The sequence below is a fragment of the Carya illinoinensis genome, chromosome 15 (assembly GCF_018687715.1).
Source record: "Carya illinoinensis cultivar Pawnee chromosome 15, C.illinoinensisPawnee_v1, whole genome shotgun sequence".
In the NCBI taxonomy this organism is placed as follows: Eukaryota; Viridiplantae; Streptophyta; class Magnoliopsida; order Fagales; family Juglandaceae; genus Carya; species Carya illinoinensis.
The window spans coordinates 45624835-45682583 of NC_056766.1; the positions used below are offsets into that span (position 1 = coordinate 45624835).

Genomic DNA, 57749 nt, shown 5'->3' on the forward strand with positions numbered 1-57749 from the left:
ACCTTACCTCTGGATTCTCCTGCAGTTTCAAGGTTTGTTGATCGACATATATACTTGCTCTTATCTGGAACAACAAGCCATGGATCAAGTGGGCATGGCTCTTCTCCCGGCTACAAATAACGCTCATAACTAGCATCAAATAAGCTCAAAACCACACAAATGTTAGAAATTGTAAAAAGTGGTGTGAAATAAACCTGAGGGATATGATCACAAGAGCGAGGGACAATTGCACCACCCAGGCCTGGCCGACAAGGAACTCGCTTTGAATTTCTACAGTTCTTGCAGATAAGAGTCCCATATGTCGCCTTTGCATTAGTCCTAGATGCAGCTATAGCGATCCCAGCTATTTTAACAAGTTTCGATATATATTGATCGAGCCTGTCACCCGCAACAAAAACCTCAAATTAACCAAAAAAATAGAACTTTACAATTTTAATAAAAATTAAGGAAACCGTAAAATAAGAAAAACCAAAACAAACCCTAAAGCCCCATTGGGTACGATATATAAAAGAAGATACCAAAAATAAGAACTTCTAACTTCCACATCTCATTCAGGAAATATATTCTGTTTATTTATTCTGTTTCAAAGGCCACTAGGTCCGTTTATTTATTATGTTTCGATTGAATCCCTCAATTTAGGAATCAACCAAACATAAATTAGAATACAAAAATCCACACTCACCCCAAGAAACCTCATCGAGACCGGATCCTCCTTCGACGTCAGCAAGACCTGAACGTTCCCGGTCACCGGATCTTCCATTTCTCCAGTCTCTCCAGCCACTTTCGACCGCAAGCTCGCCAAAACCTCCGACGCTGCCGTCTCAAACTACGAAAAACACACGCATACGATATCAACCATTTGATTATCATGAATAGCAAAAATGTCGACAGTTTTGGTAACAGAGAAAGAATTGGAGAGCATACAAGAGGCAACTAGTCGGCGGGGGAGGAGCAGAGCAAATCCGGGAGGTCGGGGTCGCAGGAATCGCGGTCTTCCAAGTCAACGAGAAGGGACTTGTTGGGATTGTGGACGAGGCTTTCTCTGTAGGGGAAAACATTCTCGTCGGTCTCAAAGCCACGGATGAACTCCTTGAACTTCTGGAGGACGGAGTGTCGGCTCCCCACCTCCGGATCGTGGTCTTCACCGCTGCCGCGCCACGAGTGAGCCTGGTCGATGTAGTACACTGCCCCCTCGTCCCACCCTGACATCTCTCACTCTCTCTCTCTCTCTACGTCTCTGGAAATGGAGAAATGAGGAGTGTCGACTGTCGAGTGATGCATTGGGGAGGAGGAGGAGGAGGAGGGCATAAGTGGGTTTTTCACGTTTTTGGCGGGAAGGACTTGGCGGGAAGGGTTGGATGACTTGGCTTTGGTCACGTGTGAGAGCATCTTCGTTCAATGTAATCTTTGAATCAAACTCAATACCATAATGGTAGTAGTGCATATTTTGGAATCAATAAATGTTATACATATAAAAAAAATTATATAAAATAAATTTAGAACTTGGCGTGATTTTATAAAATTTATTAATTTTATTTTATAATAAAAATAATTTTACGACCTGACGTACCATATCAAGTCACGTCAGTTTATAGATTTATTTTCATATAATTCATTTGTGGTTAAACTATATTTCTTTAAAATTGTGTGAAAAATATTGCTTATATATTTTTTTTTATTGGTTATAGTTTTAAACCTTATAATTTATAACTTAAATATTAAGTTTTACTATTTGGTAACATAATTTAGAGCAGCTTCTAACATATTACATTTATTTAAAAATAAATTAAAAAAATATTTTATGAGGTATAAATGATAAAATATAATTTAATTTTTTAAATATTATAACCATATAAAGTTTAGAATTTGTAAATATCTGAGAGTTATATTTATATTCTGGCCAATTGAAAATATTTTTAAAATTAAAACTACATCCACCATTATCATTATCATTATTATAGTCATTATCATATATCCCAACCAATTAGATGAAAATTATAATTGAGGTAAATGGAAGTAAGGTGCTAGACTTATTTTATAATAAAAATAACTTTAAATTCAAAGCACATTATTTTATAAATTTATTTTATGTTATAAACCAAGCATTTTTTTTTTTAAGATAACCCCCAATTTAAAAATCGAGAAATGTTACTTATTTTTAAAAAAAAAATGTTACTTATCATTCTACATAATACACTTTATATATTTTAATATTTTTTTATTTTATTTTATGCTTGTTAAATTAATTAAGTTATTATATTTATTATCCATATATCATATATTTGTTATAAAAAAATAAAATAAATTAAAATAAATATAATATATAAAAATGATAAATAGAATTAATCTTAAAAATCATAAAGGATAGCGTTGGATATGAATAGAGTCATGTCTCCCTATGCCCCAATTGTTAAAAGGAAACAACAGAAAAAAAAAAAAAAAAAGGAAAAAAAAAAAAGTCTTCACCTATAGAAAATCTGCCGTGATGATACTTGAAAATCTGGAAAAATGTTCTTAAGCAAAAATACTTGAAAAATTCTTCTTGGTTTGATGTCTCCATCAAGTGCGGTGACTCAAAAGTTTGGAAAAGTATGACTAAACACAGAGATTTCTTGCCAACAAGCTTCTGTCATCAAATCAACAACGGAACAACTACAAATGCTTGGTATGACCCTTGGATCCCCACTCTTTCACCGGCCATTCCTATTCCCTCTTCAAGTGATATTTTCAAAGACCCAAATCTAAAAGTGTCTGAATTAATTTTAGAAGAGCCTAGAAGATGGAACACCATCTTGCTACAAGCTCTATTCTCGGCCCACACTGTTAAAGAAATTTCCAAAATTCCTTTAAGTCAATATAATTTTCAAAATCTAAGAGATAATATTAAATGGCTCCATTATTCTAGTGGAAATTTCTCTGTTAAATCAGCCTACGCAGCCATTATTTCTACTTCCCACAATTTTGAGACAGGTCACTCCTCTCATATATGGAAAAAACTTTGGTCAATCCGTATTCAAGACCGTCTCAAACTTTTCCTTTGGAAAGTGTTAAATAATGTGCTACCAACTAGATCTAGGCTAAAACAATGCTTATCTCTTGAAAATGATCAAGCCCTTTGTCCCATTTGTCAATCTGTGGAGGAAACTACTTCTCATTTATTTCTAGAATGCCCATACTCTGGAATTCTTTGGAGACAATCCCCTTGGCCTTTAAATATAGACATTGTTGGACAATATATTACAAACTGGATCAAAGCTATCTTGGAACCAGAAATCCTTCTCAACATTCATTCTCAGGATGTCCATCATTTCCAATTGTTTTCAATAATAGCCATGGATTGTTTATGGTTCTATCGAAATCAACTCACTCATGGATCAGAATCATTTCACATTGATCAGTTTGTCAAAAATACTTTGAAAATTTTTCAGGATCATAAGAATGCATGGGTCAGTAAGGTCACTAAAGATCAATTCTTCATTTGGGAACCCCCTGAAATAGGTCAAATCTCGGTTGCTTTTGATGTAGCGGTTAGAAAATGTGGTAGTGTAGCAGCTGCTGTTTGTAGGGATCATTCAGGAAAAATATTGGGCTGTGTTACAAAATTTTCTCCTATCTGTAATCCGAATGGTGGGGAAGCATTGGCCGCTTATATTGGCATCAAAATGGCAGTGAACAAGAATTGGAAAAATATTAAAATAGAAGGTGACTCCCAGGTAGTAATCTCCGCACTTCAAAGTTCTCAACATGTTTCAGATTGGTCCATTGAAAGCAGGACAAGTGATTCTCGCTTCTTACTCAATAGCTTTGATATGTGGAAAGCTGTTAAAATACACCGGGCTCAGAACTGGTGCGCGCACACCTTGGCGCAATGGGCTTCTTCAAATAATTTATTTGGAGATATACCCCTAATCAGATTACCAAATTGCATGCTAAACTTTCAAAGTGGAAAAGATCCACCTTTTTCCTCTATGTAATTATTTGCTAATGGTAGCTGTAGTTTTAGTCTGAACAATGATACTTTTCTCTGTATTTCTTGTTAAGTTGCTATCTATGAAAGATTCCTTCTTTCCAAGAAAAAAAATAAAAAAAACTAACTCATAAATGCAAAACTTATATTAATTATAAAAAAAAAAAGGAAGTAGCCAAGAAATTGTCATTCACTGTCAACAAAGTCTATCCATCCACAACTCTCATGCTCTCATTTTTCTCTCTCTTAGAGTCTCTCCCATTCACTGCAAACCGCCAGTCAGCCACCCTTTCATTTTTTTTTTCTTTTCTTCCATCTAAGAGCATCCACATTGACATATGCATCCACATATGCAAAGCCAATTTTGCATAATATTAACATAAAACCGACCTGCATTAGATTCTTTATCTTTAAAATTTTAGCTAACTATAAACAGTAGATTTACAACTTTCCATATCTATTATTTTGTCTCCAAATTATATTTTAATAGTTATTTCTCTCTCCTACCACACTCTCTCTCCCCGAACCCCCCCAAACGGTATTATTTCTCTCTCCCCGAAACCCCCCCCCGATTATTTCTCTGTCCTCGAGCTCTCCACACGGTTTCGAGACCTCCGAATCTCCATTCCTCTCTCGACCCAAACAACCCCACCGGAAGAAGCGAATCCGTGCACCTCTCTCTCACGACGGTTGTCGATGGAGCCTGCAACTGCTGAAGGGAATCATCCCGGTTGCTGGTTATCTGAAATTTCTTCTATTTCAGGTATGATTTCTCGGTTTCTCTTCACTGTTTCGGTTAGGGTTTTAGATTAGTGAAAGTGTTTTTGTGTTCTGCTGTTGCCATTTCTTCATTTCATGTTGTTCTTGGTTTTAGATTAGGGTTTCCTCATTTCAGATCAGCGGCATTTGATTTTCTGTTCTTGCCCACTATTATAGAAAGAATTCGTAAACAAAAATTGAGATTGAAACCGTGATGATTTCCTGTGTACGAGAGGTTTCTGATTTTATGAGCCATCGATAGGAGGGTTTACGAAATTCCCTGTGTATCTAGGCAATGAAACATAAAATCATAAAAAAATAAAATGTAAAGATTTGAGATTGTTGTAAACCCTGCCAAATCAAACTAAATTTATCTTCCTCTTGAACACTTACTCATGAACACTCTAGAATAAACTTTCAAGCATGTTCTGAACTATGTTTTAGTGCTTTTGTTGGATTTCCCATTCTACCAATGAGTCAACTGTAAATTTCTGTTCACAATTTGGTAAGACAATTTTTAGATGTCTATGGGAGGCCACCATTTAGGTTCTTTAGGGCTTGATAGGATTATGACTATTATTATATATAAATAATAATCTTCCACATATGGTTTTTATGTCTAGGTAATGCTTTTACATAGGGGAAATTATTAAAATATAGTTCTACAGTTATTTTCTTGATTGGAGATTGTTTAAATAGTAGACAGTGCCAAAGTTGAACATCTTTAGATATTGAATTTTCCTCTTTTGGTTCTTCCTTTATGTTATGAATTGATTTTGTTTTCAGTGCATAGTCTTAAATTCACAGTACTAAAACAGCCTTGCTGGAGTCGTTTCTAGATAAGTTAGATTTAAAAAGGAACATTTTGTACCTTTCTTTATGGGCCTTTTGTTTTGTTGGTGGTTGGTGGTGGGTGGGAACATTTTGTTTGATGAATTTTGTTATTGGTGGGATATTGTTGTATTGCTTACTGCTTGCTGGTGTTGGAGCTGCTGGAGGACCCAATGGCAAGGCTGTTTTTGCTGCTACTGAAGGGTGCTGGAGCTGCTGAAGCTGCTGAATGGTGCTGGGCGTGCACAACTTTCTGGTTGCTGAATTTCATATTAGCTGAATTTGTTGGTTTCTGAATTTGTATAAAAATCAACTTTTTGCAACTTGTATTAAGTTAATTTTGATACATAGAATTAGTCACATGTAAATTCTGAAGTTGAAATTAGTCAAATGTAATCTGAAGTTGATATTAGTCAGATTTTATTATATATAGAATGCTGGAAATTTGGATGCATGAAACTGGGTATGGATGCAGCACATAGTCTATATTATTTCATTGACAGGTTCGGTTTTAATGGATATTATCTATGTACTGGGTACTGATTGCATGTACAAACCAGTACATGGAAATTGCAAGGTAAAAAAAAAGATATTAAAATGATAATATTTTATTATTATTTTGCTTTAAATATGCATAAGCCAATGTGGGAGTTTTGTTGAAATGACAAAGTGGATATGCAAAAGAGTTAATTTTGCATATGCATATACATATACCAATGTGGATGTTCTAAGGTTTTCCAATTTTATGACCTATACATATATGCACTTGTTTATTTTCTTCTTCTGCATTTAAAAGCTATCGCCGCACACACTTCCTCCACGTTATCGCCGCTTGCATAGAAAGTGTCGTCGGGCACCTCTCAGCCAGCCCTTCTCCAAATGCACAGCAACCACAACACAGACTTAAGCCCCACGTTCAAGCAATAACCATCTTCATTGGCACCCAACCAACTCGTGAGCCACCAACCTGTTGCCCCTCTCCTCTCCCTCCACCTTAAACTATCATTACCCCGATTTAGCCATGTGAAACGCCGAGCACACAGCTTGCATGACAAGAAATCAACAATCAAAGAAGCCCCTGTTTTTTACCCCCCAAAATAGAGGAAGTAGTCTTCCCCGCCGTGGGCCTCAAGCCAGCCACCCCACACCCGCCAGTCTCCTTAGTGAAGGAAGGCAGAATCAGCGGTAGACAGTGTAGACAAGGGTGTATGCTCTGACACTTAGCGAAGTTGATGATAAGGCCCTGGAGACTCAAGATGTGGGGGTCATCACAAGTATGAGCTTGATCTAATCTGTTTAAATTGATGTGTGGTGTGTTTTAATTCGTGAATTACATTGAAGTTATTAATCTCTTTAGGGAGAGTTTGTTTGTATGAATTTTATGCTTGCACCTTGTTTGATTCTAGGGCTTTACAATCCTTTGGGTCTACTACTTTTGCGCGTATGTGTAACTTAGTCACCAAGTTTGACTTCGACCAAACAACAATTCCTATAAGTTATCCACAAACATAGATATTCAATGGGACATCATTTGCCCACACACACACAGAAACATGCTACATGAATTGTATCCATGTTTTGGTTATATGTAATGGAATCCTATTCACTGTAGATATTTTTCTCTTCAAAAAAACTGAGCTAACGACCCTCAGCATCCATGGCTTCATGCCTTCTTAATATAAAAAAGGAAAAGAATATATATAAAATATATATAAAGTACCTTTGAGGGGATGTAAAATGGTTATTGCACTATATACGTAATTACATAATGGTATATGAGTGTCATTTTAAGTTGATGGATTTCAACATTAACCACCATTTGTTAGTTTTAGTAAGCATCCTGCATTAAAATCTTCAATATCTACAAAAACTAATTGATAAAAAGTTTAAAACAAAACAAAAATGGTAAATAAGAAATAATAAGTTTAGGTGATACGTACGTAGTACTATATATATATTATTATAATAAGTGGCTATTTAACTGTTACAATAATTTTTATTGTTTTTCTATTATGTATGTTAAATCCGTTACTTTTTCATTTTAGAGATATAATTGTCTTTTTCTACTTTTCTCTCTCTCTCTCTCATTCCCGATTCTTTCTCTCCTCTCATCTCGAACCTCTCTCCCACTCTTTGATATCTACCTCTTTACCTACCCCCTCAAACCCACACTCTCACACGTTTTCATAAAATATTCAGATCTTAATTTGAGTATAAATATTCAGATCTATATGAAAGAAAGGCAATACAAGAACAACAAGTACAAAACAGAGAAAAAAAAAAAAACTCTCAAATCTGAACAAGATCTGTTCAAATATGTTGAGATTAAAAAAATTATATCAAAACACATGATTCGGATTTATCGTCCAACATCTCCAAAAAATCTCAAATTTTATGCATTATTTGAGTATTGTGATAGTATTTATTGTGGTGGCAATGATATTATTTTTATTTGTCTATGTTATTATAATGTATCTTGACTTTAATTTTGAACTAATATTTTTATTTTTTAATATATCTAAATATGTAATTATTATACTTACTAGCCTATCATTATCTAAAGATATTTGCTAAAATTTGCTTTTTTGTCTTTATGCATTAAAGTATTCATTAATCAAGTTTTTTTTTTTTAAAACCATATTATATTCATAAAAAACATGTTTAACCCAATTAGGTAAATGTGCTTTATACGTGCTCTGACCTAATATATATATATATATATATATATATATATATATCCATACACAAGATGCAGGCTAATTATTTATACATAGAATGGGAGAAAAAAATTATGAATGAAGGCACGAGAAATGGGTCTCCGGACAAATTAGCAACGTATGTATGTAATACCTGATTAGTCTACGTACTTACTGCATGCATACAGAGAGTTGGACATCGTACTCTCCTTAAAAAGAAAAGTCCATGCTTCTTTGATCTACACCCTACGTTTCAGTTAATGGTATCCTCACGGCAACTTCCTTGAGGACTTAGTGAAGTCATTGAGTCAATAACGCATTGACTTATTGAAAGAAAGATGGTCATGAGAAAATTCTTGCCAATTTCCTTGCAGCTTCTTCAAACTTAGGTCAGATGCGATTTTCACACAATGCTCCCATGAGTTCTGGAAAAAACAAAACAACACCAAACAGTGGTACAATGACAACTGCATTAATACTCCTACATAGTAAAATAATATTATTTTAAAATTAAAAGAAGAATTCGGAAATTTTTTTTAAAATATTAATATTTTATAAATAAATTGTGTAAAACTTGTTAATTCACTATAAGAAAAATGGACTTTTGCGACCAATTAATAGCAACGAAAAGAGTATTAACAACCAAAATTATTAGTTGATAATACTCTTTTTGTTGTTATTAATTGGTCGCAAAAGTCCGTTTTTCTTGTAGTGATTAAGAGGTTGTTATTTTATTATGTCTTAAAAAAAAAAAAAAAGACCTTGCAATCCAACTTTTTAATTGTTTCATTTTAAATTTCAGCATACCCTCCAAGCTGTATACCATGATTGGGGTTAGGATAATTGTATTGGTCAAGGGTACCATAATTATTGCATTATTGATGTCCCACATGTACCGTCACATGATATGTGCTTTTTAAAACCATTAAGCTAGAAATGGGTACGTATTATAAGAAGAAATTATTATTATTATTATGCAATATAATATAAGAAGAAATTGTTGGGTAGGGTCTTCCTTTGGCGTTTCTTGTCCTTAATGTGACTTGGCTCTATATTACAGCCAAAGAATTAATTACGTACCTGCCATGGCATTTTTTCAGTTATTAAAATAATTTAATTTAAACCAATCATTCTTTTATATATATTTTATAGTATGCTAGGCGTGTTAACACTCCCCTCATTTAATTTAGGCTAACATGTAAAATATTTAATTCAAAACTTTCCTATAATAAAAAATGATGAATTTCATGGTTTAATTATTACTTTAACACTCCCCTCATTTAGGCCAACATATAAAATATTTTTAATTTTTTGAAGATATATTTTGAAGTTCATGCTAATAGATATACCATATTAAATAAAGAAAGAATATATATGGATGTAATCAAATAATTCATGTTAAAATTTACTTACATCCTATTTAAAATATGAAAAATGATATTTGCAATCGTGAGTATGCAAGCGATATGCAATTATTTTGAAAAAAAAATAAATAAATAAGGGATTTATATAAAAAGAAAATTAATTTTTCAATAGTAGATTTTTTCAAAATAATTATACGACATCTGCACATTTCACGAATGTATATAGGATTATTCTTAAAAAATAAATTGATAAGATTGATTTAAGTGAAAAATAAACTGAATTTTCTATCAGTATTTAAATTTGGTCCATTCGTCCAGTGAAATTTTCACAGAACGTAAACCAAACTCCGGACGGGATGGCTAGATAGAGCTGTGAAGGAATCTTCTCTTTGATTGACTCCAATGTTAAATAAAACATATATATTGGTGTGTTATTAAACAAATTTGTAAAAATAAATTTATAAATTAGTGAGATTTGATGGAGTATGCAGTCAAATTTTAAAGATTAACATCAAGTTATGCCATTCAGTATGTTTATTTTCATGAATTCTCTTTATAAATTTAACACTTTTTTAAATGAAAATGAATACTAATTAATTTGTATAATCACTATCATGTATCTCAACCCAACATATCAAATTCTAATAGGTACGGCGGTGCTATCCGCTCTATACGGGCGGATAGCTACCCCTCTCGCAATCCAACTCGGTTCAAAATTGTAAAAGAATAACAAGATGATTTTTTTCCATTTATAAATAAAATAAACTCGCTGGACAAAGAAGCAAACAAAAAAAACGTAATTTGTTTTGTTAAAAAAAAACGATCGAACAAAATTAGTTTTGGAGATTAGAAGTTAAGTAGAAGCAAAGCAAACTTTTCATTTTTCAAGATTTTCAAATCCAACAATCATACATATAACCAAAATTGGAAAAGAATATACAGAAATTACGAAAACCATTTCCTCCGCCGCCAATCACATATGTTTGCCCCGAAATCCCAAAGAAACTACTCGTGAAATGCAAAGCAAGGCATCAGAAATTTTGCAAATCCCAAAGAAGCTACTCGTGAAAACTTCTTGGTAACTTCCTTTACTTGAGAATGCTTATTAACGAGGCCATATGCCGCGTTGGATTATTATTTTTATCAAAAAGGAGTGGAGCATCTTCCTCTTTTGCCTACTTTTGCTGACCGCGTGCTCTGTGGGGGGCTTCCCCGGGAAATATTATTTTTTTTTTATATTTTTAAAAATATTCGGTACACTCTTTGGTCTTGACTCCTGAAGCATTTCTCAAGGGAAAAAAAAAAATGGTAATCATGATCTATCTATTCCATCGGTCAAAAAACATTTCCCGGGGAAGCCCCACAGAGCACGCGGTCAGCAAAAGTAGGCAAAAGAGGAAGACGCTCCACTCCTTTTGATAAAGGTTAGGTTAGTTGTCGCAATATTCCATAAATATTTGACACCATTAAATTAAAACAATATGACCATTTTTTTAAAAGATTAAGTAACTGTTTTTAAATAATATTATATTTAAAAAAAAAAACACATATTTAAGAGTATTAAAAAAATATATGTAAAAAAATATCAAAAATAAAAACACTGACTATAACTAGTGATAGCTCTCCGCAATACCCGTAGTGCTACCTTTTTAAAAGAGGAGGAAAAAGAAGATTGCTTCAGCTCAAAGAAAAACCCACCCAAAGTTGCAAATAAGTTTCTGATCATCTTTCTTTTACCAATTTTATTATAATAGATAGGGATGCTGAGAGATAGTCCCCTCCCTGCACCCCTTCTCGCATGGGGGGTGGGGCTTTCACCCCCGCCCAGGCGTCCTGGGGTAGGGTGCGAGGGGGATATCTAATTACTCCTGCTTTATTTTCATTTTAAATATAGATTATATTTTATTATATTTAAAAATTATTTTTAGATTTAAAAATAAACAAAAATATATTTTTAGATTAAAATTAAAAATTTAAATTTTATAAATATGACTATAATTTAAAATTTATGTAATTTTTAAATTTACTTGTGTATATTTTGTGTAAATTGTAATTTTTAAATTATATAATTTTTAAATTTGTTAGTATAATAAATTATAATATATTTATATATATATAATTTATAAAATATATACATATATTTATATTTTTGTATATATCAAATATTTATATTTTTGTAATATATATATAACCGGACCCTGGGCGGGAGAAATGCAGGACGGGATGACTAGATGAGGGGCGGGGGGGGGGGGGGGCAGGGGCGAACGGGGCGCGGGTCCCGCTGCCAGCCCAAAAATCCAACGCGGCATTGGCGTACTTATTTTTTTTTTTTTGATAGAAACTGTTGCCCAGATGACTAACACAAGAGGGGGGGTGAATTGAGTTGTATTAAAAAAAAATTAACAATTATAAATCAAATATATAATATAAAATATAAACAAAATATGAAATAACAATAAATATAAGGAGTAAGGGTAAGAGAGAAGCAAACTCAGTATGTTAACGAGGTTCGGCCCCACTGCCTACGTCCTCGCCTCAAGCTACCCCTTGAGGATTCCCAAATTCACTATTCAACCTCCTTAAGGTGGAGATAGAAACCTATTACACCTTTGAACAACACCGCTACAAAGGATCCGTGTAGAACACCCTCTACACTTGCAATCACCTTACACGTGGTGATTCAACTATTCCCTGTGTAGAATACTTTCTACACACACAAGGGTTATACACACCCTTTTTCTGATACAAAAGCTGATAGTGGGTAGGTTATCAGAAAACACTCCTCAACGAGTGAAATAAAAACAATACAGCTCAAGCTATATCTCTCAAAATGAACAAGGATTAAGGCTCAATGTTTAGAGAAGAGAGAATGAAAGCTTTGAATGAATGTTGTATGCTCTTGGTGTTGTGAATGTGAAGCTCTCAAATGATCTATTTATAGGCATATGAGACTTCATATTCAAATTTAAAAAGATTCACATGTCAAAGACAACATCATTCACTTTTTCAAAAAATTCAAATAAAAGGTTCTTCTTTTTCAATTGTCAAAGACAACATCATTCACTTTTTCAAAGAATTCAAATAAAAGGTTCTTCTTTCTCAATTGTCAAAGACAACATCATTCACTTTTTCAAAAAAAATCAAACCTAATCTTTTACTTTTGGCATATGACAAAATGAGCACACTTTCATTTTCAAAAAATTCAAACCTAATCTTTTACTTTTTGTATAAGTCTAAAAAAGCATCAATCACTTTTGAAAATATTCAAATAAAACATGCACATGTGAAAGATGACAATCAATCATCTTTAATATTTTCAAAGTTCAACCCTTTAATCAAGGCATGCACATGCAAAAGATGACAATCAATCATCTTTCAAAATTTTCAAATTTAATTTTCAAAAATATTCATGCACATGTGGAAAATGTATTTTAATGCTTTATGATAAAATATTAATTTTGAGCATTAATCCTAATTTCGAATTTTGAAGAGATTTACAACATTACTCTATAATTTTAATGTGAACTTGTTCCCTTCTTGCTCATGCTTGTTTCCTTGATGTGCTTGACTCCATTGTGTAGACAACTTGAGCTTGAGACTTCTTTATTCTTTGAATTCATTTGTTATCATCAAAATCCATGTGTAGATTTATAATCACATGAAACTTGAAATCTTGAGTTCAACAATCTCCCCCTTTTTGATGATGACAAATATTTGATAGAACTTGAAACCTATATTAATACTTAAGCTCCCCCTGAAAATATGCGTTAGTTTTTCAAGCAAAAGTATAAATATAATTCCAAGCATATATAACAAGTTTAGCAATTTAAACAATGTTAATGTTCTAGTCTAACACTTCTCCCCCTTTTGGCATCATTAAAAAGGATCCGCAACAAGAAAATGGACTGAAGAAAACGATGCGTTTAATAGTCACTGTAGATAGTTGAAAAATGGAGCCGTCCGTGACCCGACAAGTGCTGCAAAGCCTCGAGGCCTAACTCTATGAATTTAATACGGCTGAAGATTTAAACAATCGCCTGATGTTGTTGACAAACGGGATTGAAGGCTCCGAGTTTCTATAAAAAAAATGATCATTTTCATCTACCGGATGCCAAAAAAATAATCACTTCTTGACCTGAGTTCTGTTTTTCCACAACGATAGAATGGCTGAGCAATTCTCTTCCACTAATGTTCCAGACTTGAATCAGGAACCCTTGACGCATCAATCATCAATCTTCTCTCCTGAAGCCGTCAATACCATGATAGGAGCAGTGAACCGTTTTTCTAGTAAGGCTGATTCTGAGATTATTGCAGAATCAAGAATGCTCAGTAATCAATATGCTGCCTCTGTTACGATCATGTCTCGAAGGTTAATGGTGAGGGTGAGTGAGATTGATCATCTTAACATGCAAATATCTGAGTTACGACAGAAGCTTGCTAATAAGGATAGTGAGAATAAAAGGCTAAAGCAAGAAAACCAAGAGTTGAAAAAATTTGCAGATTGGTATGCTCATGATCTGCAACCACGAATAGAAGAGCTGGAACGAGAAAGGGTTCAGATACAAGGTCAACATCGGCAGATAACAGCAGAGGTTCATCGTTTACTAGAAAAATAGGGACAATCTACTGTTAATCTCGCTGGCTTAGTAAGAAAACTTTTGACAATGTGTGTCCAGCATATCTTGTATTTCTTTTGACTAAATAAGATTTGAAGATAAAATAGTTTGTCTTATTCTTTATGCTATCTCTATAAAATCAGTCCTGAAGTTCATCTAATCCGCATCAAGTTTTCATCTCATCTCTATAACTCATCTGCATTCCTTCAGCATTCTCGTTTTAAGCCTTCTATTCTTTTCTCAATGGCTCATTCTTCTAACATTTCTCTAGATCCATCCATGAGGCATTCTGCATCTCAACCTCCTGTTCTTTCTGCAGCTACCATTGGTGCCATGTTGCAGCAAGAAAATAATAATCTGACTAATAAGTCAGATTCTGATGCTATTTATGACTTGGTGAGTCTTGGGACTCGCTACTCTTCCTCTATTGTGGCTTTTTCTCAGCGGCTACAAGCCAAAAATCACGAAGTTGAAAAGCTCAAAGAACAAATTGTTGTACTTCAACAAATTGTTCAAGAGTCTCACACAAGGGAAGGAATCATTCGGCAGAAGAATAAACAGTTGAAATCTTTATTAGATTCTTCATTCCGCTTGCCGGTTCCCATGAATAAGAATGACATGATATTGTATGAAGAGAATGAGCGTCTCAAACATGAGGCTAAGAATCTCAAATTTATGTAAAAGTATTAAAAAAAAAATCTATCTCTATTTTTATTGACTCTGGTCTATCTTTTAAGAGATATTCATAGCATGCATCATACCTATTTCTCTTCTGATCATACATAATCTATCTTCTGGTAAAGGTTTTGTGAAAATATCTGCTAACTGATCGTGTGTGTTTGTGAACTCTAACATTATATCACCTTTTTGCACATGATCTCGAAGAAAATGATACCTTATTTCAATATGCTTAGTTCTAGAATGTTGTATTGGGTTCTTTGAAAGATTTATAGCACTTGTATTATCACATTTGATTGGAATGTGATTATACATGAGTTTAAAATCTTCAAGTTGTTGCTTCATGTAGAGAACTTGAGCACAACAACTACCCGCAGCAACATATTCTGCCTCAGCAGTAGATAGTGCAACAGAATTTTGTTTTTTTACTAAACCAGGAAACTAATGCATGACCTAAGAAATGGCATGCTCCACTAGTGCTTTTTCGATCTATTTTACAGCCAGCATAATCTGCATCTGTGTAGCTGATTAAATCGAAAGATGTGTGCTTAGGGTACCATAACCCTAGGTTAATTGTACCACTAAGATATCTAAGAATGCGCTTAACTGCAATTAAATGTGATTCTTTTGGAGATGATTGAAAACGTGCACATAAGCACACACTAAACATAATATCTGGTCTACTGGCTGTTAAATATAATAAGCTACCAATCATACCTCGATATATCTTCGAGTCAACTGGCTTACCGGATTCATCTTTATCAAGTTTAGTTGATGGGCTCATTGGTGTTCCAATTTCCTTAGCATTTTCCATCCCAAACTTCTTCAGTAATTCCTTAATATATTTTGATTGATTGATGAATGTCCCACTTTTTGCTTGCTTAATTTGCAATCCGAGAAAGAATGTAAGTTCACCCATCATGCTCATCTCAAATTCTTCCTGCATAGTCTTAGCAAAAACTTGACACATATTTTCATTAGTAGCACCGAATATTATATCATCAACATAAATCTGAATCAAAAGAATATCATCATTTTCATATTTAATGAAAAGAGTTGTGTCGATTTTTCCTCTTGAAAAACCTTTTTCAATCAAGAAACCACTGAGTCTCTCGTACCAAGCTCTAGGAGCTTGTTTAAGTCCATATAGTGCTTTTGTGAGTTTGAAAACATGATTTGGGGAAATATGATTTTCAAAACCTGGAGGTTGCTCAACATATACCTCTTCATTTATAAAACCATTTAAGAAAGCACTTTTAACATCCATTTGAAAAAGTTTGAAATCTTTATAACAAGCATATGCAAGTAGCATTCGAATAGCTTCTAATCTTGCGACAGGTGCATATGTCTCATCATAATCGATTCCTTCTTCTTGATTAAAACCTTGGGCTACAAGTCGAGCCTTATTTCTAGTAATGACTCCAGACTCATCTTTCTTGTTTCTAAAAACCCATTTTGTTCCAATAATAGTATAATTTTTGGGTCTAGGAACAAGTGTCCAAACATCATTTCTTTCAAATTGATTCAACTCTTCTTGCATAGCTAGAATCCAAGATTCATCAAGAAGTGCGTCATCAATATTTTTGGGTTCAATTTGAGATAGAAAAGCAGTATGATTACAAATATTTCTAAGAGATGATCGAGTACTTACACCTTGTGAAGGTTCTCCCAAAATTTGTTCCACTGGATGATCTTTCACAAATTTCCACTGTTTGGTTGCATCTTGTATTAAATTTTGATGATCTTTCCTGATGGCTCCATGTTGAACTTCCTCTATTGCTTTCTCTTTGTTGAGATTGAGACTTTCTGTGTTATTTATACCTTCTATTTCTTCATCAATAGATTTCTTGGAGAGTGGAGAATTAGATTCATCAAATACTACATGCATAGATTCTTGTACAGTTAAAGTCTTTTTGTTGAATACTCTATAAGCTTTACTATTAGTAGAATACCCGAGAAAAATACATTCATCAGATTTTGCATCAAACTTGCCTAAATTATCTCTGTCATTCAAAATAAAACATTTGCATCCAAATACATGAAAGTAACCAATGTTGGGCTTTTTCTCATTCCAAAGCTCATAGGGGGTTTTATCTAATTTAGACCTTAACATAACTCTATTTATAACATAACATGCAGTACTTACCGCTTCGGCCCAAAAATAACTAGGCAAGTTGTTCTCATTGAGCATTGTTCTTGCCATCTCTTGAAGAGATCTATTTTTCCTCTCTACTACCCCATTTTGTTGAGGAGTTCGAGGAGCAGAAAAATTATGAATAAAACCGTTTTCATCACAAAATGTTTCAATATTTTTATTAACAAATTCTTTTCCCCTATCACTTCGGATACTTGAAATAGTATAGCCCTTTTCATTTTGAATTCTCTTGCATAACTTGGTAAAGGCATTATGTGCCTCATCTTTATGAGCAAGAAAGATGACCCAAGTATATCTAGAGAAATCATCAACAATAACAAATGCATAATATTTTCCTCCTAGACTTGCAACTCTATTTGGTCCAAAAAGATCCATGTGTATCAGTTGCAATGGTCTAGTAGTGGAAATATGTTTCTTAGTTTTAAAAGAAGTTTTTGTTTGTTTACCAAATTGACATGCATCACAAATTTTGTCTTTAAGAAAATATGTTTTTGGTAAACCTCTCACAAGATCATTTTTTGAAAGTTTGGAAATAAGTTCCATGTTGGCATGACCTAATCTTCTATGCCATAACCAACTAGTTTCATTTTGAGCTGACAAGCAAATAGCATCTTGTGAGGTAATTTCTTCAAAATCAATTGTATAAACATTATTGTTTCTAAAAGCAATAAAACAAATATTACAATCATGATCATTCAAAATAATGCATTTATCCATTTTAAAAGTAACTGTAAATCCTTTATCACATAATTGACTTATGCTCAAAAGATTATGTTTTAAACCTTCAACAAGTAGAACATCTTCAATTATGAGAGAAGATTCATTACCAATTTTACCTATTCCCACGATCTTCCCTTTCGAGTTGTCTCCAAATGTCACGTGTCCTTCTTCTTTAGATCTAAGATCAAAGAACTTAGTCTTGTCTCCCGTCATGTGTCTTGAACATCCACTATCTAAAAACCACTTATTTTTGCTTGTGGATGACTTCATGCATACCTATAAAAACAATTAAAATGATTTTTCTTGGTACCCAAGTTCTTTGGGTCCTTTATTTATTAGTATTAGAAGAAACAAGATTTTTAGGTACCCATATGGCCCTAATAGTCATTGTATGATTTCTTCTAATAGGACAAGTATGATAATTATGACCATTTCTATTACAAAAATTACAAATAGCATGTGACATATATGAAAAACTTGAATGATTATAATAATATCCTTTTTTGACAAAATTATTTTTATGAAAAGAATTTTGAATATTAGTCTTTGAGGTAGAATGATTATCAAAGAAATTTTTATAAGGTTTGTATTTTTGTTTTGGCATATATCCCAAACCTGCCTTGTCAAAAACACATCTTTGACTACCAAGAAGTTTTTCAAAATTTCTTTTTCCATTCGTAAAGTTTTCAACAATATTTTCTAAATCGGTTTTCTTCTTATTCAATTCAAGATTTTCATCTTTCAAAATGATACTTTCTTTTCTTAAAATTTCAATTTCGTTTGTTAAAGAAGAATTTTTCTTTTTCAAAGCAGTATACTTGATACCCAATTTTTCAAATTCCTCATAAATCTCTTCTAAAACATTTTGCAATTCTTCATATGAAGGATTTTCAATATTATCAAGATTTGTTACCTCAATGTCATCTTTAGCCATAAGACAAAGATTTGCTGATTCTTCATTGCTTGCTTCACTATCTGAGCTACTTGAATCATCATCCCATGTAGCTTTCATTGCTTTCTTGCCCTTGTTTCGATCTTTCTTTAGCAGAGGACAATCTGGCTTGATATGACCAGGTTTATTGCATTTATAACAAATTAAAGTGTCGTTTTTACCTGAATCTTTCTTGGAAAACTTTTTGAAAGATTTCCTCGGAGGAGTTCTATTTTTCTTCAAGAACCTCTGAATTCTTCTTGTTATCATCGCAACTTCTTCATCTTTATCGTCATTTTCCTCATCTTCATCACTTTCACTTTCATGAGGAACAGCTTTAAGTGCTAAACTCTTCTTTGGCTTTCCTTCTTCTTCTCCTCTTTTCAATGTGTACTCATGGGTGATAAGTGACCCGATGAGTTCATTGACTTCGAGCTTCTTGAGGTCTCTAGCTTCAAGAATCGCTGTAACTTTTGATTCCCAACGTTTTGGTAAAGAGTTGAGAATTTTTCTTACTATCTCTACCTTGGAATAAACTTTGCCAAGAGCTGTCAAGCTGTTTATGATGTTAGTAAAACGAGTGTGCATACTAGAAATAGATTCATCATCATTCATCTTAAACATTTCATATTCATGAGTAAGAATATAAATTTTTGATTCCTTGACTTGCGAAGTTCCTTCATAAGTTACTTCCAAGTTATCCCAAATTTCCTTTGCCGTAGCGCAATTCATTATTCTATTAAACTCATTTCCATTAAGAGCATTATATAATAAATTCATAGCAGTTAAATTTAAAGTATAAAGTCTATCGTCTTCACGATCAAACTCTTCTTCTTCCTTTTTGACCTTTACTCCACCAACCACTTTTGTTGGAATATAAGGTCCATTTACAATACATTTCCATATTTCTCTACCTTGAGCTTGAAGAAATATTCTCATTCTAACTTTCCAGAATGAGTAATTATCTCCACAAAAGAGTGGAGGCCGACTACTAGATTGACCTTCACCAAATGAAGCTGCAATGTTAGCCATAAGATCTTAACTCAAAAGATAGTTAATCTTATAATAGAGCTCTTAGCTCTGATACCAATTGTTGCCCAGATGACTAACACAAGAGGGGGGGTGAATTGAGTTGTATTAAAAAAAAATTAACAATTATAAATCAAATATATAATATAAAATATAAACAAAATATGAAATAACAATAAATATAAGGAGTAAGGGTAAGAGAGAAGCAAACTCAGTATGTTAACGAGGTTCGGCCCCACTGCCTACGTCCTCGCCTCAAGCTACCCCTTGAGGATTCCCAAATTCACTATTCAACCTCCTTCAGGTGGAGATAGAAACCTATTACACCTTTGAACAACACCGCTACAAAGGATCCGTGTAGAACACCCTTTACACTTGCAATCACCTTACACGTGGTGATTCAACTATTCCCTGTGTAGAATACTTTCTACACACACAAGGGTTATACACACCCTTTTTCTGATACAAAAGCTGATAGTGGGTAGGTTATCAGAAAACACTCCTCAACGAGTGAAATAAAAACAATACAGCTCAAGCTATATCTCTCAAAATGAACAAGGATTAAGGCTCAATGTTTAGAGAAGAGAGAATGAAAGCTTTGAATGAATGTTGTATGCTCTTGGTGTTGTGAATGTGAAGCTCTCAAATGATCTATTTATAGGCATATGAGACTTCATATTCAAATTTAAAAAGATTCACATGTCAAAGACAACATCATTCACTTTTTCAAAAAATTCAAATAAAAGGTTCTTCTTTTTCAATTGTCAAAGACAACATCATTCACTTTTTCAAAGAATTCAAATAAAAGGTTCTTCTTTCTCAATTGTCAAAGACAACATCATTCACTTTTTCAAAAAAAATCAAACCTAATCTTTTACTTTTGGCATATGACAAAATGAGCACACTTTCATTTTCAAAAAATTCAAACTTAATCTTTTACTTTTTGTATAAGTCTAAAAAAGCATCAATCACTTTTGAAAATATTCAAATAAAACATGCACATGTGAAAGATGACAATCAATCATCTTTAATATTTTCAAAGTTCAACCCTTTAATCAAGGCATGCACATGCAAAAGATGACAATCAATCATCTTTCAAAATTTTCAAATTTAATTTTCAAAAATATTCATGCACATGTGGAAAATGTATTTTAATGCTTTATGATAAAATATTAATTTTGAGCATTAATCCTAATTTCGAATTTTGAAGAGATTTACAACATTACTCTATAATTTTAATGTGAACTTGTTCCCTTCTTGCTCATGCTTGTTTCCTTGATGTGCTTGACTCCATTGTGTAGACAACTTGAGCTTGAGACTTCTTTATTCTTTGAATTCATTTGTTATCATCAAAATCCATGTGTAGATTTATAATCACATGAAACTTGAAATCTTGAGTTCAACAGAAACTAACATCTTCATTGGATAAAAACCGATTACAGACATTTATCAAACCAGGCTTGAGAAAGAAAGTCTGGAATACTATCCCACCACATATCAATATCCTCTACTTTCCAAGCATTTCTAGCAAGTAATTGAGCAACTCTATTGCCCTCTCTATACACATGAACAAAAGAAACACTTGAAAAAAAACTGCATAAACGTTTAACTTCTGCAAACAAATTTCCGAGCCAAGAATTATTCATATCTTCCCTTCACAAGGAGCAAGCAATCACTTTCCACCTCAAGAGCCGAGATGCCCATGGAGATACATAACTGCATGCCTCGGAAAACAGCCAGGAGCTCCACGGTTTCCGGGTCTTCCAACTCCATCTCAATTTTAGAAACAGCCATAAGGACATGCCCAGAAGAGTCACGCAATATGGCACCAATACCAGCTTTATGAACATCAGAGAAAATAGCCCCATCAGTATTAAGTTTAAGCACACCTACAAGAGGAGCTTTCCAGTTAAAGTGAGACCTGGCTTGCATCCTGGTTTTAACCACTACAGCTTTATAACTATATAACAAATCCAAAGAATGGGAGATAACATGAGAAGGAGAAAGGTTCTTATTATCAAATTCAAACTTATTAAGCTTTCTCAAGTAGTTAGGATGTTGCCAAGAAGTCACCATTTAATATAGGTGGGACGGGGAACGGCCTGTATTATTCTCTACCGTCATCATTCAAAATAAAGCAGCAGCAGCAACTCTGCCCACTCTGGTCGCTGTAGTACACTGCCCCCTCGTCCCACCCTGGCATCTCTGGAAATAGAAATGGGGAGTGTCGACTGTCGACTAATGTCCTGCAAGGGGGGAGGGAAAAACAAATAGATTTTACTTTGGAAATAGAAATGGGGAGTGTCGACTGTCGACTGCTGACTAATGTCCTGCAAGAGAAGGGGGGGGGGGGGGGGGGGGGGGGGGGGGCGGGGGAGGGCATAGGTGGGTTTTTTAACTTTTTTGGCGGGAAGAATTGGCGGGAAAGGTTGGATGACTTGGCTTTGGTCACGTGTGAGAGCACCTGCGTTCAATGTAATCTTCAAATCAAAATCAATACTACACCGGTAGTGGTGCATATTTTGGAATTGCGTGAAAAATATTGCTTATATATTGTTTTTATTGGTTATAATTTTAAAACTTATAATTTATAACTTAAATATTAAGTTTTACTATTTAGTAACAAGTATTTAGAACGGACGGTGCTACAGGCACACCGCTAGGCATAAAAAAAACTTTTTTTTTTGTTTTTTTTTGTTTTTAAATCATTTTTTAATACTTAAAATATTTAAAAAACTATGAAAAATTTATAATAATATTAAACACTTTTTTCTTAATCATTAAGGAAAGACAATTTCTTTCTTTGAGCCAGCGGTGTGGTGGCCTTAATATTTTCCATTTAGAACAGCTTCTAACATATTATATTTATTTAAAAATAAATTAAAAAAATATTTTATAAGATATAAATGACGTAAAAAATATATCATTATCATTATTTTAGTCATTAACATGTATCTCAACCAATTAGACGAAAATTATAATTGAAGTAAATGGAAGTAAGATGCTAGATTTATAAATCATATAGGATAGCGTTGGACATGAATGGAATCGTGTCACCTAAAGAAAATCTGCCATAACGATACATAATAAAGAGAACATACCAACTAATTCCTAAATGCAAAATATATATTAAATTTAAAAAAAAAATAATAGGAAAGGAGAAATTGCCAAGAGGTTTCTCACCCCCTTTTAAGGAAGTTGCTGAGAAACTTCAATTTTTCAACGAATGCGTGTGACCAGTCTTTGACTTCATTTTATTTTCTAAAAGAAAGGATTCAAGGAAGTTGCCAAGAAATTATATCCAATGAGTGTGCTTGACTAAAAACTAAGAAATCATATATATAGATATATATTTTTTTCTTTAATAGAATTAAGTTCAAAAATTAAAAAAACAATTTTAAGATGTGTTTAATTTTTTAATATTAAAATAGGTTTAATTTTTTTTTATAAAAAATTAAAAAGATAATAAATTTTATTAATAATTAATTTGAGATGAGTTAGATGATTGACTTAAGACATAGTTTGGATAATATGTTGAGTTGAGATGAAAGTTTAAAATATTATTTTTTAATTTTATTATTATTTTAAAAATTAAAAAAGTTAAATTGTTTATTATATTTTATATTAAAAATTATAATAATTAGATAAAATAAATTTAGTTAACTTGGGTTGGAACTTGGGTTTGAAAAAGCTGCAAGGAAATTGCTAAGAAGGTACCGATCATCCTTCTTTTACCAACTGATCTTTCCAAAATACTCGTCTTATCCTTTTTTAATGCAATAATTCGACGCGGCATTGATTCAATGACTTCATTGAGTCATTAATTAGGAAGTTGCCAAGAAGTTACGATTAATTGGTAGATCATGATATGGTGTGAGAAAGCGGCATGGACTTCTCTTTACTTAGGAGAATCGATGATAACCAACTCTCTACATAAATCCAGCACGTAGATTCAGGCATTACATACACACTATCCTGACTAATTTATTCCATGGCCTCTTCTTCATCCTCTTCTTCTGATACCTCTCCATGGCTCCATGATGTGTTCTTGAGCTTCAGAGGAGAAGATGCTGGATGTAATTTTATTTCCCATCTGTACAAAGCTTTGCTTCAAAAGGGAATCTGCACCTACGTAGATAACCAATTAGAAAGAGATACTGAGATCTTACTCCAACTTCTCCGAAACATAGAAGGTTCAAGGATTTCCATCATTATACTCTCAAAAAATTTTGCATTGTCAACATGGTGTTTGAACGAATTATTGATGGTGCTGGAGAGTAAAGAATCAAAGCAACAAATAGTTCTACCTGTATTTTACCATGTAGATCCATCGGATGTACGCCATCAAAGAGATAGTTTTGGCATAGCATTGGCTGAACATGCTGATAGATTGAATGGAGCCATGGAGTTGCAGATGTGGAAGGCAGCCCTACGAGACGTTGCCAATTTGTCCGGATACCATTTGACTCCTGACCGGTATTTCTAAGTTTCTAACTCCTTACTTTGTGCCTTCCATGCATGATTTTTTACCCATTCTGTGTGTATATATATATATATATATATATGGATTTTATTTCAGAACTAAAACGGTATTAATGTCTTTTAAGTTTATCGGAAAAACTGAATAAATTAATTAACTAAATAAAAATCGAAATTTTTGTTTGGCCTTTTGATGGTCGGTCGCCAACTAAAGTACAAGCATGCTGAGATGTATAGTACTATCAAGTACAAGCAAGCTGAGATATATAGTACTATCACGCACCTAAATTTATTTCTTATTTATCATTTTTTTGTCGTTTTATTATTCAATTTTCAAGAAAATCAAATTTAAGTTAATTAATTAGAAGCCTGTGTCTTTTTGAAGAATTTAATACGGTTCCAGCATTTTAAAGATCATTCGGAGGAGGGGGAAAAATCAATACCAAGTACTTAAAAAGAAAAGAAAAGAAAAGAGTGTTGTCTCTCGAATTGCCATTAACGAAGTATAGGTGAGATTTGTTAAGGATATCATAGCCAAGACCAAGAATTCACTACCGAGGTATATATAATAATTGACATTATTTATCTTCTGGCTCCTAGCTATTAATTAGATTAAAATAAATAAATAATTGTCAAAATAATATAATAAAGTGAAATAAATTTAAGAATATTGAAAGATTTTCATCATGAGTCTAGCAAAACGGAGAGAATTAACTTGCAATCAACTCATACATACGCTCTGCATGCATGCGGTACCAAAGCCCGCCACTACTTTTTTTTTTTTTTTAGTTTATTTTCTGGTTGTGGGAAAAAAATATTTAGATTATGTTAATTCCTAATTGTTTTTCATCCAAAAAGTTGTATTCATTAATATTTTTCCATATATATAGGAACGAGTCTGAAGTTATTCAAAAAATCGTTAAAGACGTCTCAACAATAGTAGCACGATATTCATATTTACATGTTGCAAAGTATCCAGTTGGATTAGGGTACTCCCAGAACATCGTGAATTTGCATTTAAGTGTTGGGAGAAATGACGTACGAATGGTAGGGATCTTAGGAGCTCCTGGTATTGGTAAGACAACTCTAGCCAAAGCAATTTATAACTCGATTGCTTTTAAATTTGAGGATACTTGTTTTTTTGAAAATATTAGTGACACTTCAAATCAAGCACATGGTTTGGCCCAATTGCAACAGATCCTTCTTTCTATGATCTTTGGAAATCGTAGAAGTTTGAATATTGATAGTATTGATACGGGAATCAATATGATAAAGCGCATGCTTGGTTCCAAAAGAGTTCTTTTAATTCTTGATGATGTTGACCACTTGACCCAATTAGAAACATTAGCAGGAGCTTGTGATTGGTTTGGTAAGGGAAGTAGAATCATCATCACAACAAGAGATCAACACTTGTTGACTACTCATGGAGTTGATTCAACATACAAGATGACAGAATTGAATCACCGTGATGCTTTGCAATTATTTTGTTGGCATGCTTTCGGAAGTGAGAAACCAGTTGAGGGTTATGAAAAATTTGTAGAACAAATCGTAAATTATGCTGGGTGCCTTCCACTAGCTTTAGAGGTGTTGGGTTCGAATTTTTATGGTAGAAGTAAAAGTCAGTGGAAAAGTTTGATGGATGAGTACAAGAAAATCCCTCACCAAGATATTCAAGAAGTACTTCAAACAAGTTATGATAAGTTAAGTGAAAATGAAAAGAATGTTTTTCTTGACATTGCATGCTTTTTCAATGGACAATTACGGCTTGATGATGTCACTGTAAAGATACTAGATAGTTTTGGTTTTTGTCCAAACATTTCGATCCAAAGGCTTAGGGATAAGTGTCTTATTTCGGAGTTTAATGGAAGACTGCAAATGCATAACTTGTTACGAGATATGGGTAGAGAAGTTGTTCGACAAGAATCGCCCACAAATCCAGGAGCACGTAGCAGATTATTCTTTCATAAAGACATTCGCGAAGTACTGGAGTATGATATAGTAAGTTAGATCAAAATATCTTTCAATTAAAGATCAAAATATCTTTCAATTAAACATTGTTTCTTTAGCACATGTGACATATACGTGTGTGTATATATAAATATATGAATAAATAAATAAAATTATTTTTTGATTTTGTTGGCTTACTTAAACATGCATTGTCTTCCTATATAGGCAACAGATAGAGTTGAAGCAATTGTTATAGATTTACCTGAAGGTGATGATATCATTTGCTTGAGTCCCAATGCCTTCAAGAATATGAAAAGACTCAGATTATTTAGATGCCACAATGCACACTTTTCTGAAGAACTTAATTGTCTACCTAATGGATTAAGAGTGCTTGATTGGCCTAATTGTCCTTTACAATCTATGCCATCAAAATTTCGTGGAGACAAACTCCTTATTCTACGAATGCCCAGTAGTCACATCCAGAAGATACGGTTCAAATTTAAGGTACAATTATTATTATTTTCCATATTTCTTTCTTTAAACTTAATTTGATGTTATTTTCTTTTTAACAGAATCTCATGGTTATGAATTTCCGTGGTTGTGAATTCTTAACGAAAATCTCGGATATTTCAAAGTGCTCAAATTTGCAACAAATGGATTTTAAAGACTGTAAAAATCTAGTCAAAGTTCATAAGTCTGTTGCATTACTTGATAAGCTTGTTAGGTTGAATCTTAGTGGATGTAACAACCTAAAGAGCTTTCCAAGGGGACTGCTGTTGAGATCTCTGCAATTCCTTGATGTCCATTTGGATGCACCCGTTGAAGATATTGGAAATTTAGCAAATCCAATGGATCATGGAAGTCAACTTTCTAAGAGGCGTCGTGTTGATTATGACAACGACCAAGATGATCACAACATTGAATCCAACTTGTTGACTTCACATTTGTTTCAAACTCAAACGTCTCAATATTAGGTGCGGGAGGTCGAGGGCGCCACGTTACTTATGATGAAAATGATGTAGCGGCTTTTTGTGGGAAGGGTATCTATATATTAAATGAGTTGAATCTCTATTTCATTTCATTAATTTTCACGCCACGGCCTATTAGAATTTTTTTTTTTTTTTCATTAGGAGAATGTTAGATCTATAAATTGATTCTATAAAAATATACATGACTTGAGATGAGATGAGACGCTAGATGGTACAATTAACAATATTTCTTTTACTGAACAATATCTCAAACTCAATCAAAGAAAACGTCATACCGACCAACTCATAAAGACAGAACATTTATATATGTATATACGATCTAAATTTTAGAACAAAATATTGTCAAAATATCGAAACATCTAGAAAACTACCGAAATATGCTTCCCATGATTTTTTTTCTTATCCACTAAAACAACCTTGAAGGATTTCGTTTAAAACTTCCTCAACAAAGAAGATTCGCATAATCCTTGCTCAACAGATTTGAAGAATTCAACATCATAAATATATATATATATATATATATAAATTATCTATATAAAAAAAATACCAACACAAGTGAGCAATGATCTTTACGAATACAATCATGGTCTTGGAGGGTATGCTAATATTAAAAAAGAGAAGAAAAATCGCAGTCTCTTTCTTAATTTTACCAACGTACTCTTATCCAGGCTTTTAATATATTAATACAAGGCGGGATTGACTTCATTTCTTAATCCTCTCACTCCAAATCATGATTACTTGAAGCGGGGGAAATCAGAGGTATTTGTCACAGCCATGCATGGGGTAAGACAAAGGAAAGGGAAGGAAAGGGAAGGATAGTCTGCGTTTGGGGTAAGACAAAGGAAAGGGAAGAATAGTCTGAAAGGAAACGAGATCTAGAATTGTGTCTAAGTCAAGGAGGACGTGGCATGCTTTCAACCATGTCATCATCTACTGTTAGATCTTCATTTCTGTGGGATCTTTCCATGTCCTGGATGTCCCCACCTTTGAAAGGTATGGTTGGCACTCCTCTCTTAGGACTCGTAACCTGAAGTGTGCACAAACAATTTATCTTCAAGGTGGGGTCCACTTTTATACAAAAGTGTGAATACTGTTTGTCTATTTGAAACATGTACAAATAATTTATCTTCTCCTTTTGTACGTATAATTTGTTAGTGAAATACACAATAATATAGTAAAAACTACAATGAAATTAATATTCAATCGAAACCAGTTTGGACTGAGGTACGAAAATTTTGCTCTCTTTAAGGAGAGTCAAAATTAAAGAGAGCAAAATTTCAAACCCTTTGTGGTATACAAAATTTTAATTTTGAACTTGTTTTGACTTGACTCTTCTAGGATACAATAACCAAAATGATCGTCGTATAGCTTGAATTAACTTTGCAAAAGTTTTTAAGCCCAAAGCTCCACCACAAAAATAAAAATAAAAATAAAATAAAATCTCTTTGGTCTAGAAAAATTACTCTCAAGATTATCTAGTTCACACTTTTACTATCTACTGATTTTTTTCTATTTCGTACTTGCTGGGGGCTCCCGCTAGTGGTTTTATGTTTTTTTTTTTTGGCTATTTTTTACTTGAATTTTTTAACACTTTTAATTATTTTAAAAACATAAAAAAATTCAAAATATTCATAAAAAACACCTACTTAATCATTAAGTAATAAATAATAAAAATAATAAAAACAAAAAAAGTCCCAGTGAAAACTTCTAGCAGGAGCCACCAACTGGAAGAATAGCAATTTCCTATTTTAATTGGTTGTGAGCCAGCGTGAGGGTGGATGGTTACTTGATTCCACTTAGCTATATAGGCATTATCAAAGTAAAAAATACAAATTTCTAGTTATATCTTTCTTATTCCTTCTTCCCATTGGAGGACTCTCACCCTGTAAGTGAGAACTTTCCCTATTCATTTATTGAGAAATTAGAAAACTGTTACAAATCTAGTATGAGAGATACCAATTACTTGCTTTGAAATAATGTCTGAAGGGACACGTCATAATCAATTACAAGAAGGGTTGAATTGGTTGAAGAAGTCTACCAATTCATAATTTAAAAGTCTTGAATCCGAGATGCTGGCCTTTAAGAAAAGTAATGAGTCCAAGTTTATAAATCTGGGTATAGAGATGCTTGGCATGAAGACGCAATCTGAGTCAGTGGCTAACCAGCTAGCTGCCTTTACTCGTGATCTGCAAAAGAAAAACCAAAATCAGTGGCAAGAGGAGTCATCCTTTAGGGTAAATGTGCAGCGAGGATCCCAATGCTTTCTTTTGTTGATATGTTAGAGTGGACTTTCCCACTTTCTCTAGCGAGGATCCCAATGCTTCGATTTACAAGGTAAATCATTTCTTTGCCTTTCAAGATACTTTACCTCCACATTGGGTAAGGTTGACCTCCTTCCACTTGGAGGGTAAGACATTAGTATGGTTTCAAAACATAGAGGAAATAGGGATGTTCACAGATTGGGAGTCATTTGTTAGGGCATTGCTGGTGAGGTTTGGGCCTAGTGCCTATGATGATCCCCTGGAATCATTGACTAGGTTGATGGGTCAAGCTCTTTCTTACCTGGCGATCAATTTTGACTTTGATCTTCCTTCCCAATAACTTGATTCATCGTCTTGCCCAACCTTCAAATTTCCTACCTCGAGGTCAATGTGAATGTGGACGCCGCCTTTTCCTTGAGTCTTGCCGACCGGGCGGCTCACAAGGGAACTCAGGGTAGTGAAGATGGTGCTCTAGAAAACTCTAGTTTCTAGGGAGGGGAGAAGGGCGGTGACACTCCTATTTTAGAAGAAATTGAAGAAGAGAGTGAAGGTAAAAGTTCAACTCCCCACTCTTTGCCCTCTACCATCTAGGGGGGATAGACTCCTTCATTTGACCTCGGGATTGGCAGCGATTAGGTTAGGTTTCTATCTCCTCTCCCTTTCCTTCCTCCTTTGGGGATGATGTTGAGTCCTCTCCCTTCAAGGAGGGTGTTCCTCTAGGTGGTCTTGCGATTGAGGACATCAATCTGGGGGATGTTGAACTTTCTTACACTAACGTTGTTTGCCTGGTGGGAGATTTGGGTATGGCTCCTGGGATTAGAGCGGGCTCAACAAAGGCGGAGTCTCCTGTGACTTTCCCCCTTGGTTCCTGCTATGGTCCTGAGGTGAGGTATGATGGGGAGGTTGTGGGAGGTGCTTCCACCTCCTATGGTCCTACTAGAGATGAACTGTCAACAGCAATGCTAATCACCTAAGAAATTTCCTCTCTGGGTACCTTTGATTCTTCTTCTCTTTATTTTTTTCTTTTTTCTTCTCTCCTTTTTAACTTTCTTCGGTGTTCTCTTTGTAGGGTGTCAATGATTTGGTGGCCTAGATCATGGTGGATTGTGCTAACTTGGAGGATGAAGTTTGCTCTAGGCGTGTCTTTTATTTCTATGCCAAGATGGAATTTGAGAAATGGAAGGTCGAGAGGGTGGAGTTTGAGATCCTACTTGAGCAAGTGGATGGCTATGCACACTCTCTAGTAGGTGATTTGGACATTCTTTGCGACGAGGTTTCCCACGTTCACGATGAACTCTGTCGTGCCAGAGAGGTGAAGGCTAGTGACCAAGAGGGGAGGGACACCAATGTTTTGGTATCGGCAGAGGCTGGACATCAGCCCTGCCGAAATCAATGAGTTTCATAAGTTGGAATTCCTGTGGGCTTGGGAATTCAAACCCTTTCTGACTTAGTCAGAAAAGAAGTTCCTGATTTCTTGTTTCTTTAAGAGGTAAGGCTACATGTTAAAGTAATGGAAAATTTGAAATACAGATTGGGGTTCAATGATTGCTTAGCAATTAGTTGTGAAGGCAGGAGTGGTGGGATAGCTCTATACTGGAAGAAGCAGTTTAAAGTAGAAGTACAAAGTTTTTCTAAATTCCATGTGCATGCAAAGGTTACTGAGGAAGGGGGAAAACATTGAGCCTGAGTGGTTGACTGGTTTTTATGGCCAACCAGATGTAAGTAGGAGACATGAATCATGGGCTTTGTTGAGATCTATAAAAGTTCCTAGTGATAAGGGGTGGCTGCTAATGGGAGATTTTAATGAGATTATGAGCAATACTGAAAAGAGGTGGGGTAGAGTAAGACCTGATATACAGATGAAGGATTTTAGAGATGTTATTGAGGAATGTCACCTACATGATCTAGGTTTTGAAGATAATCATTTCACTTGGTGTAACAGAAGAGAAGAGGGACAAACTATCAGTGAAAGGCTGGACAGGTTCTTGTCGAATTTTAAGTGGCATTCTTTCTACCCAATGGCTACTATACTCCATAGTATTGTGGCCTATTCTGATCATGTGCCTATAATCTTGAAGTTGACTGAAGGGGTTCAAAGGTAGGTGGTAAGGAAAAGATTATTTTGATTTGAGGCCATGTGGGTTGAAGCTCCTGATTGCAAACAGCTTATTCAAAGGGCTTGGAGGCGAGTTAATGCTAGGAGAGAATTAAGCAGTGTGATGAAGAAGATTCAACATTGTGAAGAGAAGCTTACAGTGTGGAATAAGTCAAGTTTTGGACATGTGTAGAGAAGTCTTAGAATGGCACAGGAGAAATTGCTTATTGCACACTAGACTGATCCTTTTTCCCAGAACAAATAGAAGCTGCCAGAAGCTGCAAGAAGCAAGAAACGAGGTTCAGAAATGGTTACAAAGAAATGAAACCATGTGGAGGCAAAGATCTAAGGCATTATGGCTTGCGGAAGGAGATAAAAATTCAAAGTTTTTCCATCACAAAGCAACTCAGAGAAAGAAAAGGAATTGGATAAACGGGGTTAAGGACTCAAATGGGAGGTGGCAGATGAATGAGGCAAGAGATGAAGTTATTATAGAGTACTTTACTAATATTTTCACAGTTGCTGATGTACCTGGAAATATGGAGTTTTTACATGGATTAACAGGCAAAATAACCCTAGTTATGGTGGAGCAACTTGATTCGAGTTTTACACAAGAGGAAGTGAAAAAAGCTCTTGATGAAATGCACCCGACAAAGGCACCTGGTCCAGATGGTATGACTCCAATATTTTATCAAAAATTCTAGTCTATTGTGGGTAAGGATGTTACGGATGTAGTTCTTTTTGCTCTTAACTTTGGCCATTTCCCCTGTAGATATTAATCACACTTTTATAACTTTAGTCCCAAAGAAAAACAAGCTTGAGTTAGTATCTGATTATAGGCGAATAAGCCTTTGTAATGTTATCTATAAACTGATTTCCAAGGTACTAGCTAATAGACTTAAGAGGATACCGCCTTCCATCATTTCTCCCTCTCAAACAGCATTTGTTCCTGAAAGATTAATAACTGACAATGTGTTAGTTGCTTATGAGGTGGTACATTTTCTAAGAAGGAAAAGAAGTTGAAGAGATGATTTTATGTCTTTGAAGTTCGATATGAGCAAGGCTTATGAGAGAATTGAATGGCTTTTTCTTGAAGAAGTGATGACGAAGATGGGTTTTAGTGAGAAATGGATGCAATTAGTGATGCTTTGTGTTAAGTTTGTTTCATTTTCTATTCTAGTGAATGGAGTGCCTAAAAGTCATATTGTCCCTTCTCGTGGATTGAGGCAAGGGGATCCTATTTCACCCTATCTTTTTTTGCTCTGCACAGAAGGCCCTATATCTTTGATGGATCAGGCTAATACTTATCAACAAATTGAAGGAATTCGAGTATGTAGAGGGGCTCCTAAGTTGAACCATTTGTTGTTTGCAGATGATAGTATTCTATTCTGTAAAGCCAATTTGCAAACTTGTTTAACACTACAACATAGGTTGGCCATCTATGAGCAAACATCAGGATAGAAAATAAATCATGAAAAGACCTCAATGGTGTTTAGTCACAATGTGCCACCATCTCAAAGGGGGGAAATTACGCAATTTTGGGGTGTTCAACATTACCAACAATATGATAAGTACTTAGGCCTTCCACCTATGGTTGGAAGAGGGAAATATCAAGCTGTCTTAGCTTTGAAGCATAGAGTTTGGTCTAAATTGCAAGGCTGGAAAGAGAAACTCCTATCTCAAGGAGGGAAAGAAATTTTGTTAAAGGCAGTGGCCATTTCAATTCCAACCTACACCATGAGCTGTTTTAAGTTACCAAAGTCTCTATGTTCAGAATTAGAGGGGATGATGGCAAATTTTTGGTGGGGACAGAGGAAAGAAGAAAGGAAACTGTGTTGGGTGAGTTGGCATAAAATGTATAATCCAAAACTTGAAGGAGGGATGGGTTTTAAAAGTTTAGAATAAGGCTCTTCTAGCTAAGCAGGGGTGGTGAATTAAGTCTGATGAAACCACTCTACTCCATAAGGTATTTAAGGCTAGATACTTCCCTACATCTAGTTTTCAAAATTCTACTTTAGGTGGTACCCCTTCCTATGTTTGAGAGGCATTTGGGAAGCAAAAAACAGTTTACTTCAAGGCTGCAGGTGGCATGTTGGGAATGGTTTGTCAATAAAAATATAGTCTGATTATTGGCTTCCAAATCATAAGCTCATACCTGCTTTCTCTGAATTAGGATCTCTAAGTGAATATCCAGTGGCTTATCTGATGCAGAATGATCAAAGAAGTTGGGATATTGATAAGGTCAGAAGTTTGCTACCAGTTTGAGAGGCAACTGAGGTGCTTAGTATCAGAATACCATCAGAAAATGTGCCAGATACCCTTGTTTGGGAGCATGAAAAAAGTGGAATATATAGTGTTAAAAGTGCTTATACTTGTTTCACTAATTTGGATTATAACAGACAGGAGGCTGAGAGTTCAAGAGCTATAGATCAGAAACTGATATGGAAGAACCTATGGAAACTTCATATACCTCACAGAGTTAAAGTTTTTGCATGGAGGGTATGCAAGAATATCCTTCCTACTCTCAGAAATTTGAAAAGTCGAAAGATAATTGAAGATGCAAATTGCCTTTGGTGTCAAGAAGAAGAGGAAGATGTAAACCATGCACTAGTTTACTGCCCTCTAATTCTCGATATTTGGCTGCAACTTTTTCCATCTCTCAAAGAATCTACTCATAAGGTGGATTTTTTACAACTTGTTCTTTCTATTATAAGAAGAAAAGCTGAGGGTGAGTTGGAGAAGTTATTTATGATGGCATGGGGCTTCTGGTATAGGCGCAATCAATGGATGTATGTGGAACAAGTTTTGACACCAGACCAAGTCCTAGAGCATGCCCTATCATTATATCAGGAGCATAAGGCAGCAGCAGAGGCATTGAAAATTGGACTGAAGTATAGATGTAGTTGGCAACCACCTCATTCGGGTGTTTTAAAACTTAATGTGGATGGAGCCATCTTTGATGATCAATGCGGGTATGGTATTGGAGTGGTATTAAAAGATGACAGAGGACAGGCATTGTTTGCTACAAGCAAACCCGAAAATGCACTTGCAGATCCAATGGAGATTGAGTTAATTGCTATGTTAAGAGGTTTGCAGCTGTGCATTCCTTTAGGAGAATTTCAGAATTACAAGTCAAAACAGATGCTTTGCTTGTTGTTCAGGAGCTACAAAAAGAAGGTTTCTCTTCAACTTTGTGGGGAAGTTTAGTTCAAGAAATCAAATCTCTACTTAGCAGGTATCCAACATGGAAAGTGCAACACAAGGGGCGGGAAGCAAATGGAGTAGCTCATGCATTGGCCCGTTTTGCATGGAATCTAAATGATATAGTACTTTGGTGGGATTCAGTCCCAGATTGTATTTCCCAAGCTATTTGGGCAGACTTATCTTTGTGATGTTTTGTTTGCTTATATGAATAAAGTGCTATTTGTTATTAAAAAGAAAAAAAGAAAAAAAAAAAAAAGGAGGCATACCATGTGATGGTCTGGGACATCAATGGATGCAATAATTATGGACTTTATGGTAGTCTTGACTAATACAATCCTGAGCGCAATCATGGTGTATAGCTTGACGGGTGTGCTGAAATTAAAAATGAAACAGTTAAAAAGTTGGATTGCAAGTGCTTCTTCTTTTTTATTTTTTTTTTTATTTTTTTATTTTTTTTAAATTTTAGAAATGATAAAATAACAACCTCTTAATTAATAAGTTTTACACAATTTATTCAAAAATATTATTAATAATTTTTAAAATTTTCCTAATTTTTCTTTAATTTTAAAAATAATATTATTTTATTATGTAGGAGTATTAATGCAATTGTCATTGTACCACACTGTTTTGTTTTGTTTTGTTTTTTCCAGAACTCATGAGAGCATTGTGTGAAGAACGTGGCATCTCTTAAAGTTTGAAGAAGAGTCAAGGAAATTGCTAACATGCAGTTACTGAACATTTAATTTCTTTTAATAATTTAACGCGGCTTTGACTCAATGACCTGATGACTAAGTCCTCAAGGAAGTTGCCATGAAGATATATACCATTAACTGGTTTTGTTTTGTTTTGTTTTTTCCAGAACTCATGAGAGCATTGTGTGAAGAACGTGGCATCTCTTAAAGTTTGAAGAAGAGTCAAGGAAATTGCTAACATGCAGTTACTGAACATTTAATTTCTTTTAATAATTTAACGCGGCATTGACTCAATGACCTGATGACTAAGTCCTCAAGGAAGTTGCCATGAAGATATATACCATTAACTGAAACGCGTAAGCCGTAGAAAGAAGCATGCAGGAGTACTTGTCTTTTTAATCTTCTCTTGACAATTTATTAGATTACATCCTCGGTGGGTTAGCACCACTCTTAAAAAAGCATACCATGTGATGGTCTGGGACATCAATGGATGCAATAATTATGGACTTTATGGTAATCTTGACTAATACAATCTTGACCCCAATCATGGTGTATAGCTTGGAGGATATGCTGAAATTAAAAAAGAAACAGTTAAAAAGATGGATTGCAAGTTTGTTTGTTTTTTTTTTTTTTTTCAGAAATGATAAAATAACAACCTCTTAATTATTAAGTTTTACAAAATTTATTCAAAAATATTATTAATAATTTTTAAAATTTTCCTAATTTTTCTTTAATTTTAAAGTTTCTGAATTTTAAAAATAATATTATTTTATTATGTAAGACTATTAATGCAATTGTCATTGTACCCCACTGTTTTGTTTTGTTTTGTTTTTTCCAGAACTCATGAGAGCATTGTGTGAACATGGCATCTCTTAAAGTTTGAATAACAGTCAAGGAAATTGCTAACATGCAGTTACTGAACATCTAATTTCTTTTAATTATTTAACGCGGCATTGACTCAATGACTTCATGAGAAAGTCCTCAAGGAAGTTGCCATGAAGATATATACCATTAACTGAAACGCCATAGAAAGAAGTAGGGACTACTTGTCTTTTTAAGGAGAGTCGATGATGTCCAACTCTCTACATCCAGTAAGTAGACAGATCAGGCATTACATACACACGTACACTGAGTAATTTCTTCCATGGCCTCTCCTTCATCTCCTTCTTCAGTCACATCTCCATGGCTCTACGATGTCTTCTTGAGCTTTAGAGGAGAAGATACCCGTGATATTTTTACTGCCCATCTAAACCATGCTTTGACGGAAAAGGGAATCCGTACCTTCTTAGATGAGGATGAAGTTAAAAGGGGTGATGAAATTTCACCTGTACTTCTCCAAGCCATAGAAGATTCAAGGATTTCCATCATTGTATTCTCAGAAAATTATGCATCGTCAACATGGTGCTTGGATGAGTTATTGAAGATTCTTGAGTGTAAAAAATCAAAGCAACAACTAGTTCTACCTGTGTTTTACCACGTAAATCCATCAGATATTCGACATCAAAGAGGAAGTTTTGGAAAAGCATTGGCTAAACATGCAGAGAAATTGAATGGAGACATGAAGTTGCAGATGTGGAAGGCAGCCCTACTAGAAGTTGCTAGTTTGTCCGGAGACCATTTGAGAAATGGGTATTTCTAACTCTGACTAGCTGCTTAATTAATTTGTGTCTGCATCTTGTGTATATATATAGTACTACGTACGTATCAACTAAACTTATTATTTCTTATTTACCATTTTTTTTTTATCAATTTTTACGTATTGAATTTTCAAGAAAATAAAATTTAAGTTAATTAGAAGCCTGTCTTTTGAAGAATTTAAAGATCATTCGGAGGAGGGGAAAAAAGAACCAAGAAAAATAATTGAAGTTCGTTGTTTATTATAAATTTTCTGGCTCCCATAAATAATAAAATAAATAAATATATCAAAATAATTTAGTAGGGAAATAAATTTAATAATGAAAGGTTCTAGCAAAACGTTGATCGAGAATTAACTTGCGATCAACTGTTCAAATTATTTACATTATGTTTTTCGTGCGTAGAGCTATATTCATTAATAATTGTTCTTTACATATATATATATATATAGGAACGAATCTAAATTCATTGAAGGAATCGTTCAAGACATCTCAAGATTTCTAGTAAATCATTCATATTTACCTGTTGCGAAGTATCCGGTTGGCTTAGACTCCCAGTTACGGGATATCATGAATTTGCTTTAAGTGTTGGGACAAATGACGTACGAATGGTAGGGATCTTAGGACTAGGTGGAATTGGTAAGACATCTCTAGCCAAAGCAATTTCGAACTCGATTGCTTTCCGATTTGAAGCTAGTTGTTTTCTTCCAAATGTCAGTGACACTTCGAATCAAGTGCATGGTTTGGTTCAATTGCAGGAGACCCTTCTTTCTAAGGTCTTTAAAGATTGTAGAAGTTTGAAGATTGATAGTAGTGATACGGGAACCATTATGATAAAGCGCATGCTTCGTTTTAAAAGAGTTCTTTTAATTCTTGATGGTGTAGACCACTTGACCCAATTAGAAACATTAGCAGGAGCTTGTGATTGGTTTGGTAAGGGAAGTAGAATCATCATCACAACAAGAGATCAACACTTGTTGACTACTCATGGAGTTGATTCAACATACAAGATGACAGGATTGAATCACCGTGATGCTTTTCAATTATTTTGTTGGCATGCTTTCAAAAAACCGAAACCAGTTGAGGGTTATGAAAAATTTGTAGAACAAATCATAAATTATGCTGGGTGCCTTCCACTAGCTTTAACGGTGCTTGGTTCGGATTTATATGGTAGAAGTGAAAGTCAGTGGAAAGGTTCGATGGATGAGTACAAGAAAATCCCTCACCAAGATATTCAAAAAATACTTCAAACAAGTTATGATAGGTTAAGTGAAGATAAAAAGAATGTTTTTCTTGACATTGCATGTTTTTTCAATGGACAATTACGGCTTGATGATGTCACTGTAAAGATACTAGATAGCTTTGGTTTTTGTCCAAACTTTTCGATCCCAAGGCTTAGGGAGAAGTGTCTTATTTCGGAGTTTGATGGAAGACTGCAAATGCATGACTTGTTACGAGATATGGGTAGAGAAGTTGTTCGACAAGAATCGCCCAAAAATCCAGGAGCACGTAGCAGATTGTTTTTTCATAAAGACATTCGCGAAGTACTGGAGTATGATATAGTAAGTCAGATCAAAATATCTTTCAATTAAATATTGTTTCTTTAGCACATGTGACATATACGTGTGTGTATATATAAATATATGAATAAATAAATAAAATTATTTTTTGATTTTGTTGGCTTACTTAAACAATCATTGTCTTCCTATATAGGCAACAGATAGAGTTGAAGCAATTGTTATAGATTTACCTGAAGGTGATGATACCATTTGCTTGAGTCCCAAGGCCTTCAAGAATATGAAAAGACTCAGATTATTTAGATGCCACAATGCACACTTTTCTGAAGAACTTAATTGTCTACCTAATGGATTAAGAGTGCTTGATTGGCCTAATTGTCCTTTACAATCTATGCCATCTAAATTTCGTGGAGACAAACTCTTTATTCTACGAATGCCCCGTAGTCACATCCAGAAGATACGGTTCGAATTTAAGGTACAATTATTATTGTTTTCCATATTTCTTTCTTTAAACTTAATTTGATGTTATTTTCTTTTTAACAGAATCTCATGGTAATGAATTTCCGTGGTTGTGAATTCTTAACGAAAATCTCGGATATTTCAAAGTGCCCAAATTTGCAACAAATGGATTTTAAAGACTAAAAATCTAGTCAAAGTTCATAAATCTGTTGCATTACTTGATAAGCTTGGTAGGTTGAATCTTAGTGGATGTACCAACCTAAAGAGCTTTCCAAAGGGACTGCTGTTGAGATCTCTGCAATTCCTTGATGGCCATTTGGATGCATCCGTTGAAGATATTGGAAATTTAGCAAATCCAATAGGTCATGGAAGTCAACTTTCTAAGAGGCGTCGTGTTGATTATGACGACGACCAAGATGATCACAACATTGAATCCAACTTGTTGACTTGATGACCTCACATTTGTTTCAAACTCAAACGTCTCAATATTAGGTGCGCGAGGTCGAGGGCGCCACGTTACTTATGATGAAAATGATGTAGCGGCTTTTTGTGGGAAGGGTATCTATATATTAAATGAGTTGAATCTCTATTTCATTTCATTAATTTTCATGCCACGGCCTATTAGATTTTTTTTTTTTTTTCATTAGGAGAATGTTAGATCTATAAATTGATTCTATAAAAATATACATGACTTGAGATGAAATGAGATGAGACGCTAGATCGTACAATTAACAATATTTCTTTTACTGAACAATATCTCAAACTCAATTAAAGAGAACGTCATACCAACCAACTCATAAAGACAGAACATTTATATATGTATATACGATCTAAATTTTAGAACAAAATATTGTCAAAATATCGAAACATCTAGAAAACTACCGAAATATGCTTCCCATGATTTTTTTTTTCTTATCCATTAAAACAACCTTGAAGGATTTTGTTTAGAACTTCCTCAACAAAGAAGATTCGCATAATCCTTGCTCTAACAGATTTGAAGAATTCAACAGCATATATATATATATAAATTCTACAAGATATATTGGTTTTCCCCAAGGGAGTGATTCATGGCAAAAAGTCATGTTTTTGTGGGAAAAAGATGCCCGTGTGGAGCTCGTGGCATAAAACTCGCCGCAAAAAGTATTATTGCCCACGAAAGGTTTAAGTCATAGGCAATATCTATGTTTTCCCACGACACATCTCGTGGCAAGAGCCGATGAAGCTTGTCGCAAAAGCACATCCATTTTCGTTTATGTGAGAATATGAGCAAATACTAGGAGAGGTACTGGTGGGTATTAGTATTACTCACTACAACATTTGTGGGAAAAAACTTCTACCGGTAAAAAAAAGGTATTTGCCGCTAATTGTCTTCGTGCAAAATGCTAAAAGAATTTAGAAAAAAAAATAATAATTGTAAAAGCAAAAACAAATGAGACTGAGCCAAAAATGATCATAAAAAATTGTTTAATATAAACTAAAAAATTATATACAAACCAACGTAACCATGAAATGCAATAAACCACCATCCATTAAAATTCAATACATAACAACCAGCACACCAATGAAATGTAATAAAACCACTTTGAACATAGTCTATCCAGCTGTTAATATCAATATACAAATGTTCTTTAAAGCTTCATACACACCAACAATAATCCCAACCAACATATCACTTCAATATTTACTACCAATTCACATCATTCCACTTCACACTTCCATATATATAACTCAAAATCTTGTATTGTAAGACATATCAACATGCTTGCTGCCCATGTAATCCAATCCAACACAAATATAGATATTTTATTCAAATAACACTTTTTTGAAATGTGTTCATTACATACAACATAAAGACATTGGCCTATAGACTGTTAGTAAGCTAATAAGTCAGTATTTGTGATAAATACATTGGCCTATAGATTGTTAGAATGTCATAGCATGTCCCAAAGAACAAGCACCCATGTGAGCAAGATACTTTCCTTTCTTGCAATCAGATAATAAGGTACAAAAATTAAACCACGCCAATCAAAACTTAAAAATATATAAATGAAAATGCAAGACTAACCCAACTAAGAAGGCACAAATAAATGCAATAGTAGAGACTAGAGAGTAACTCACCTGGAATTTATTAAGGACCATCACTGCAACAATAGACTATCCCAAACCTTTTGAAATAAGATGCTGAATCAGTAGGAGGATATCAATGCCCATCTTCTATTGCTTATTAAATTGACAAAAAGAAAGCTACATTTTCTACCCAACATAAACATGAACTCACTCTGTATAACAAAATCGAACCTCCATATACGACTGAAAGCAACAGTAAATGATAACAAAGTTAAGAACCATCTACAATAAGGTTCCAATTAAAGCCATGATACCAAAACTTAAGGCTGCAAAGCAAAACAGAATAGCCAAAAATCCCATATAAAGGCCATCTAAACTGTCAACGTATATGATAGATATTATTCACACATGGGTATGCACATATTTGGTTCCGCTACTAGGTTAATTTCTAAGTTCTTTTCCCTTCCTCCAAACTACCAGAGATTACTGCCCTCCTCAGTGTGCATTTATTTGATTAGATGTGAATTAAATATTTCACAGCAGCTAGAGCTACCAAAATCCCAAAATCACAGCAGCTAGAGAAGGTTTCCTTTGAGAAAATTTTTATAGCTTAGACAAAGGTTTGTAGCCAAACTACCCACCCTCTTTTCCTACCCAAATCATGGGGCACCACAACTATGACAAATGATGATACTTTCACTACCTCCCGAGGAGGTTGAGCAACCCCATATTAACTAAAATCAAATAAAACTCACTTTCATGAACTCTCCGATGTATATCACCCAAAACAACATTCGACAAAGCTCCCAAAACCCCAAATCAATTCTAAATCAATATCTAAAAAACTGATCCAAACCCATCCTTCAACATAAAAAAAGTCCCTAATGTAGATAAAAAAAAAAGCACTGTAATTTGTAACAGATTCACAAGCTAAGTATTTGCCACGAATGTAAAGTTTGGAAAAAAACTTTCATGAGAAAAAGCTAAATTTCTTGTAGTGATATATATATATATATATATAAATCTATTAAAAAATACCAACACAAGTGAGCAATGATCTTTACGAATACAATCATGGTCTTGGAGGGTATGCTAATATTAAAAAAGAGAAGAAAAATCGCAATCTCTTTCTTAATTTTACCAACGTACTCTTATCCAGCTTTTTAATATATTAATACAAGGCGGGATTGACTTCATTTCTTAATCCTCTCTCCAAATCATGATTACTTGAAGGGGGGAAATCAGAGGTATTTATCACAGCCATGCATGGGGTAAGACAAAGGAGGGAAGGATAGTCTGCGTTCGGGGTAAGACAAAGGAAAGGGAAGGATAGTCTGAAAGGAAACAAGATCTAGAATTGTGTCTAAGTCAAGGAGGACGTGGCATGCTTTCAACCATGTCATCCTTTACCGTTAGATCTTTATCTAGTTTAATCTGGAAGCCAGATGTGGCATTTGCACTATTTTAAGCTTTGTTAAATTGAGTCTGTTCTTACTTTCACGATGTCTTATTTTAATTGGTTGTTAGCCTGCGCGAGGGGTGTGTAAAGGACGTGTCTCACCACTAAGCATAATCGTTAACCTGCAAACTAAATTAGGTGGATGGCACTAGATGCCTGTGGCCACACCAATGCTTAAGTCAATTAAGAGTGATATATAATAACTCAAGTATATCATCAGAAGTTATTTTATAGTTACTTGGTATCCATATATATAGGTGTAGGGACATATGGGATCAACCTTGCGACTTGATTATCTTCATGGTGCGAAGCTTACCCCTGATGAGTAGGATTTATCTGCTCGCCATACTATTGTTTATCCATTCTACTTACTAGTAGAATATTAGATCTTCATGGGCCTTTAGCATGAGGTTTGGGCCATGTCCACTTCCATAATTCAGAAGTTGGGCTGGGGCACTATTAGACCCTCCAGTTATCCTACTAATTCCCTTCGCTCATAAGCATGGAGAATTTATTATTAGTTAATACCCCCTTATGACTTTGTTGATTTATCCCCAAGGTTGCAAGTTTACTTTCCGGGCTGTGAGTGACTCGGACTGGATTCCGAGCCTTTAACTACCCGCTAGTCTTTTTGCAAAACTTGATGGACCATGCCGCTAGCCCATTAAGTTTTTTATCCCGCCGTATTCACATTTCAAGAATCAAGAAATGGGATTTCAATTGCCCATGATGTGGCGACAGTTACTGGGTAACGTACAATTGTTCCCCATCCGTCACATCACACTATCAGTTCACAATGCTGGAGCCATCGGCCCCTTGTATTCCCCATTCACTTTGCACGTTGCTCTATTTTCCCCATTTTAGTTTTCATTTGCCTCTCCACTACAACAGAAACGTTTTTTTGGGGTGAAAAATTTCATCCCAAATTGTAGGGATTTCGTCCCAGAAAATATTCTAGGAAGAAAACAAAATCGTCACAAGATCGTCCCTACATCACTGTCCCAGAAGATATTTTGGGACGAAACTACATCACTGTCCCAGAAGATATTTTGGAATGAAAATCACCATTTCATTCCAAAATATATTTTTAGGGACGATTTTAAAATTGACCATTCGATACCGTTCGAACGGGTTAGTTTTTTTGTCACGGTTTAATTTCGTTCCAGAATGACATTTGAATGGTTACTATTGGACGTTCGAACGAAATTAAATTGGTTGAACGGTTATGAAAACACTTTCAAACGATCACACATTTTGATAACGTTCGAACGGTAAAAATAGATTTCCGTTCAAACGTTAAAAGAACAGATCGAATGGTAAAGGGATCGAACGGTATTGAGTTATGTTCGAACGGTACAATAATAAATTGCGTTCGAACATTTTTTGACCAATCTGATGTCGTTCGAATGGCTCAATCAATAATGTTCGAATGTTACATGGTCGTTCGAATGAAAACTATTTTATTAAAACCCCATAATAATAAAAAACCAATTTGACATTCATAATATTTGAAAAACATACATTAGAAACTGTTTAATACTCAGAAAGTTTTATAATAAGTGCTAACTAATAAATAACCATGAGACTGACATTGTTCATACATAATTAGATAATGTCATAATCTATACATAAAAAACCATCAGTTGTTTGGAGGCCTGTACTGTTGCATAAGCTGCTGCATTTGGAGTTACATTTCTCTCCCGAATTGTTCTTATTGTTCTTCATGTTGTTTGAGGCGCATCTCCATCTCTCATTGTTTAGCCAATTGAGCCTCTAACTCATACTGCCTTGCAACCAATTCTTCAATTCTGCGATTCGAATTCTCTTGCACTATAGAGGCCGCAGAGGCAGACCCGGAAGAAGAGGAAGAGGGAGAAGGTTTTACAAAGCGACCCAAACCCCTCAAATATCCTGAACGTTGACCCAGAACTTGTGTGAAAATCTCAACATCATTTGTTGAGGAGTTTTGATCTGATGCAGATTCAGCACGTATGGCAACCATTTTATCCTACACATAAGATAAATAGTTAATATCATCATAAATATTCTAATATATTTATTCATAACAATTTATAATACTTGCATAATTCTCACGGGCATCAGGATGACTCCACTCTCCATTACGATTAGTATGTGATACAGCATATAATTTTGTCAGATCATAATTGGCATTTGAATCTTGCTATAATAAATATTTGTTAAGATATAAAGTCATTAGGATTCATATATTCAGTTAACTATATACAAGTAAAAACAATAGCAATACCAATTTCTTAGAGAGGCGGTGGAAAGATCTTGAGCCTGCATGATGAGTAATCTTCAATTTCAATATATTTGTTTTGTTTATAGAACTTCACTCCTATATAGGAATTGAAAATATTAGAAAGCGAAATTAAAAATAGGACGACTAAAATAATTAATTTAATTATACCTTATATGATGGATCCTCAAACATGTCACAAAGTTTTTCCTAATCAGAAGGTTTGACATCTTGAAAAGGATGTTGGCGTGTATCTTCCATATTCTCGAACTTATTATAATGCTCATGACACTTCGCCTTATATTTACGGAATGCATTACTCATAAGCTCTTTCACAGTCTTACGCTCCTCTCTCCGACCAAAATTTAATTCGAAATGATCCTGTAAAAAAAAATTTAGAAAAACATTTTATCATTTATAATATTTTAACTTTAAGTAAAATAAAAAAATTTACCAACTAAATAAATGCTTTAAACATTACCAAACAACGCTTCTTGATAAGCTCTTTAACATCTTGGGAGACTTTCTTCCATGAACTTGTTGCCAAAGGTGCATAAGTTCGTGTAAGAGCACCCACATGCGATGCAAGCCAAGCTACTGATTGTCCTTCGCCTCCGGTATGTTTGTCAAGAATGTAAACCTTGATCTTATCCACCTTACGATATTTTTCCAATGTCACGCCTCTAATAGTGCCTCGACCTTGATGAGATTTTACTGTGAACTTATCATGATATATAACATTGTAATCAATTTTCTATTATAACCTTAATTAATAACTTTTATGACTATTATAATTTTACCTTATTCTGTAGAGTCAATCTCTAATGGTGAGTCTGAAGGAGAGCTAAGAACAGGTGGAGATGGGATGCGAACTTCCTTTCTCTTCGGAGGCATAATTTCAGAAAACTGATACAATATTCATTAAGTAAAATAATGCTCATCATCATGTAATGTGAAAACATAATTCGTCAATTACTATCTGTATCAGTATCATTTAACAATTCAGTCTCATCATCTGTAGATACTTCAGATGAATCAACATTTTGCTCAAGTGTCGCATCAACAATTTCAGCCTCAATATCTTCTCTATTTAATGGAATCATCTCATACTGGCTCAAAACCACAAACAAATTAAAGACGGGCTGACTCTCTTGGTATGCTTCATGAGTAGAGGCATCATCTTCTTCTTCATCTCGCCCTTCCGCCTGAGGGATAACATCATATATATTTCTAGGAGAATATTTTTGTACTACTCGCCATTGATTTCCTAACTTCGGGTCATCTAATTAGAATACTTGAGATACTTGAGAAGCTAAAATAAAAGGATCATCCTCGTACCATTTTCTTGATGTATTAATACTCAAAAAATATTCATCATCACGGACTCCAGTTCGAGGATTGCTTAAATTCCACCAATCACACTTAAACAGATATACTGCAAGCTCCCCCAAATATTTCATTCTAATTATATCAACAATAACTCCATAGAAATCAATATTTTCTCCATCATGACTTCCCTCGACTAGGACACCACTATTTTGTGTTTTCCTATAATAATCTCGATCCATTGTGTGATACCTACTTCCTCGAGAAATACATGCAGAATATATTGTAGCGCGTCTTGATGGGCCATGTGCTAATGCATACAGTTCATCTGATATATCGTTTGGATTATTTGCATGCATTTGTACAACCTACATATTGAGTAAAGCTTATATTATATCAATAAAAAAATAATCAATATTTTCTAAACTATTGGATGGGTGAAGCATATGTAATGTCATTAGCCGTTGTTCAAACCATCTTGGGAACGCCTCTTCATGTTTCTGGTCTATATCATTTACTCCTAGTTCCTTGAGCATGTTAATATGATCACTGAAATTGATGATTACCACATGTATTTTATATTCTTAGAATTTTGCGAAAGTAAATGAGCAAATATTAAATTAAGAAAAGATTAGAACTTACTTCAAGTAATTCTCTATCTCAGGGCAATTGTTCAGCACGTACCACTGAGTTTTCTCAAACTCTCTTCCACATAAGTCATAACCACGCACTGCACCAAGTGTACGTACTTATTGGGAAAACACAGAAAACACATTTCGTTGTCTTGCTCGGTCAACATCAAAGTTTCTTACCAGCCGATCAAACCTAGTGTCAACTTCGTGGAACTATTTGGAACAGAATGTATGCCATTCATCATCAATATATGTTTCTGCAATTGATCCTTTTGGGTGAGGCTTGTTACCAACTGTACGTTTCAACTTCCCAATGAATCATTCAATGGGATACATCCATCTATACTGAACTGGTCCTGGAAGTTGGGCCTCACGTGGCAAATGGACGGCTAGGTGAACCATGACATCAAAAAATGACGGTGGGTAAATACTTTCTAGCTTACATAATATTATGGGAATTATTGGCAATGCATTTTTTCAGTTATTAAATTAAATAATTTAATTTAAACCAATCATTCTTTTATATTTGTAGTATGCTCGGCGTGTTAACTCTCCCCCACATTATTAACGCCAACAGGTAAAATATTTAATTCAAAACTTTTTCATAATGAATAATGATGAATTTAATGGTTTAGTTAGTACTTTTTAATTTAGGCCAACATATAAAATATTTTTAATTTTTGAATATATCTTTTGAAGTTAATTCTAATAGATATACCATATTAAATAGAGAAATAATATACATGGATGTAATCAAATAATTCAAGTTAAAGTTTTACTAGTTAGATGATCTTATTTAAAAAATAAGAAATAATACTTATAGTCATGGGTGTGCAAGTGTCATACAATCATTTTGAAAAAAATAAATAAATACGAGATCGATATTAATTCACTATAAAAGAAAATTAATTTTTTAATTGTAGATTTTTTTCAAAGCGACTGTACAATAGTTGCATATTTCACGACTGTATATAGTATTAATCTTAAAAAATAAATTGATAAGATTGATTTAAGTGAAAAAATAAACTGAATTTTCTATCAGTCTTTGAATCTGGTTCATTCGTCCAGTGAAATTTTCACAGAACGTAAACCAAACTCCGGACGGGCCCCTCGCATACAAATCAAAGCCCTTTATAGATCAACTGTGAAGGAATCTTCTCTTTGATTGACTCAAATGTTAAATAAAATATATATATATATATTGGTGTAATAAAACAAATTTGTAAAAATAAATTTATAAATTAGTGAGATTTGATGGAGTATGCAGTCAAATTTTAAAGATTAACATCAAGTTATGCCATTCATTTTGTTTATTTTCATGAATTCTCTTTGTAAATCTAACAGACCAAATTCTAATAGCTACGGCGGTGCTATCTGTTCTATATGGGCGGATAGCCACCCCTCTTGCAATCTATCTCTGTCCAAAATTACAAAAGAATAATAAGATGATTATTTTCCATTTATAAATAAAATAAACTTGACGGACAAAGAAGCAAACTGGATCAACGTAATTTGTTTTATTAAACAAAACAAAAAGATATAAACAAAATGTTCAAAATTAGTTTTGGAGATTAGAAATTAATAAGAAGCAAAGCAAACTTTTTCATTTTTCAAGATTTTCAAATCCAACAATCATATATATAACCAAAATTGGAAAAGAATATAAAGAAATTAAGAAATCCATTTCCTCCGCCTCCAATCACATATGTTTGCCCCGAAATCCCAAAGAAGCTACTCGCGAAATGCAAAGCAAGGCATCAGAAATATTGCAAATCCCAAAGAAGCTACTCGTGAAAGCTTCTCGGTAACTTCCTAATTTTTTTTTTCTCGGCTTGGTAACTTCTTAATGAGTTTTGCTACATATAAATAAAGTCGCATACTAATTTACGTATTAATATTGATTCATTCATACATAAAATTTAAATTAACACTATTTTTAATAAAATTAACTTTTTGACCAATCACATCAAATTGGTGCGTAAATTAATGCACAATTATACTTGCAACTATATTTTTTCCTTCCTAATTACTGTAGAATGCTTATTAACGAGGCCATTGCCGCGTTGGTTTATTACAATAAATAGGATAAAAATTGGTAGAAACAATCTGATCAGAAACTTGTATGCAATTTATCGGCAGTGGGCTTTTCTTTGAAGTGAAGCAATACATTATATACCCTAACACCAACTTTATGTTTTACCATTAAGCTTTTTTTCTTTATTTTCTGGTTTTTGAATTTAGATTAAAAAATCTCATAACGTAACTTTCTTGCATAATTTAGATAAAAAAAAAAAAATCAATTAACGAACGTAATATTATAATTTTGATGAAAATAAATTTAATTTTTGATTGCACTCTCCATCAAATCATACCAATTTGTAATATATCACACTTAAGTACTAAAAAAAAAGGGGGGCTCGTTCTTTTTTTGAAACTCAAAGACCAAAAAAAGCCTTTAACTTTTATAAAATTAAATCAAAAAATTAAGTTTAAAAAAAAAAACAATATTCACTTCCTTAATATATTTTTTTTAAAATACAGTAAATTGGGATATCGTAGCCCGAATACCTACGAATGAGTCAAATGTTTTTTTTTTCTATTATTCTTTTATATTTTTAAATATTTTTTAAAAAATAGAAAATTCAAAATATTATTAAAAAAATATTCCTTAAGTAAAAAAATAAAATTAAAAACTCTTTGGTCCCGAAGCATTTCTTCAAAAAAAAAAAAAAAAAAAAAATGGTAAGCATGATCTGTCTATTCCATCGGTCAAAAAACATTTCCCCGGGAAGCCCCACGGCCCACAGAGCACGCGGTCAGCAAAAGTAGGCAAAAAGAGGACGATGCTACGCTCCTTTTGATAAAGGTTAGGTTGGTTGTCGCAATATTCCATAAATATTTGACACCATTAAATTAAAACAATATGACCATTTTTTTTAATGATTAAGTAATTAATTTTAAATTATATTATGATTTTTTTAAAAAAAATATTTAAAAGTGTTTAAAAAATATATATAAAAAAAAATATCAAAATAAAAACTATAAAAATATTTAAAAGTGTATAAAAACTATATATATACATAATTTATAAAATATAAATTGTAATATATATAAGTTACCAGCCCAATAATCCAAAGCTGCATTGGCGTACTTATTAAGCTTTCTCAAGTAGTTAGGATGTTGCCAAGAAGTTACCATTTTTAATAGCTGAGACAGTGAACAGCCTGTATTATTCTCACCCCCTTTTAAGGAAGTTGCTGAGAAACTTCAATTTTTCAATGAATGCGTGTGACCAGTCTTTGACTTCATTATATTTTCTAAAGGAAAGGAAGTCGCCAAGAAATTATATCCAACGAGTGTGCTTGACTAAAAACTAAAGAAATCGTATATATATAGATATATATATTCTTTTTTCTTTAATAGAATTAAGTTTAAAAATTAAAAAAACATTTTAAGATGTGTTTAATTTTTTAAAATTAAAATAGGTTTAATCTTTTTATAAAAAATTAAAAAGTTAATAAATACAAAAATTTGTATTCATTAATATTTTTTCATATATATAGGAACGAGTCTGAATTTATTCAAAAAATCGTTCAAGACATCTCAAAAATACTACAACATTCATATTTACATGTTGCAAAGTATCCAGTTGGACTAAGGTACTCCCAGGTACAGAATATCGTGAATTTGTATTTAAGTGTTGGGAGAAATGACGTACGAATGGTAGGGATCTTAGGAGCTCCTGGTATTGGTAAGACAACTCTAGCCAAAGCAATTTATAACTCGATTGCTTTTAAATTTGACGCTAGTTGTTTTCTTGGAAATATTAGTGACACTTCAAGTCAAGCATATGGTTTGGTCCAACTGCAAGAGACCCTTCTCTCTAAGATCTTGGGAGACTGTAGAAGTTTAAAGGTTGACAATATTTCTACAGGAATCAATATGATAAAGCATAGGCTTCGTTCTACAAAAGTTCTTCTTATTCTTGATGATGTTGACCATTTGACCCAATTAGAAACATTAGCCAGAGGTCACGATTGGTTTGCTAAAGGAAGTAGAATCATCATCACAACAAGAGATGAGCGCTTGCTGACTACTCATGGAGTTGATTCAACATACAAGATGACGGGAATGACTCGAGATGATGCTTTTAAACTATTTTGCATTCATGCTTTCAAAAGAGAGAAACCAGTTGAAGGTTATGGAAATTTTGTAGAACAAATCTTAAATTATGCTGGGAGCCTTCCACTAGTTTTAACGGTGCTTGGTTCAGATTTATATGGTAGAACTAAAAAAGAGTGGGAAAGTGCATTGAATCAGTACAGGGAAATCCTTCACCAGGATATTCAAGAAATACTTCAAACAAGTTATGAGAGATTAAGTGGTAATGAAAAGAATATTTTTCTTGATATTGCATGTTTTTTCATTGGAGACATGTTTGATGATGTCGTTGAGATGCTTGATAGTTTTGGTTTTTACCCGAACGTTTGGATCCCAAGACTTATGGAGAAGTGTCTTATTTCCAAGTTCAACAAAAGATTGCAAATGCATGACTTGTTACGAGATATGGGTAGAGAAGTTGTTCGATGAAAATCACCAAATATTCCCAGAGAGCGTAGTAGACTGTTCATTCCTGATGAAGTTCGCGCTGTACCTGAGGACGATACAGTGAGTTAGATCTCTTTTATTAAACACTGTTTCATTGGCACATGTGACATATACTTGTGTGTATGTGCATATATGTGAATAAATGAATAATTTATTTTTTGATTTCGTTGGCACACTCAAAAATTGTCTTACTATATAGGGAAGGATCAACGTTGAAGCAATACTGGTGGATTTGCCTGAAGGTGATGACATTATCCACTTGAGTCCGAGGGCCTTTGAAAATATGAGAAGACTCAGATTCTTTAGAGTCTGCAATGCACACTTTTTTGGAGATCAACTTGAGTCACTACCTGATGAAATAAGAGTGATTGATTGGCCCGAATGTCCTTTGCAATATCTGCCACCTAAATTTCGTGGAAACAAACTCGTTGTTTTACGAATGCCCGATAGTCTCATCCAACCGATTCGCTTCGAATTTAAGGTAAAATTATTATTATTTTGAATATTTCATTTTTTAAACTTAATTTGATGTTCTTTTTTTTTTTTTTTTTAACAGAAACTTACGATTATGGATTTTTCAGATTGTCAATTATTAATGGAAAGCCCGGATATTTCAAGCTGCCCAAATTTGAAGGAAATGCATCTTAATTATTGTAGAAATCTAGTTGAGGTTCATGATTTGGTTGCATTCCATGATAAGCTTTCTAAATTGAGTCTCGATGGATGTTCCAACCTAAAGATCTTTCCAAAGAGACTCCAGTTGAGATCTCTGCATTTCCTTTCACTTTATGGTTGCTCAAGCCTTCAAAACTTTCCTGAAATTAGATGTCAAATACAATCTTTTGAAAAAAAGTCCGTTTGGTTGTTAGACTTAATTGGAATGAAGTCAGTTCAATCTAATTTTAATTTAAGTCTAAATATAAATACTCAACTCGCAAATTAGTATACTCAATTCAATTCATATATCATTTACGTGTGGGACCCACAATATTTTTCAAATTAATGCCTTATTATGAGTTGGATACAAAACCATTTTCAACTTCTTCATGACGTTGTGATAGAGGTTTCAAGCCAAAATCTCAAATATATGGGAGGAGTTTAAAAGTGCGACACAAATACTACGTAAAGACGTAGTGCATGGGACTGGCATGCATGCATGTATGGACTGGGTCATAGCAGTTGGAGAAATTTATGCTTAATGTTATCTTTCTGTTGCACTTTATTTCAGTAGTACGTGGAGTCAATTTCTATTATTTCAATTGTTGGGCGTCGGTTACTGGTAGTGGCCTTAGGTTGTTCCTTTGTTTTCGGCATTCTCTGTTTTCAGTATTATGAACATGGTTTAATATTTAAGTAGCCGTTGGTTATCAATGAAGGGGTACAAAAATTATTCCAGAAAACTGTGGTACAGTCTCACCCAAAGAGAATATTTTCGTGAAGTTCTAATTTACGTTTATGTGGGACCTATCACTTTAAACTCATCTTAACATATAAATACATCTAAACTCATTTTAGATGGACGCTACACAATTCATTCCACCAACTCAACTTACTATTATTTATAAAAAATTCAGCTTAGCTCAACTCTGCTCAATATCCAAACGCAGCCTTAAGGGTCATCAACTTAAAAGGGAACAACAATAGAAGAACTGCGCGCCTTCCTCCCTTAGGCACGTCACTGGGCTAGTACATTTAATACTAGAAGCCTGCGTAAACCTTAAGCATCTACCAAGTTGCCTTCTTCAATGGAAATCTCTAAGGTGGCTTGTACTCGATGATTGCCCAAATATTGTAAATTTTGGGATGGAGACCGTACATAATGGACAATCCTCTCCATATATAGTGTCTACGAGGGAAAATGAAGCTTCGAGTACAGAATCATTCCCAATGCCACCTCCAACAAATTTAGCCATTTCTCTTCTTCAAGATTCTTCCTCATTAAGGTTTCCGTCGTTGTATCAATTGGATCTTGCAAACTCTGGCCTAACAAAATCGAATTTCTTTGGGCCATTTCATTGCTTTCCAAATGTGGAACATTTAGATCTATCACACAGTGATATCGTAAGCATTCCTGCAAGTATCGAAAGTACATTTGTTAGATTGAGGAATCTTATATTGAATGATTGCAAGAAACTTCAAGAAATTATAGAGTTTCCAACGAATCTACAAGTGGTAGATGCTAGGGGATGCAGATCACTGAAAAGTTTACCAAAAATATCAAAAGTATTTCCTTTCCCACGGCTATATTCGATTGACTTATCCAGATGCTATAAAGTAAATATGAGGAATTATATGCCAAACCCTTCATGGAATCGAGTAAGTCTCTATTTCTCTTTTTCTAAAATTATACTCGTTTTGTGTGCCTAATCGGTTTATATATATGAATGTAGTTGAAATTTAATGATATATTCATCAAACAGGCTAACATGATATTTCCGGGAAATAAGATTCCAAAGTGGTTCAGTTATCGCGAGGAGAGTACTACTTCAAAAAGTCGTTCCTGTGAGTTAGTTATTGAAGGGCCCTCTCTATGTTATGATGACATCATAGGAATTGCTTTTTGTGCTGTTATTAAAACCTTTAGAAATGCTCTAATATGGGCTGAGATGCCTATAGAAGAAGTTGTTACTCAAGAAGTACATCTTGGTAAAATGGGTTCAGATCATGTATGCTTGTGGTACTCCCCCACATATCTTAAGCGACAATTGGCTGCAGTGGCCTACCATTGGAGGATTATATTTAAAAGTGCTCCAAATTCAGTGAACTTCAAACGTTGCGGAGTTCGTCTGTTAAGCAAAAGCTATGAACGGTACGTGAAAGATCGTGGAGGTGTGCCCCATCATGCAAATGTTGGTTTCCATTTGGATGCACCCAGTAAAGATTTTCAAAATTTAGCAAATCCGATGGATGGAAGTCGACTTTCGCAGAGGCGTCTTGTTGATCGATTACGCTTATGACGATGATGATCGATCGTAACATTGAATATCCAACTTGTACTCACAATAAAGGAGGCCTTCTTCAGCCTTGGACGTCAAATCTTTTCTGGGATCTGAAATCCATTTTGTTTGACTTCAAGTTTTTTTTCAAGTGCATGGATGAGCTAGCAGTTATGTAATGTAGTCATTTTATTTTGTATTTAACTTGAGCTTCATATGAATGAAAATAGAATGATCTAGTATTCTTAGTGTTTAGCGGCTCCTTGACTTGCCGATACAACTATTTTGTGATCAATACATGGAGAGGGCTTTTCTATTTACTTGAAGAAAAAGAACTACAAAACAAAACTCGAAGGCAGCTTCCAAAAACTGGGAGAAAACGCAATTTACCTTCCTATCTCCCTCAGCATCCATGGCTTCATGCCTTAGAGATGAGATTCAAAGCGAATCTGCCTAATTCCATAAACCTGGCTGTGTATTGTTTGACCGTCATACCTCATTGGATCAAGTTCGCAAACTCCCTCTCCTTCTGCAGCTTCATGATGGCAAGAAACGGCCTCCATTGATCCCAGCTCTATGATTAGCAGTTGAGTCCCACTATATCGTAGCCCCTACTTGTAGTAAATATCCCTTGTACAACACCTTTTGGTCCTTCGTGCACCCATAAATTTCGAACTTTCGCTTGAGATCTATAATCCACTTTTCCGCCCTCATTCGTCCTTCGCTTGTGTTACCTGAGTACCGATACTGTAAGAGCCAGCCCAGTGACCCTAGAAACGGTGTCGTTCAGGTAAGGCTAAAAGCTTTCTGCCTTCTCCCTTCCTTCCCCGACAGTTTATTTTCCCCTCTCTGTTTTTCAGTTTTTGGTTTTCGCATTTCATTTTCTCATCTCCTCTTTCTCTCTACTGCATCCCTATATTGTTTTTCCCCTCATATTTCTTCAGATTTTTCCCTCTCATCAGACTCTCTTTCCCTCCCGTGCCCTTCCTTTCTTTTTTTCCTTTCCCTTGTGTTCTTGCTGCGATTTTATTGGAAGCTTTTAAATCTTGGTTCGTCTTCTTCTCCACACGCCGGTAGGCCTTCTCATTCTCTGTTTCACACACAACGCTCACTTCAGTTTTTATTTCTTCCACTCACAAATTTCACTCATCCCAGATCGAAACTGCACTCTGTTGTTTGCTCTTCGCCGTGCCCTTCCACATTCAAGAAATTGTAGACTCAGTCCACACGGGTAAGACCCTCTCTCAGTTCACTTTTTTTTTTTTTTTTTTTTTTTTTTTTTTTCTTCTTCTTCTTATTAATTAGTTATTTTGAGTTGTACGGTATTTTCTTTTGTTTTGTTTAATTGAAAATATTGCAGATTGTGTTGGGTTTTGAGAGTAGAAATTATGGTAAATTCTTGGTTGGATGGAAACGTGGTTAGTGTATGGTTGATGTGGTGGTTGCATGGAATTTTTTTAAAAGATTGTTTTTGTGTAAGATTTTTTATAGATGACGTTGAATTCTTCAAATCTGTTGAGGAAGGACATTAACGACATTTGAATTTTGAACAGATACTAACTTTGTTGATTTTTGTGTCTTTTTGTAGTCCCACACCGGTGGGAAATAAGAAAGAAGCAAATGTTTGAGGTTATAAATAAGAGGCTTAGCCTCTTAGTTTAAGTGCACCAGTTGAAAGCTTATCTATTAACTTTTGACTTTAGTTAAATTCCTCTATTAACCTTTTGTAAAAGGAGAAGAGGTGTAAAGTTAAAGTTTTACTAGTGGGGTAGCTTTGTGGGTGTGGTGAGGAGAAAAATTATGTGATTGTAACAATTTTTTACATAGTGAATTTTCTTCTCTAGGTCTGATGGTTTTTCTCCTGTTTTGGAGTTTCCACGTAAATTTTTTGTGTTGTTATTATTTCTCTATTTTTCTTATTATTCCTAGGGGGTGAATTTGGGAGATCTAAATTTCTAACAATTGGTATCAGAGCCACTAGGTTCTTTTTGTGGGGTGAAACTTTGGTGTGGTAGTGTGGATACGTACAGTCTAAGGAGGTTCTGTCTAGGAGATTGAAAATTTTAAGTGTGTCCATTGTGCCCCTCCAATCTTTCCTGGGAACTGATTTAATGAGGTACTATTTATTTCTACAGTAAATTCATCAAAACAATGTCAGGAAGTAGGCCTTCAAATCTTGTAAAATTTGAGGTGGAGAAATTTGATGGGAGAATCAATTTTAGCTTGTGGCAAATACAAGTCAAGGATGTCTTGATTCAATCAGGATTACACAAGGCATTGAAGGGCAGACCAACACCTGAAGTCAGCACTGGTACTAGTGTGATTAGTGAAAGGAGCAGATCTAAAATAAGCGATGAAGATTGGGAGGATCTGGATTTGAGAACAGCAAGTGCGATACGTCTGTGCCTGACCAAAAATGTTCTTGCAAATGTGCATGGAATATCTATGGCAAAAGAACTCTGAGAAAAACTTGAAGAGTTGTATCAGATGAAGGGCGTCTCAAATCGTGTGTACCTGAAGGAGCAATTTCATACACTGCGGATGAGTGAAGGTACAATTATTTCAGATCATTTAAGTGTTCTCAATGGCATTGTCGCTGAGTTAGAAGCTATTGGAGTTAAAATTGATGATGAGGATCAAGCCTTGAGACTCATCTGGTCTCTTCCACCTTCCTATGAGCACATGAAACCTATTTTGATACATGAGAAGGAGAAAATAATTTTTTTAGAAGTTACCAGTAAAATCTTTTCTGAAAAGAGAATACTAAGTAGTGGAAGTAATGTTCCACTTGAGAACTTAGTGATGGTAGCAGCTGGAAATGGGAAGATGAAGAACTCCATGAAGAAGAAAGTAGTCTGCTGGGAGTGTGGACAATCTGGGCACGTCAAGAAAAATTGTCCAAGAGCTGGAGCAGATTCGGCAAGTGGCTCCAAGTCAGTAAATGGAGATACTGATATTGATGCTAATATTGTATCTCTCTCCATAGAAGATTTTGATCTTTAAAAAGAAACATGTACATCCTCATGGCATGCCGCTAATTCCCAAAGTTACCATGATAGATAGCGGGTCCACAAATTTGCACACAGGCATTGGTTTGGCATTGATGCAGGGTGTGTGGTGGAGATTTATGTCAATGGCTGATGAACTTCCAGGAAAGCTAAACGTGTAAGTTATACTATAATTTTCAGCAAAGTTGTTTTCGACATGGGCCGAAGTGAAATGTTTGGAATTGGTTTATTCTAAGTGGATATGCTTTTATGGTGAAGCATGATAGCAGAAGCTATGAAGATCTTCATTGAGGTGAAGTTTAGCTATGGGACCAGTCAAAGTCACAAGGTGGAGATTGTTGATTTTTGTGTCTTTTTGTAGTCCCACACCGGTGGAAAATAAGAAAGAAGCAAATGTTTGAGGTTATAAATAAGAGGCTTAGCCTCTTAG

At 34.3% G+C, this 57749-nt stretch overlaps 6 protein-coding genes across 14 annotated transcripts in view; 5 read left to right on the forward strand and 1 right to left on the reverse strand.

Annotated features, from left to right (window-relative positions):
• LOC122296305 overlaps positions 1-1294 on the reverse strand; it is a 3669-nt gene extending 2375 nt beyond the window's left edge. For 4 of the 8 annotated variants that reach the window (XR_006238456.1, XM_043105889.1, XM_043105888.1 and 1 more), the window contains exons 1-5: positions 925-1293; positions 683-826; positions 195-378; positions 106-110; positions 8-61 (exon numbers count right to left, since the gene is read on the reverse strand). Coding sequence is in view for 5 of the 8 variants with exons in the window: in XM_043105889.1 (XP_042961823.1) it covers positions 8-61; positions 106-110; positions 195-313 (178 nt within the window). In the remaining 3 variants the exon portion in view is untranslated. Of the gene's footprint in view, positions 1-7; positions 111-194; positions 379-682; positions 827-924 lie in introns of all 8 variants that reach the window. The other 4 variants (XM_043105892.1, XM_043105890.1, XR_006238458.1 and 1 more) reach the window with 2 other exon arrangements.
• Positions 1295-23593: 22299 nt separating this feature from the next.
• LOC122295767 (disease resistance protein RPV1-like) lies at positions 23594-27401 on the forward strand. Its single transcript, XM_043105004.1, has 4 exons — positions 23594-24222; positions 25116-26223; positions 26398-26676; positions 26745-27401. Exons 1-4 carry the CDS (start codon positions 23738-23740, stop codon positions 27144-27146), a joined length of 2274 nt encoding a protein of 757 aa, XP_042960938.1. The 5' UTR covers positions 23594-23737; the 3' UTR covers positions 27147-27401.
• Positions 27402-36425: 9024 nt separating this feature from the next.
• On the forward strand, positions 36426-37641 carry LOC122295790 (disease resistance protein RUN1-like). The gene has a single exon (XM_043105047.1). It carries the CDS (start codon positions 36558-36560, stop codon positions 37050-37052), a length of 495 nt encoding a protein of 164 aa, XP_042960981.1. The 5' UTR covers positions 36426-36557; the 3' UTR covers positions 37053-37641.
• Positions 37637-39632, forward strand: LOC122295789 (disease resistance protein Roq1-like). The gene is made up of 3 exons (XM_043105045.1): positions 37637-38609; positions 38761-39039; positions 39108-39632. Exons 1-3 carry the CDS (start codon positions 37656-37658, stop codon positions 39204-39206), a joined length of 1332 nt encoding a protein of 443 aa, XP_042960979.1. The 5' UTR covers positions 37637-37655; the 3' UTR covers positions 39207-39632.
• Positions 39633-50294: 10662 nt separating this feature from the next.
• Positions 50295-51994, forward strand: LOC122297281 (disease resistance protein Roq1-like). Of its 2 annotated transcripts, none has more exons than XM_043107301.1 (3): positions 50295-51435; positions 51575-51856; positions 51932-51994. In XM_043107301.1, the coding sequence occupies exon 1, from the start codon at positions 50488-50490 to the stop codon at positions 51355-51357; it is 870 nt and encodes a 289-aa protein (XP_042963235.1). In that variant the 5' UTR covers positions 50295-50487; the 3' UTR covers positions 51358-51435; positions 51575-51856; positions 51932-51994. The 2 variants fall into 2 exon arrangements, with proteins under 2 accessions (XP_042963235.1, XP_042963236.1); XM_043107302.1 differs by having other exon boundaries at positions 51580-51856.
• A 431-nt stretch (positions 51995-52425) lies between these two features.
• Positions 52426-54564, forward strand: LOC122295873. Its single transcript, XM_043105124.1, has 2 exons — positions 52426-53691; positions 53796-54564. The coding sequence occupies exons 1-2, from the start codon at positions 53179-53181 to the stop codon at positions 54330-54332; spliced, it is 1050 nt and encodes a 349-aa protein (XP_042961058.1). The 5' UTR covers positions 52426-53178; the 3' UTR covers positions 54333-54564.
• The last annotated feature ends 3185 nt before the right edge of the window (positions 54565-57749 follow it).

Coding starts and splice junctions, on each gene's coding strand:
- LOC122295767 (XM_043105004.1), top strand. CDS start 23,738: ATGGCCTCTTCTTCATCCTCTTCTTCTGATACCTCTCCATGGCTCCAT. Junction 26,224..26,397: donor AAGTACTGGAGTATGATATA/GTAAGTTAGATC, acceptor CTTCCTATATAG/GCAACAGATAGAGTTGAAGC. Junction 26,677..26,744: donor AGATACGGTTCAAATTTAAG/GTACAATTATTA, acceptor TCTTTTTAACAG/AATCTCATGGTTATGAATTT.
- LOC122295790 (XM_043105047.1), top strand. CDS start 36,558: ATGGCCTCTCCTTCATCTCCTTCTTCAGTCACATCTCCATGGCTCTAC.
- LOC122295789 (XM_043105045.1), top strand. CDS start 37,656: ATGGTAGGGATCTTAGGACTAGGTGGAATTGGTAAGACATCTCTAGCC. Junction 38,610..38,760: donor AAGTACTGGAGTATGATATA/GTAAGTCAGATC, acceptor CTTCCTATATAG/GCAACAGATAGAGTTGAAGC. Junction 39,040..39,107: donor AGATACGGTTCGAATTTAAG/GTACAATTATTA, acceptor TCTTTTTAACAG/AATCTCATGGTAATGAATTT.
- LOC122297281 (XM_043107301.1), top strand. CDS start 50,488: ATGGTAGGGATCTTAGGAGCTCCTGGTATTGGTAAGACAACTCTAGCC.
- LOC122295873 (XM_043105124.1), top strand. CDS start 53,179: ATGGAGACCGTACATAATGGACAATCCTCTCCATATATAGTGTCTACG. Junction 53,692..53,795: donor CAAACCCTTCATGGAATCGA/GTAAGTCTCTAT, acceptor TTCATCAAACAG/GCTAACATGATATTTCCGGG.